A 72,089-nucleotide genomic window follows, 5' to 3' on the forward strand; every position below is an offset into this window, starting at 1 on the left:
TTCAATCATGGCCGATCACTGCCTCCCAATCCCATTTTCCTGCCTTCTCACCATAACCCCTGACTCCCGTACTAATCAAGAATCTATCTATCTCTGGCTTAAAAATACCCATTGACTTGGCCTTCACAGCCCTCTGTGGCAATGCGTTCCACAGATTAACTACCCTCTGACTAATGAAGTTCCTCTTTCTTTCCTTCTTTCTAAAAGAGTGCCCTTTAATTCTGAAGCTACGACCTGTGGTCCCAGTGGCCCCAGTGGAAACATCCTTTCCACATCCACTCTATCTATGCCATTCATTATTCTGTTTGCGGTCTAACAGTCTATCTCGTCATTTTTCTTCTTTTGTTGTTTTTAGTTTGTTGTTAAATGTATGTTTTAGTGGATCTTTAGTTTTGTATTATGTGGGGGAAACTTTTTTTATCTCTTTCCTCGACGGAGATGCGACTTTTTCCGTATTGTATCTCCGTCTGCACTGCGGCCTAACAATAGACAATAGACAATAGGTGCAGGAGTAGGCCATTCGGCCCTTCGAGCCAGCACCACCATTCAATGTGATCATGGCTGATCATTCTCAATCAGTACCCCTTTCCTGCCTTCTCCCCATACCCCCTGACTCTGCTATCCTTAAGAGCTCTATCTAGCTCTCTCTTGAATGCTTTCAGAGAATTGGCTTCCACTGCCTTCTGAGGCAGATAATTCCACAGATTCACAACTCTCTGACTGAAAAAGTTTTTCCTCATCTCCGTTTTTTTTCCTCATCTCCGTTCATCGTGGAGCTGGCGGTCCCTTTGCTGGGGATCGACTTCGGGAGCTCCAACCGCGGGAGCCTGCGACTTAATATCGTGGAGCTTGCGATCCCTTTGTCAGGGATCGACTTCGGGAGCTCCGTGCCGCAGGATCTTCGACCGCCCCAATCATAGGAGCTTTGATTGCCCCGACGCGGGAGCTTTGATCGCCGGCTGTGGCAGCTTTGATCGCCCCGACTGCAGATGGTTCAACTGCCCTGACCACAGGAGAAAAGGAGGGAAGCAGATAAAACTTTATTGACTTCCATCACTGTGTGCTGTGGTGGATGTTTATGTTAATTTTGATGTAGTTGTGTTTCTTGTTGCTTTTTTGTTATGACTCTATGGCAAATCAAATTCCTTGTATGTTCTTACATACTTGGCTAATAAATTATTTGTATCTTGTATCGTGTATCTTGTATCTCAGCAATTACATCTCTGTTTTTGTATTCCAGTCCTCTTGATATAAATGCTACCATTGATTTGCCTTCCTTTCTACCGATTCGACTCGCAAATTAACCTTTTGGGAGTTGCGCAGCAGCACTTCCAAGTCACTTTGCACCTCCGATTTCTGGATGCTCTTTCCATTTAGAAAATAATCTACGCCTTTATTCTTATTACCAAAAGGCATGACTCCGCACTTTGCTGCACTGAATTTCATCTGCCACTTCTCTGCCTAGTCTCCTAACCTGTCCAAGTCCTTCTGCTGAGTCCTTGCTTCCTCTACACTCCCTGCCCCTCCACCTATCTTAGCATCATCTGCAAACTTGGCCACAAAGCCTTCAATCCCCTTATCCAAATCATTAATATACAATGTGAAGAGAAGCACCGACCCTTGCGGAACTTCACTAGTCATTGGTAGCCAACCTGAAAAAGCGCCTTTTATTGCAAATCTTTGCCTTCTGCCAAGCAGCCAACTTTCTATCCATGCAAGTATCTTCCCTTTAATACCATGGGCTCTCATCTTTCCTAGCAGCCTGACGTGCGGCATCTTATCGAAGGCCTTCTGAAAATCTAGGTAAACAACATCTGCAGCCTCCCCTCTGTCTGTCCTGCTATTAACCCTCAAAGAACTCCAGCAGATTCATCAGGCAAGATCTTTCCTTCACAAAACCTTGCCGACTTTGGCCTATTTTATCATGGACTTCTAAGTACTGCGTAATCTCATCCTTTATAATTGACTCTAAAATCTTACCAACTGCTGAAGTCAGGCTAAGCGGCCTATAGTTTCCGCTGTTCTGCTTTGGAGATGTGTTAATGGGTATACTGCAGAGAATAGATTCAATGGGGGAATAGGAGTGATCGTTTTGCCCTGAGATCTGGCATAAACTCGATGGGCTGAATAGCCTCTTTCTATGTGGTGAGAAAATATGAGAATGATAGTGCACACAGCCCACTCCTGTTCCTGCCCATTATGTCTTGTACATTATGGTTGGCCTTCTCGACTCATTTACAGTTTGACTGTCTGTTTGGGACTGTGCTGACTTGGTCCATTCTTAATCTATGTGTCATAGCCAGAGATTAAAGGTTCAATTATATTTTATTGCCACATGTACCTAGCTACAGTAAAATTACGTAGAGGTTTTATGTAGAGTTCTGTAACAATTCACTATACATTAGACACAATCATACTTAGCACAAGAGAGTAAGATAGTCACATATACGCAGGACACAAGAGTCGACACTTTTTAAGCACTGTCTTGTGCACTTCAAGTTCAGAGATGTTAGTCTTAACTTGTCTCAACTTGGCCAAGAAGGCCTGTTGTCCTGTTGGCGGCACTGGGTTGGTGTTGCCGGGGACGGCCTGGGCCAGACGATACTGCCGGTGACTTTCACCGCTGCTCCACCGCTCCGTGCCGCTGCAGGCTATGTCTGATCCACGCACTCAGCGACTTTGAGTCCTAGGCTGCTGCAGGGTCTCCAGTGGCCCACCGCCGACACTTTGATCCGAACATCGACTCTCAAATGTGCTGTGTCTCTCCTCACATGGCCACTGCTCAGCCTCCTTGCCCTGGGGCGCCTCCTGCAGCTGACATTGGAACATCCAGAGCATCTCTGGTAGGTAAGACCCCAGCTCACACACAGGGCATCCCTGTTCTCCTCCATCTGCCTTCACCACCATCTTGAATCACCTGCAATGGTTTTATAGACAATAGACAAAAGGTGCAGGAATAGGCCATTTGGCCCTTTGAGCCAGCACCACCATTCACCGTGATCATAGCTGATCATCCACAATCAGTACCCCGATCCTGCCTTCTCCCCATATCCCTTGACTCCGCTATCATTAAGAGCTCTATCTAATTCTCTTTTGAAAACATCCAGGGAATTGGCCTCCACTGCCTTCTGAGGCAGAGAGTTCCACAGATTTACAACTCTCTGAGTGAAAAATGTTTTCCTCATCTCCAATTCCTTTCTCCCCACAGATGCCGTGCAACCTGCTGAGTTCCTCCAGCAAAATGTTTGTTGCTCTAGATTCCAGGGTCTGCAGTCCCTCGCGTCTCCATCTGACTATTTGCAATGTTATTTGCCCCACCATACATCTGCCAAGATGTAAGTCTCCAGGTTCCCCTCCTCGAGCCACTCTACCACTCTACCACTCTACCACTCTACCACTCTACCACTCTACCACTCTACCCTTCATTTATCCGTAGAGACAAGCCCATGTCTTTGACCAGCATTTTGGTCATCTGTATTTAAGTATGATAATAATTTGAAACTTTTGCTATATTAATGGTATTTGTCAGCTGTTGAAGTCAAAAGAGACTGGAATCTGGAGTAGCAATTAGAAAGCTGAAACAATTCAACGGGTCAGGCAGCATCTGTGGACCTGGTGAATTTTTCCAGTGGGTCAGGTTACTTTGTGCAATTGCAATAAGCATTCTTAACTAGATTTAAAACAGCTTGCAAAGACACTTAAGAACTGATGACCAGAGCAAAGATCCCCCATTTTGTTTGCCCTACAGGTATTATGCCAGAATTTTCATGTTAAAGGCAGCATCCTATTTCAATTTCACTATATCAATCTGAAGAAGAGTCTCGACCTGAAATGTCACCCATTCCTTCTATCCAGAGATGCTGCCTGTCTTGCTGAGTTACTCCAGCATTTTGTGTCTATCTTCAGTGTAAACCAGCATCTGCAGTTCCTTCCTACACTATCACAGGACTCCTGTTTTGCCAATTAGAAGTCCCATGGGTTGTTGACACCCAGAAATACCTTTGCTGGCCACCAGTGGGCGCATCTTTTCCATTTAACACGAGTGCAATCATTGTTTGGTTTTCTCATCTCAGAGACTGAACTATCAAATTAAAGTCAGCATTTATTTTACAGATTAGTTCAACAAAGAACTTATTATCTGATTGGATAGTGAGCTGCTGTTTTACTTGAAGGTAAGAAGGAAGTTCTTTGAAAGCAGAGTACCACTGTCAATATGCACTCCCTCCTCAATTTAAAACTGACACGATTTACTCATTATTCCAGTTCTGTTGAAGGATTTTTAACCTGAAATATTTACTCTGTTTCTCCTTCAACAGATGATGCTAGACCTGCTATTTCCAGGATTTTCTGTTTTTTATTTTAGTTTGTGATCAATAGTAGAGAATATCCTGGAATGTATTATTGTCAAAACAATAATGCCACTGGGGCAGTGGTAGAGTTGCTGCCTCACAGCGCCAGAGACCCGGGTTTGATTCTGACCACCGGTGCTGTCTGTACAGAGTTTGTACGTTCTCCCATGACCGTGTGGGTTTTCTCCGGGCGCTCCGGTTTCCTCCCACACTCCAAAGACGTACAGGTTTGTAAGTTAATTGGCTTCGGTAAAATTGTAAATTGCCCCTAGTGTGTGGAGGGTAGTGTTAGTTTATGGGGATCGCTGGTCGGCGCGGTTACTGTGGGCCGAAGGGCCTGTTTCTGCGCTGTATCTCTAAACTAAACAAAAAAAAACTAAAAAAAGAAATAATGATAGGGCTCATGCTGATTCTTGACTTGATATGTTACAATTCCCACCTCCATTCTGATTTACTCCTTGAGTTCTTCCAGCAAATGTTTGTTGCTCCAGCTGCCAACATCTGCAGCCTCTTTTGTCTCATGAAAAATAATATTGGGATTGAATAGAGTTAATGTGGATTTTTGAAAAGCAAAGCAGATTAAATTTCACCAATTCCCAAGTTGCAACCTCAAAACTGGTCAAATCTGATTTTGGGAATATTTTATTGGTCTAATTGATGAAAATTCCTGTTACCTTTCAGGGACTATCGTGAATAATTAAAACCAGACACTGTTCAGTGCTCAGAACTGACGACTGTTATTATCTTGTGTAGGATAATAACTGCAGATGCTGGTACAAATCGAAGGTAGCACAAAATGCTGAAGTAACTCAGTGGGTCAGGCTGTTGCTGGAGTTACTCCAGCATTTTGTGATACCACAGTTATTATCTTGGTCATCTTTCCTACTGAAATTATTTGGCCTCAACAAAGATAATCAACGTTACATAATAATCTTCGTCATATTATATTCTGCTTCACTTTGGCTACCGTGGTTAAGAAAAAAAGATCAGTGATTGATTTGTCAGCTAAAACTTTGCATGTAACTCATCAGATTCATACCGACTCCAATGAGTCAGTTGTGGTCAGTTCAGCGTGGTGTGGATGTCAGCTATTTTGTCCACATGCTCTTAAAAGTAACTGTTCTGCAAAGAATTTTACCACTTTGGATGCTGATTCAGTACAGCATTAGTCATTGAGGGATAGCAGCATACTTTTCACTTGACCTAGTCTTTGATTTTTGCTTGCTGGTGCTATGATTATAAAAATGTTTATATCATATCATATATCATATATATACAGCGCGGAAACAGGCCTTTTCGGCCCACCATGTCCGCGCCGCCCAGCGATCCCCGCATATTAACACTATCCTACACCCACTAGGGACGATTTTTTACATTTACCCAGTCAATTAACCTACATACCTGTACGTCTTTGGAGTGTGGGAGGAAACCAAAGATCTCAGAGAAAACCCACGCAGGTCACGGGGAGGACGTACAAACTCCTTACAGTGCAGCACCCGTAGTCAGAATCGAACCTGAGTCTCCGGCGCTGCATTCGCTGTAAAGCAGCAACTCTACCGCTGCGCTACCGTGCCGCCGTACCGTAGTACCGTACCGTTACTGTTCTATTGTTAGTAAAAGCTGCAGGATTAGGTGTGCAAAGTGCCATAGGACTTTGTGCTGACTTCACTGTTACTGAGGAGAAGGTACTTGAGGTGCTGAAAGCTCTAAAGGTGGATGTCACCTGAACCAGGTGGACTGCACCCCAGGGTTCAGAAAGAGTAGCTGTCGAGAATGTGGAGGCAGTAAACACTCATTATAATGGACCACAGGTGGGAGAATGGTGTCCGTAATTGCCAATGGTCAGTTATAACCGAGTAAGGGATTATCATTGTTTGTGATTACAACAAAGAACTGCAGTGTAAGAAAATAACTGCAGAATGCTGGTACAAATCGAAGGTATTTATTTCACAAAATGCTGGAGTAACTCAGCAGGTCAGGCAGCATCCTAGGAGAGAAGGAATGGGTCTCGAAGTCTGAAGAAGGGTCTCGACCCGAAACGTCACCCATTCCTTCTCACCTGAGATGCTGCCTGACCTGCTGAGTTACTCCAGCATTTTGTGAAACAAAGAACTGCAGATGATAGTTCATACACAAAAGGATACAAAGTGCTGGAGTAACTCAGTGGTCAGGCAGCATCGCTGGAGTACATGGATAGGTGACGTTGGGACCCTTCTTCAGGCTGATTCAGTCTGCTGAGTTACTCCAGCACTTTGTGCCGTTTCACCTTGAAACTAGGCGCTGATGCTGTTGGTCTGCACTAGCGAGCCCTTCTTCACCGGGTCACATGGCTGTTGGTGCAGCTCACATTGTAGCCCCCACTGACAGGAGTTTCTTCAGGCCTCTGCCGACGACAAGATATGCTCGGTCACCATGGTCTTCTCACCTGCCGCTGCTTCAAAGGGGAATATGTCGGCGACTCTGGGAGAGAAGGATGAGGAGGTGGCAGTGGAGGGGGGGGGGGGGGGGGGGGTGGGAGGTTGGGGGGGAGAAGCCGAGTAGACAGAGCGACAGGAGAAGGAGGTGGCGGCACCATCGAGCTGGGAGCAGACAGAGCGATGGTAGAAGAAGCAGCAGGTGTGAGGGGAGGGAGCCCCATGATGGTTGAGCATGTCTTGTCGTTGGCCGCAGCCTGAAGAAAGCGCTGTCCCCAGGGGCTACAACGTGAGCCACAACAACAGCCACATCAACCAGACTGTGCAGTGAGTGAAGAAAGGCTCGCTGATGCACCTTGTGGGGGGGGTGGCATGGGAAGCCCCGGCTTTAAGTGGCGGGGTAGGGGGTGGAACCATCAGACCCACCCACTGTCTCTAAAATCCGTTATAAAGGGGTCCGTTAAAACAAGGGATTAGTGTTGTGATCTTTCAAGAATCACTGGAATGAATGATTCCAGAGAACTGGAAAATTGCAAATGTAACTACACTGTTTAAGAATAGAGCGAGGCAAAATACAGAAAATTATAGGCCAGCTAACATGGATCCTGGGGCTGGTAAGATTTTAGAGTCCATTATTAAGGATGAGGTTTTGTCACACATGCCACGCCCCCAGACACTTGAGACTCTTTCCACACTCATCCCCTAAGCTATTAAGCATTACACCTGCATTTTATCTGCTCCCCTAATTCATCACTTGGTATAAATACCTGAGATCAGGACCAATTGGTTGCTGACTAATCAGTTGTGCATTCTGTTGGTTCCTGGTCTATATCTTTTGGTTCCATTGATTTCTTTTTTTTTCAGTACTTCTCGGTGAGCCTGCAGTCGAGTCCTTTCCATTTCTGAGCCTGCTGACAGGTTTTAGAATACTTGGAAGCACATAATAAAATAGGCCAAAGTCAGCATGGTTTTGTTAAGGGGAGATATTGCCTGACTTGTTGTCTTGTTGGAGTATTTTGAGGAGGTAACAAGCAGGATGGGTGGATAGGGTGAGCAGCTTTAAATACCTGGGAGTCCACATCACAGAGGATCCGACATGGACAATACACATTGCCGCACTGGTGAGTAAGGCAAGGCAGCTCCTTTACCACCTCAGACAGTTGAGGAAATTCAGAGTCTCTCTGAGGATCCTTCAGTGCTTCTACTCTAGAGCTGTAGAAAGCATCTTGTCCAGAAACATCACAATCTGGTTTGGGAACAGCTCTGCCCAGGACAGGAAGGCTCTGCAGAGAGTAGTGCGTTCGGCTGAACGCACCATGGGAACTACACTCGCCCCCCCTGCAGGATCTATACATCAGGAGGAGCAGATCCAGAGCCAGCAACATTATGGGGGACCCCTACCACCCCAGCAACGGACTGTTCCAGCTGCTACCGTCAGGCAAATGCCTCCGCTGTCATGCTGTGAAAACAGAGTGGATGAGACAGAGTTTCTTCCCACAGGCCATCAGGACTGTTAACTCTCATATCACCAGGGGCTAATTTAATTTAATTGTTCTATTCTGTTTTGTAGTTTTAACACAATCCACAGGCGTTGCCACTTTCATTTCACTGCACATCTTGTATATATATATATGTATGTGACAAATAAAGTTGACTTGACTTGACTTGGATAGCCAAAGGAGGGACAGTGGATGTTGTTTACTTGGATTTTCTGATAAGGTGCCACATGTGAGGCTGCTAGACAAGGTAGGAGCCCAGGGTATTAGATGCAAGATACTAGTATGGATAGAAGATTGGCTGGTTGGCTGGCCGGTGGCAAAGAGTGAGAATAAAAAAGACCTTTTCTGGTTGGCTGCCGGTGACTAGTGTTGTTCAACATGGGTTGGTATTGAGTCTGCTATCTTTCATGGTATATGTTAATGATCTAGATAGTGGAATTCATGGCTTTGTGGCCAGGTTTGGGGATTAAACTAAGATAGGTGGAGGGGCAGGTAGTGTAGGGAAAGCAGGGAGGCTGCAAAAGTACTTGGACAGGTTGGGAGGGTGGACAACGAAGGGGCAAAAGGAATACAGCACAACAGCCTGTGTGGTCATGCACTTTGTTAGAAGGAATTAAGGTACAGACTACTTTCTAAATGGGGAGAGGATTCAGAAATTGGAGGTGCAGAGGGACTTTGGAGTGCTAGTGCAGGATTCCCAAAAGGTTAATTTGCAGGTTGAGTCTGTGGTAAGGAAGCCAAATGCAATGCTAGCATTCTTTTGAAAGGGACTAGAATCTAACAGTGGGGCTGTCGTGCTGAGGCTTGATAAGCTGCTGGTGAGGCCACATTGGAAATATTGTGAGCGGTTTTGGGCATCATGTTCGAGGAAGGATGTGCTGGTGTTGGAGAGGGTCCAGAGGAGGTTTATGAGACGATCCCAGGGATGATTGGGTTAACGTGTAAGAAGCATATGAAGGGTCTGGGCATACACTCACTTGGGTTTAGAAGAACAAAATCTACTGGATAATGAAAGGACTCGATAGAGTGGACGTGGAAAAGATATTTCCAGTCATTGGAGAGTCTTGAACCAGTGGGTACAGCATGAGAATAAAATGACCCATCTTTAGAATGGCGATGAAATGGAATTTCTTTAACCAGAGGGTGTTGAATCTGTGGAATTCGTTGCCACAGATGGTGGTGGAGGCCATGTCAATGGGTGTTTTTAAAGCAGAGATTGAAGTTTCTTGATTAGGAAGGGTATTAAAGTTTAGGGGAGAAGGCAGACGAATGGGAAAATATATCAGCCATGACTGAATGGTGTAGACTCGATGGGCTGAATGGCCTAATTCTTCTCCTTTCTCTCATCGTCCTCTGTCATTAGTGCATTGAACAGACAAGCAGGAACGAGCTAGAGTACGATATGGGCACAGAGCAGAGAAACTGGTGTAAATAGAAACCTGAGGAGAGGAAGAAGGGCTTTTATTGCAATGATACTACTGACCTGTTAGCCGAACATCAGCTGAATGAGTCACTGGATCACTCTGTAGGAAGCCTGCAGGTTGGTGTCACATCCATGTTGGCACAAGGTCACCATCTTGAAGTCATGACCCCTATTAATGCCTATCAGATAATCAACTGAGCAGGAGGAAGAAGCTGTATAGGAATGGCAACCATTTTGGGACTAGCAAAAAAACAAAATCGGTAGTAAGCAAAGTAAATGCAATGCGAGCATTTATTTCGAGAGGACTAGACTATAAAAACAGGAATCTAATGCAAAGGCTTTAAGGTACAGCTCAGACCGCATTTATTGTGGAGTATTGTGAGCACTTTTGGGCCCCATTACTGAGGAAGGATTTACTGGCGTTGGAGAGGGTCCAGAGGAGTTTTACGAAAATGATTCCAGGAATGATTGAGTTTACATATGATGAGCATTTGATGGCATGGGCCTGCACTCGCTGGAGTCGAGATGGATGCGGAGGGGACCTCGTTGAAACTTACCGAATAGTGAAAGGCCTGGATTGAGTGTGTGTGGGGAGGATGTTTCCACTAATGGGAGAGTCTAGGGCCTGGGACCTTAGCCTCAGAATAAAGAAAAGTGCCTTTAGAAAGGAGATGAGGAGGAATTTCTTTTGTCAGAGGGTGGTGAATCTATGGAATTCATTGCCACAAAAGGCCGTGGAGGCCATGTCAATGGATATTTTTTAAGGCGGATATTGACAGATTCTTGATTAGTAAGGATGTCGGAGGTTATGGGGAGAAGGAAGGTGAATGGGGTTGAGAGGGAAAGATAGATCAGCCACAATTGAATGGTGGAGTGGACTTGATGGGCCGAATGGACTAATTCTGCTCCTATCACATATGAATTTACGAAGTCAGTGGAAGGAAAGCGACAGATGACGTTTTGGGTCAGGTATCTTTCTTCAGACTGTCTTTTCTATGACCAGGCTGCCCATGAGTGATATACCTTACTGTTGGGTTCCTTTACAGTACTTTGGTCAACGTGGGTTGTTTTTAAATGTGCTATACAAATAAAATTGACTTGACTTGACTTGACTTGACTTTAAGATAAAAGCCATCACCAAAAAAACCCCACACTGAATCAAAGTGATAATTCAAAGTGTTCCACACAGCAGACGTAACTGACTCTGTGGGCAAAGAGAAAGCTGAGTGTTGTGAGTCAACTGTCCATCACACTCGCCTGTTTTTGTACAGTTCTCTGAATTCTTCATAACACCTTCAACATAACACCTTCAACATAACACCTTCAACATGCCATCAACATAGGCAGTTATTCCTCTGCTCCAGCTAGCCTCTCCTGCGGAGTTCCACAAGGCTCCATCCTAGGCCCCATTCTCTTCTCTCTATACATGCTCCCCCTTGGCCAAATCATTCAAAGGCACGGCATTTCTTTCCACTGCTATGCCGATGACACTCAGCTTTACCTCCCCCTGAAACCCAACAACCAGTCAAATTTAAACAGCCTCTCACACTGCCTTGAGGACATAAAATGTTGGATGGCACAGAACTTCCTCCAATTAAATGAGAGCAAGTCTGAGGTCATCCTATTCGGCCCCCCCGACTCCATCAAATTGATAACAGGCAGTCTTGGAAGCCTATCCTGCCTAGTCAAACCGCATGTCAAAAACCTCGGCATGATATTTGACTCTGCATTAAAATTTGATAAGCAAGTCAACGCTGTGGTAAAAGCCAGCTTCTTCCAACTTCGAACCATAGCTAAAATCAAACCTTTCCTCAAATTCGACGACACAGAAAAAATCATTCACGCTTTCATTTCCTCCCGCCTAGACTACTGCAACTCCCTATACACTGGGATCAGCCAATCTTCCCTGTCCCGCCTGCAACTGGTCCAAAACGCCGCAGCGAGACTCCTGACGGGTACCCGTAAAAGGGACCACATCACCCCGATTCTGGCCTCTCTCCACTGGCTCCCTGTACGGTACAGAATCAACTTCAAGCTCCTCCTATTCACGTATAAAGCCCTAAATGGACACTCCCCCCCCTACATCAAAAATCTTCTAACCCCCCTCTCTAACTCCAGGTCCCTCAGATCGGCCGACTTGGGGCTATTCACTATCCCGCGGTCTAGGCTTAAACTCAGGGGTGACCGCGCTTTTGCGGTTGCAGCTCCTAGACTGTGGAACAGCATCCCTCTCCCGATCAGAACTGCCCCCTCCATCGACTCCTTTAAGTCCAGGCTCAAAACATATTTCTACTCCCTAGCGTTTGAGGCTCATTGAGGAGGCGCTGTGAACTGTTTGCGTACTACTGTATGTTTTCATTTTTTTTTCTATTGGAACCTAATCAAATGTACAGCACTTTGGTCAACGTGGGTTGTTTTTAAATGTGCTATACAAATAAAATTGACTTGACTTGACTTGACCTTGGTTTGATCAGTTGGTCTATTCCCACTGTAATTTTTTTTTTTTTAATCTCAGTAAACATTTTGCAATATTGTCAATTGCAAAAAGAAAAATCCTTTCATGAACTTAAATTCCTTACACCCAGAATTATCTTTGCTGCTTGTCTCAATATCCACCAGGGGCCGCAACATCGTTACTGTGATCAGGCACTTGGAGTGTGTTTGTTACTGGAGATGGGGGCTTGCTGACATACCAAACTCCATCTGCAGCATAGGGCTTCAAAACAGGAAAGAGAGCCGATACATAAGTAATCTTGTCGGCACACTCATCGTCTCATCCTGCCTGGAAGAAAAACCTCATTGAGACCACAGCAATCTCAAACAGGAAATATGTTTGCTTGGAATTTTATAAATTAATATAGAAAGCACAAACAATGTGGTGGGTGGTGGGAGTTCCACATGCTGGGTTGTACCGTTTTTAGAACAACGGAATAAGTTTTGTATTTTTGGTCTGGGTTGACTGCCTAACTGTCTCCTTTTGTGTTTCAAGAACACCTACTCTGGGAGAAGGCAGATGCAGACAATATCTTCTGAAGAGAAGTGAGTGCCAATTTCCATACTGTGTATAGAACCACAGACAGTCACACAAGAATAGTAAATGAGCTTCCCAGGGTGGGTACCCACTGATCTGTTCCTTAGGAGCTGTCGTGCTTTCATTAGACTCCTAAACAAACCCCACAACATTCATACGAACTGCTCATCAACCCCATCTGCACGATGTTACCTCAGGAGAGAAGCCAACATAATCAAGAACCATTTTCACCCCTCTTTTCTCCTCCCCCAATGGGCAAAGTTTACAAAAGCTTGAAAGAAAGTATCACCAGATTCAGGAACGGCTCCTTTGCTGCTATTATCAGGTTGCTGAATGGTCCTCCCATAAGCTAGGGTGTTGTTCTGATCTTCCAACCTACCTCATTGCGACTTTGCACTTTTATTTTGCGTGTTCTTTGTTGTAACCGTAACACTATAATGCTGTAAAACTATACTCTGCACTCTGGTATTTTCTCTTTGCATCACTTGTTATACTTGTGTATGGCTTGATTGTATTCATATACAGGCATTCCCTGACTTACATAACAGGTGCCTTTTGTAAACTCGATCATACGGAAGCAATTCTTTAACCCTACTGCTTTATTTCCAAGGTGTGCGCCTCAGTAGTCCCGGTAGCCGTCGTATGCCATTGTTTACTGTTCTCGTGGATGCTCCCACATGGTTTCCACATCATGGAGCCCCAGCGCGGTCCCCGCGTCGCGGAAGCCCCCACATGGTCCTCGCGTCGCGGAACCCCCGCGCAGTCCCTGCGTCGTGGTCCCCGCATCGCGGAAGCCCCCGCGCGGTCCCCGCATCATGGAGTCCCCGCGCAGTCCCTGCGTCGCGGTCCCCGCATCGCGGAAGCCCCCGCGCGGTCCCTGCATCATGGAGCCGCCGCGCAGTCCCTGCGTCGCGGTCCCCGCAACGCGGAAGCCCCCGCGCGGTCCCTGCATCATGGAGCCCCTGCGCGGTCCCTGCGCCGCGGTCCTCGTGTCGCGGTAGCCCCCGTGCGGTCCCCGCATCGTGGAGCCCCAGCGCGGTCCCCGCATCGTCGGCAATGTCCAGCTGAACTTGCCAGGGTAATTGTCTTGACTCATTATTAAACTGTCTTTGGGCAGTATAAATTCACATTTGACACTTTACACTTGGTTTTGTAAGTTTAGACTTTGCTACAGCTCTCAGACAGTTGACTGCTGCTCTACCGGTCACTTGTAGAGACACTTGTAGGGACGGCACGGTGGCGCAGCGGTAGAGTTGCTGCCTTACAGCGAATGCAACGCCAGAGACTCAGGTTCGATCCTGACTACGGGCACCGTCTGTACGGAGTTTGTACGTTCTCCCCGTGACCTGCGTGGGTTTTCTCCGAGATCTTCGGTTCCTCCCACACTCCAAAGACGTACAGGTTTGTAGGTTAATTGGCTGGGCAAATGTAAAAATTGTTCCTAGTGGGGTGTAGGATAGTGTTAGTGTACGGGGATCGTTGGGTTGCGCGGACCCGGTGGGCCGAGGGGGTCTGTTGCTGCCTTGTATCTCTAAAGTTTAAATTTAGGATTTAAACAAGAATAAATTGCTTTCTTTAAATAAAATAACATGTCCACTCATCGTCTCAGCCGGCTTCTACTTTCTTGTTGCGAACGCAACTTAAGATTTGATAATCTTTGATTCTTTATCCATACAGTGTCTGCTGTACAGTATAGTACATACACGATCCAAATAGTAAATTTATGCTATTATTTGGCTTATGTAACCCCTGACTTACGCAAGGGTCTGTGAGATGTTATCCTTATATAATTTGTGGAATGTCTGACTAGTACATTCTGATGTGCCAGCACACAAACAAAAGCTTTCCAATGGACCCTGGCACATGGGACAATAACATACAATACAAGAGATGGATTTTAGTGAAATTAGAATAGACATTTATAGGTTTAGCATTCATTTCAAACCAATGATGTACTTTACTAAATTTCTTGAGTGTACATTTCACGTTTCTTTGGAATTATTCCAATATAAATAAACAAACCTATTCCTCTTAACCTAATCAATGTGTATTGATTGCGTGGGCAACAGAGAGTGTAATGGGAGAAAATAATATATACTAGAATTCATCTGGGAAAGATATCCAGCATGATATTTATTATTGAATATTAGAGGCAATTCTTCTCAATATGCTCACCTTTTGTACACAATCGTGAATGAGATGGGTAATACTGTGATATAACCAAGATTATCAAGTGGGAACATCATGAGCATACCATTTTTCTTTAGTCTGCTTGCGTGATTAAAGCTAATGATCGCACCAGCGTCTCGTCAGGTCACCAAGATGTCTTTCTGTAGTTTAACAATACTAAGGTCTGTAAGAAAAAGGGAGGACCCGGCGTGGGGGGGGGGGGGGACCGACGTGAGGGAGGGGAGAGCAAAGGAGGACCCTGTGTGGGGGAGGGGATGGGGAGGGGGTGGGGTGGGGAACAAAGGTGTCCTGGGGCGAGATACTTTGTAACTTTGTCGGTGCCATTTATGTTGCGACACTTTGCATACCTTGGGTATTTCATCATTTTGCTGTGACGAGTAATTCATTCATTCATTTCTCTTGGCCAAGTTAACTCAGTCTGAGGAAGGGTCTCAACCCGAAATGTCACCCATTCCTTCTCTCCCGAGGTGCTGCCTGACCTGCTGAGTTACTCCAGCATTTTGTGAATAATTAACTTACCAAGTGATTCCAGCTCAACAGGGAATCAGCAGAAATGCGTAATATTTTGAGGAAACAATTTTAATACTTTGGGAGTCTGAAGAAGGGTCTCAATCCGAAATGTCACCCATTCCTTCTCTCCAGAGATGCTGCCTGTCCCGCTGAGTTACTCCAACATTTTGTGTCTGTCTTTAGTACTTTGGGAATTGCTGGAAATTATCTAATTTATATTGTTCTTATGTAATGAACACACTCTTTTTTTTCACTTTGATGTCAATCTTCTTTTAAAATGGCAGGCACAACAGAATATATTGCTGATGCAGCATCATAGATTCTGTAGAATATGACGTTCATGTAATGGGAAATAGAGGCTTTGTGCCTATTGCAGCTGTACACTGACGGTTTGGTAGATAAAACTCAACCACAAATGCAAGGCTGTGTCAACTCTGTAAGATGGTTATCTAAGGCACGAGATGAAAGAAAGGTTCAAAAACTTTTGTTAATGTCACATTAAAAAGAAGAGTTTGACCTAAAAGTAGAGTTTAAATGAGGATGAGATCAAAGTGCAGCATTGGCAAAGGGTGGAAGGATTAGTGGCAGTAGATTAGGCATCTGTCAGATAGCCTGTCTGATGTACTTGTCAGTACTTCCTCCTCCTCAATCAGCTGCTCTGGGACTGAAGGCAAGTAGCAATGATGCTGGAGCCCTGAGGTGTGACACAGCAGCCGTTATTCTGTTATTCTGATGGAATGGCTAATTATTACTCTAGTTTTACTTTCTGCCCGTGCTTGAAAAGCATTTCACAAGGTTCCACAAATGGGCCGTAGAATCCACACTGAACTGAGGGTTAGTTATTGACCCATATGGAATTAAAGACAGATTAGGAAGAGTAGTCACATGCTTAAAATGGCAGGATGCAACTAACAGTGTCTCCAGAGATCGGGTCTGGTCACAACCTTTCACAAAATATAGAAGCAAATGGCACTGGAAATGATCTGCGTACTTGAAGCAGTCTCCTCACTTTACAATTAATCATCAAAGCTCTGCAGCCCAGTATTCCTCTGGTGAATATGCTGATGAAATGATTGACTGAGGTCTGATGGCAGGTGAATGGCGGCTGCTGGCAGTTGCAGGGTTCTGGTGGATGCGGTGCATGGAGTTGGCGGAGGTGGCCGCGGGAGGCCATGCACCAGCCGGGCGGGTGAGTGCGTCCAGCACAGCTTGCAGCAGGTGCATCAATCAGGATGGATGGATCCACTGGCGTCACACTGTGCCAGGCCAACCGCCTACTTCATCGATCCAATGTTGCCAGGAAACCGGGCCAAACAGTGGGAATAGAGGAACCTACACATCAAGTTAGGCGAAAATCTGACTTTTGAAGGTATGGACTGAGCCACTGGGACAAGCCCGCGACTGCCAGTGCCTCCTCTTCAAGGCCAAGCCTGTGACTGCCAGCATCTTCTCTCGAGGCAAGAGTGAACTGTGGGGACAAGCCTGAGATCGGCGCACCTCCTTCTTCAAGACCATGACTTAGCCACCGGGATAGCCTCAAGACAGCCAGCCCCTTTTTCAAGGTCAAGACTGAGCCACTGGGACAAGTCTTAGACCACCAGAGCCTCTTCATGTGCACACTAACAACAAGGGACTGCACCCCCAAGCGGACCCAGACCTTCTCATCTCTATTGTCGTTCACTGTAAATAAACCGTATTGTGCAAGAGCACCCTTCTGCAAGTGTGCCAGGATAGTCATCGTCAACCCAGTATCACCCCCAAGGCCACACTCTAAACAACAAAATGATGCCAGGTTAATTGAAAATGACCAAACCTCGGCACTAATTAAGCACTGAGCACAGGACCTCAGCAGGCAGATGGAGGTGAGATACCATTCAGCCACAACCTGGCTGAGTAATGGTGCAGGTTCAAGGTGCTGCAAAGCTGCAAAAGAAGATGCTGTCTTTAACTGTGTCTTCAACTGAATTCTTCCCAGAAAATATGCATTCTCAAGACCAGAAATGTACAGCTGTAAAACCGTGGCTGTTACTCGGACATTTAGAAATGCAGTCAGTGAGAATCCAATAGACTGACCACAGAAGCCATAACTATTCATGGAGATTTGAAAGATTGATTTTTAAAATGCACAAGTAAAGGATCGCAGTTCCATCCCAAGAAAGAACTGCATATCAAAAGTAATAAAGAACTTAACTGCTGAGCATTGTTAAAAAAAATTAATAAGCCCTTAGGAATTTGGGTATGGCAGCATAGTGATTAAGTCGCCATAACTCCAGACAATCGATCCAGAGACGTTAGTACTAATCCCATGAGAGAAGTTGGGGAATTTAAAGTCAAGGAATTTATTAAACCTGGAGTTGCCGGGACAACAAACCACAAAACTGATTGGTTATTCTAAAGCCCATTGCTAATGTTCTTCAGGGAAAGAAAGTAGCTGTTCATACTCAGCCTGGTCTGAATGTCACTCCAGATCCACCTACATGATTAACTCTTAACTGCGTCCGCACATTAAGGAAGATTAAAGATGTAGGATAAATGCAAGATAGACACAAAATGCTGGAGTAACTCAGCGGGACAGGCAGCATCTCCGGAGAGAAGGAATGGGTGATGTTTCCCTTCGTCACCAATTTCTTCTATCCAGAGATGCTGCCTGTCCCACTGAGTTACTCCAGCATTTTGTGTCTATCTTCGATTTAAACCAGCATCTGCAGTTCCTGCCTACACATTAGGATAAATGCAAGTATTACTAATACCAAAGCGGAAATTGATATGCTCTTGATTAGTAAGGGCGACAAAGGTTACCGGGAGAAGGCAGGAGAATGGGGTTGAGATCGATCAGCCAAGTTCGAATAGTGGAGTAGACTCGATGGGCTGAATGGCCTAATTCTGCTCGTCTGTCTTATGGTCTTATGGTACCATGAACAGATAAATAAACAGTATAAAAACACCATGGAGGAAAAAGATTTGCATCTCAAATAAATTTAATAATGGAAACATTGTTGCATCAGCATTTTCACAACAGAGTAGTTAATAAATAGGCTGTTTTATTTACATACATTTTTCAGAACACTTGGTACAATCTTCCAAGGTTTGATGAAATGCCAGGACTGGCGGGTTGTGAAAAATCATTTGGATCTGATGACTTCCAAGCACAGCTAAGTGCTTCATGTGAGACTCAAGGGACTGAAATGTGTGCCATTAGACTTCAGATCTGCCCTTTTCCGAAACCTCTAAACAAAGATCTCTAAATCTGGACCTCTCACATTTTTTTAAACTTGTAAACCAATTTTGATGTGTACTTTTATTAAAGTGAACATGTTACTATCTGGTCATGGGGTATCTCTTTATTTATCATACTCACTGAATAGATTGCTGATGTCCATGAACAGATATTTAGATTGCAGTATCTAAAGTTTAATCATATTGTGGCCCATGCCATAAATAATGTGTTTAAGTAATTATCACAATTAACATGTGCTTTTAAGAATTACAAGTTTATTTTAGTTCAGAGATACAGAGCGGAAAAAGGCCCTTCAGCCCATCGAGTCCGCACCGACTAGTGATCCATGCACACTAACACTATCCTACACACACTAGGGACAATTTTACATTTATACCAAGCCAATTAACCTATAAACATGTACGTCTTTGGAGTGTGGGAGGAAACTGAAGATCTCGGAGAAAACCCACACAGGTTATGGGGAGAATGTACAAACTCCAGACAGACAAGCACCCATAGTCAGGATCGAACCCTGGTCACTGGCGCTGTAAGGCAGTAGCTCTACCGCCACCGTGCCACCGCTAGGTCTATGTAGGTCTGTGCTGGGTCGGATGCACCCACCTGTCCTCGTCTTTTCCCAAGTTTGTTTAGGAACAGCAAATGCTCAAGAAATTCATGAGAGGGAGCTCCACACTGCTGCAGGATTTAGTATAAACAGTATTCTTTTTATGATTTTGAGGAGGGAATTGCTGCAATCCATGGAATATCCAGAACATTTCCTAATTAATTAAGTCTATTTTGTGGATGAATACTTATTTCATTATTTACTTCTTAATACATCTAGCATTACGATGTATCTTTGTTCCTTGATATAATTCCTATGCTTTCTCCTTGAAGCTTGAGGTAAAATGTAAACGTGATTTTGTAGGGAATGTCAATGAATACATTTTTATACAATAACTACAGCTTATCAAACATATTCTCAGAACCAGGAACCAGGCCCACTCTAAAATAGCCTAACTACAAGCTGCACTAAAAGACAGCGCGCTGGAGCAACTAAAACGAAACGGTACAAAAGTGTCGTTTTGTAGAGTTACTCCAGCACTTTGTGCCATTTTTGTAAACCGGCATCTACAGTTCCATGTTTTCACAATAAACTGCATTAATTGACTTGATTCAATTACAAGGTTATCTAGTCACAGATACATTCTTTAAAAAAAAGTATGGGACTCGAGATATCAATGTTGAAATTCAGAACACCATCTTACAGCTTACAAAGTGCATGTACATGCCCAGTATTATTATATAAATCATCTGAATGTGCTATGGTTTGTAAAGTAACTAGTATCCACTACAAACTAATATGCTCTCTGATTAAGAGAAGAATATTTTAAATATTTAACAGTGCTACATGAAAATGCCATTCATTTTTGGAGGCACGACAAATATGTACAGTGTTATCAATGGGGATTTTAATCCAGCACCCATTCTCTGAGATCATGACTAACACGAGCAAAGTTTAGAGTACAATCAGCGCCAAAGGAGGGGAAGGTTGGTGGCGGTAGAGCTGGCACGTCTGGTTGTTGTTCCATCTGACTGAGAGTGAGTGATGTTTCCATCAGATCATCTTGAAGCCGCACTGAAGAATCCAGCATGACATTCCGGTATCTTCTAAACTCTCCCTCTTCCCTCCAGGATCACCTCATTCGGATGGATGCTTCAACATGAAATACTAAATCTGTTTTTCATTCCGCAAATGTTGCCTGACCTGCTGACTTATTCCAGCATTTCTTTATTTTGGATTGAATGGCCTAGGTTTTGTTTTTTTTCACCCAGTGGTCAAAGGCCTACCTTTGGCTTAAGTTGTGACATTGAGTAAAAGAGACCATAAGGGTAGGTGACGTGATTATGTAATGTGATGTCTAAGACCTCACAAAGCTAGGCAGTCACTAATGCAAATGCTGAAATCAATGGTGATTTTCTCCACACCTGCAGTCTGCTATTCAGGGGCAAATGTAATCGTAGCATAGTTTGAATCATCAGAGGCGACAGAGGTTGTTAGATTCCGTCTAATATTTTTCCCAGGGACCTGTAGTACAGCGTAGTCAATGGAGTACACCGTGGAAATACGATCGTTTGGCTTCTGAAATAGAATGGAAAGAAATCGAATGTGAATAAGAATCGTCATTAATTTGTGCATTGCACCAGAAGTCTGCAGTTCTATTTCAATTGTTTGCAAATACTGTTCGACTGAAAGGTGTTTGCTGACTACCTCCGCTTAGTCTGCCATCCCTATGCGATCTTCTGGGTGCTAAACACTTTAACTCCCCCTCCCATTCCCGCACTGACCTCTCTGTCCTGGGCCTCCTCCACTGCCAGAGTGAGGCAAAAAGCAAATTGGAGGAACAGCACTTCATATTTTGCTTGGGCAGCTTACAACCCAGCAGTATGAATATTGATTTCTCTAACCAAATAACCCCTGCTTTCCTTCTCGCTCCATCCCTCTTCCACCTAATTCATTTTACTATTCGTACACCTTCCCCTCAGCCAACAATGAACCATTCTTCATTTCCTTGATCATTGCCTGCTTTGATCTATCATTTTCACACCTTGCATTCTCTTTCTACCCATCCATTTCTCCAGTTTCCTCCACTCCTACTCTCAGTCTAAAGAAGGGTCTCAACCCGAAACATCACCCATTCCTTCAGTCCAGAGATGTTGCCTGTCCCGCTGAGTTACTCCAGCATTTTGTGCCTATCTTCGACTGAAAAGGTCTGTTGTGTTTGCAACAGAACATCCAGTCCACTGAGCATTTTGGGGTTTGATTCTATTGTCATTTCTATTTCATTGCAAAATCATTTGAAGAATACATTGAGCTGTTAGCATCTTATCAGCAGCAGAATGGACCAATGTCAGGTCCTGAGTAGTCTCCTCACATCACTAATCTCTGTAAATAACTGATCAGTAATTGGCAAAAAAACTGGGCTGGAAAGAACCAAGGTGATCCATGCACCTCCTGTGACTTTCGCAACCTTTATATTACTCAGAAGAACCAGGGGTTCAAGAAGAGAACTGGGTCACTGTTCCAGAAGGACAGTTGTGGACAGGCCATTAAGGGTGACCTTCCCAGCTACACACACACACCTTACAAAAACTAACATGAATAAACTTGCACAGCTTTTATCCAAAATAAATGAAAACAATAATTCAAAGCGTTCAGCGGGTCCGGAAGAATTATCTTATTTTTCTCCACATGTGATGCTTGGCCTGTTGAATATTTCCAGCATGTTCTCCTTTCATGACTTGGCTTTATATTTGGATATTTAGAAAATGGGGCAATGCATAATCTGAACCTGCCCGACAAAATGTCGGCTAACTCTGACATTAGTGTGTATGCTTCTAAGGTGGGCTGCAGTTATCAGGACCATTGCTGGCCCTGTGGTGGGAGGGGGAAACTGACCTAACTAAGGAGATTGACAGAAACGTGAAGAGAGAAGCTTTCAAATTGCTGGGCCTGGAGGAATGTGAAAGTGAACATACAGGTGAATATACAGGTGAATGTGCAGGTAAACATACAGATGAATGTGCAGGTGAATGTTCAGGTGAATGTACAGGTGAATGTACAGGTGAACATACAGGTGAATGTACAGGTGAACATAATGGTGAATGTACAGGTGAACATACAGGTGAATGTGCAGGAGAACATGCAGGTGAATGTGTAGGTGAACGTACAGGTGAACGTACAGGTGAACGTGCAGGTGAACGTGCAGGTGAACGTGCAGGTGAACGTACAGGTGAACGTACAGGTGAATGTGCAGGTGAATGTACAGGTATGTAGGTTAATTGACTGGGTAAATGTAAAAAAAAAAAATTGTCCCTAGTGTGTGTAGGATAGTGTTAGTGTGCGGGGATCGCTGGGCGGCGCGGACTTGGTGGGCCGAAAAGGCCTGTTTCCGCGCTGTATCTGAAATATGAATAATATGAAAATATAAATGTGCAGGTGAACATACAGGTGAATGTGCAGGTGAATGTGTTGGGAGAACATACAGATGAACATACAGGTGAATGTGCAGGTGAATGTACAGGTGAATGTACAGGTGAACGTACAGGTGAATGTACAGCCTCTCCATTCATCTGTACAACAATGTGCAGCATGAAGCAACGCAGAGAAGAGAAACACATCACTGCTGTTTTTCATGGAGAATCACTGAGGTTTGAGGAAGGAGATATCTGCAGCAGTGTGGCCAACTCCCCTTGTGTGCCAACCCAATTCTGAGAAATATATAACCACCTTATCAGATCAGAGAAAATAAGAATAACACACAGTAGTTTTGCTACCTACAGCTTCCTCTAACTCTACAAAATACTTGAAATACTTAACATCACAGGTGCTGAAGATCATTCAGCTCCTTCTGATATTTTTCAATTAATTTTTCAGTATCTGGGCATTGCTAGCAATGTCAGCATTGCTTGCCCGTGAGAATGTAATGGTGAGCTGTCTTTCTGAACTGCTGAAGACGTTCCAAATCAAGATTGTGTGCAGGTTCCCTTCTGCTACCCAATCTGATCTGGAAACATTTATCCATTCCTTCTTTGTCGTTGGACCCAAATCTTGGAACTCCACATCCAACACTATCTGACCAGAGCAACTGCAGCAGCTCACTATTATATAATCATTTGTTTGTTTGTTTGTTTGTTTCTCCCTCCCTCCCTCCCTCCCTCCCTCCCTCCCTCCCTCCCTCCCTCCCTCCCTCCCTCCCTCCCTCCCTCCCTCCCTCCCTCCCTCCCTCCCTCCCTCCCTCCCTCCCTCCCTCCCTCCCTCCCTCCCTCCCTCCCTCCCTCCCTCCCTCCCTCCCTCCCTCCCTCCCTCCCTCCCTCCCTCCCTCCCTCCCTCCCTCCCTCCCTCCCTCCCTCCCTCCCTCCCTCCCTCCCTCCCTCCCTCCCTCCCTCCCTCCCTCCCTCCCTCCCTCCCTCCCTCCCTCCCTCCCTCTCTCTCTCTCTCTCTCTCTCTCTGCTGAGGTGTATTTACCTGACACTCGGCATCTGCTGTTGGGGGACTGGGATCAGGATCTGAAATGAAAAAGAGAAATGTAAAAACTCTGCTTCAAAAGTTGGGTATTACAAGACACAAAGTACCAACCATCTCCAACCATTATCTAGTGGCAGAGCATTTGCAGAAATCTGTAAAAATGAAGCCATTAACACATGTAAACTGACTTCAATCGCATCCAATTTCTGTAGGTTTAATAACTGGTGACCTTTAGTGCCAACACGTTATTCCTATATTTGCCACAGGTCAGTTTGTATATACTGCAACATTGCTGATCAGGCATTGGACATATTTATGAACGTTATTTGCATAGTTTGCAGAGTACTGGTGAAACTGAACAACAAAGTGATGGGTTAGTGCTGGGGTCAGCTCTCATGCCCTGTTGGAATGAATAATGTGAAGTGTTATTACATTTTTAAATCAGAAAAAAAAAGCTGAAGTTAAACTAATGCACAAGTAGATATTGAGGTTTATTAAGAATGAAATCACCTTTTTTGTTATTGGTGTAGACTTACTACAAACTAATATCTCATTTCAGAAGGAATCTACTCTTTAATCATTATTCACTCACATTGTCAAAGGTATTCAGAATATATTAACTGAAAAATAATGTGGAGGCAATACATTTTTTTAAGTAATTGATACCAATGAGAGGTGCTATTTAGATTGTCTGTATATATTTAATGTGTTTACGCTGTATATGAAAGTCTGATCAATGATGATGGTCATTTCAAACTGTCAATGATTGGGATACATTAACCTCTGTCTAGAAACATAGAAACATAGAAAGTAGGTGCAGGTTTAGGCCATTCGGCCCTTCGAGCCTGCACCGCCATTCAATATGATCATGGCTGATCATCCAACTCAGTATCCTGTACCTGCCTTCTCTCCATACCCCCTGATCCCTTTAGTCACAGGGGCCACATCTAACTCCCTCTTAAATATAGCCAATGAACTGGCCTCAACTACCTTCTGTGGCAGAGAATTCCACAGATTCACCACTCTCTGTGTGAAAAAAAAACTTTCTCATCTTGGTCCTAAAAGACTTCCCCCTTATCCTTAAACTGTGACCCCTTGTTCTGGACTTCCCCAACATCTGGAACAATCTTCCTGCATCTAGCCTGTCCAACCCCTTAAGAATTTTGTAAGTTTCTATTTTTATATTTTTATCAGGCTAAATTTCTCAATCAACTAAAATATGATATTTTTCTCCATTAGTTCAGGACTTGTGCAGAAACTGGTTTTGCGAATGACAATTAATTCATCAGTCAGACAGTGGGTCAGACAGTCTCGGCCAACATTCACTGTCCATCCCTTTATGCCCATTAAACTGTGCCTTCTCAGACTATTTCAGAAGGGTGTTCAGTCTCAGTTGCAATGCTGGAGGTTTTGTCCATGTACAGATCAGACCAGGTGAGATAAAACCAGTTAAACAGATGCGCTTTTGTTCTATAATTATCATAAGTTCATAAGTTCACAAGTTATAGGAACAGAATTGGGTCATAAGGTCATAAGTAATAGGAGTAGAATTAGGCCATTTGGCCCATGAAGTCTACTCTGCCATTCAATCATGGTTGATCTATCTTTTCCTCTCAACCCCATTCTCCTGCCTTCTCCTCATAAACCCTGACACCCTTACTGATCAAGGATTTGTCAATCTCCGCCTTAAAAATCCATTTATCCAGTTTATCCATTATCAATTTATTTATGTTCGTCATCCGGAAACCTGGTTTCAGTAACAAAGTTATAATAGCAATATAAAAACCAACAAATTCATTTGATGTCTTTTTGGGAAATAACTTATCCTCTTTACTAATTCTCGCCTTATTACAACTCCATTCCCAAACTAGCATGGTTGATTGTCTTCTGAAGTGTTCCCAGCAAGGCACTTGTTATAGTGGTACCTGTTTAAAGCATGTGGGGTTGACTAAAGAACACTGTGACTTTGCCATCAATGCCCATGTGCCAAACGTGGATAATGGTGAACAATGGAACTGCATTCGGGCTTCATAACAGCTTGGTCATTTTGTCACATTGAAAACATGTCTCATTTCATTTTAATCTGACTATACTGAAATCATTTGATTCTGAGGAAATTATAGTTTCAGCTTCTCGCGGGTTTTAGTTTATCTTTAGCGATGTTATTTTTGATTTTAAGGTTAAAATAAATCCTTTTCAACCACAACTCTCTTGATGGAAAGCTTCATTTTGTTCATGGTTGTTGCCAATCTCATCTGATTTTAAGGTCAGCCCAGGCTAATTTTCATTCTCCTCACAAAGAAAAGTCTGCCTTCCTTCCTTTCTTTGTTTGTGCCTTCTTTGGTTTCTACTTGCTGTGGTACATCCATCAGCAGTGGAAAGCAATGGGGCTGGATTATGTTTACCATTTTCACATATGAGTTGTTCCGGTCAAATGTATTTAATTTGTGGTCTCTGCACCAATAATGCAAAATGTTCAAGGGGGATTAAAAATAAATAAATTCTAGGAAAGATTAATATTAATAGTAAATATTAAAGATTAATAAAAAAACATTAATATAAAATGATTAATAATGAATGGATGGGCAATGTAATCAGGCCCTGTGTAGGTTTTTTAAAGAAGCTATTCTACAAATCTATAAGAACAACACCACTGCCTGTTTCTTTATTTTTTAATGAAACAATGCTAAATAAACAATGCTAATAGTGCTAAAAATAATGTGACTACATTTGATGTGGACTGCATCAATTTATGTCAGGAATATAATCTGTAGGAAATTTATGAAGTAATAAATGACCAAAGAATATGGGAAAAGTAACCTCCATTTCATTGTGCTTCACCATTTGTACCACGTGGAGTTTTGGTCTCCAAATTTGAGGAAGGATATTCTTGCTATTGAGGGCGTGCAGTGTAGGTTCACTAGGTTAATTCCCGGAATGGCGGGACTGTCGCATGTTGAAAGACTGGAGCGACTAGGCTTGTATACACTGGAATTTAGAAGGATGAGAGGGGATCTTATTGAAACATACAAGATTATTAAGGGATTGGATACGTTAGAGGCAGGAAACATGTTCCCAATGTTGGGGGAGTCAGGGACCACAATTTAAGAATAAGGGGTAGGCCATTTAGAACGGAGATGAGGAAAAAAAAATTCAGTCAGAGAGTTGTAAATCTGTGGAATTCACTGCCTCAGAAGGCAGTGGAGGCCAATTCTCTGGATGCTTTCAAGAGAGAGCTAGATAGAGCTCTTAAAGATAGTGGAGTCAGGGGTATGGGGAGAAGGCAGGAATAGGGTACTGATTGAGAATGATCAGCCATGATCACATTAAATGGTGGTGCTGGCTCGAAGGGCCGAATGGCCTACTCCTGCACCTATTGTCTATTGTCTATATAGCAATGGGAAATTACTTGTGCAGATGATACAAAGTAGGAAAGATGCACCTGTTTGGAAAGCTGAGCTTTGAATATTCTGAAGATAGGCACAAAAAGCTGGAGTAACTCAGCGGGTCAGACAGCATCTCTGGAGAGAAGGAATAGGTGACGCTTCAGGTCGAGACCCTTCTTCAGACAGCATCCTACTTTGTATCACCCGCTGAGTTGTGAGTATCTTCGGTTTAAACCAACATTGGCAGTTCCTTCCGACACACTGAATATTCTGGTCAGGTAATAACAGAACAGCTTTTTGAAGGCAATAAGATTATTTGAGCTGTTGAATCATTTCACCAGAAGAAAAAAACCTTATGCGACTCACCTTGTTTTTTTGGTCGGTATCTGATAAAAATAAAAATTAATGTACATATGATGACAAAAGCAGCTATCACTGCTGCAACGATTATCTCAACTTTGCGATTTTTTGATAACTCTGTCGCAATTGTTGTGCTGTTTTTTTGTTCTGAAGTTGCCTGCTGTCCTTCTGCAAAAAAATGGAACAATGTTTCATTTAATTTAATAACAACAGCCTACACTCAGTTTGTAAAATGTAATGAGTTGAATTTAGTTCATATATTTCATTTCATTCAAAAAAAATCCCAGTGAACATGTCCTATTCTATTTGAAGCTGGGACTAGCACCCGTTTATCTGGAATTGAAATTGGTTTTGATTAAATTGTATTATTATTTGTAATATGCAGATTGAATATTCAATGAATGTTAAATTTAAATATTTTTGCCACAACTTCCAGCTGTGATCTTAACATGAGTATTGGTCATGAGTGAGTCGTGAAATGTTTTGAGCAATAAATATGGTCAATTGGAAACAAATCTGATCGGATCTAAGGGAAAAATCAACATAAAAATGAAAAGAAATTCCAGTTAAAAACATATAGATTTTTTTAACTGCTTTACTGGATATGTATTTAAAGAGACTTGATTGACAATCGCCAGGAATGAAGGAAGTTGCAAAATGTGGTGGACACTGCCTGGTCCACCTGGGGTACTGACTTCCCTGCCATTAAAAGAATCTATAGGAGATGCTGCCTCAAAAAGGAATCCAGCATTATCAAGAACCCATACCACCCTGGTCTCACTCTTATTTTACACCTACCATCGGAAAGAAGGTATATGTGTCTGAAAACCATGACATTCATGGTCAGGGGCAGCTTCTTCCCCACAACCATCAGGCTCTTGAACGCTTGAGCATTTGATGGCACTGGGCCTGCACTCGCTGGAGTTTAGAAGAATGAGGGGGTGGCCTCATTGAAAAGTACCGAATAGTGAAAGGTCTGGATAGAGTTGATGTGGAGAGGATGTTTCCACTAGTGGGAGAGTCCAGGACTAGAGGTCAGAGCCTCAGAATTAAAGGGCGTTCCTTTAGGAAGGAGATGAAACGTCACCTGTTCCTTTTCTCCAGAGATGCTGCCTGACCCGCTGAGTTACTCCAGCATTTTGTGTCTGTCATCTTATTTATACGCTGCTCTCCACAAAAACTTCATTTTAATGGCCAATGTGAGTCTTTCCCTTTACATATAAACTTCAAAATGTTAGAGTGTGGCTAATGGACACAATCTTTTTGTCAAATAAACTGCTGGATGAACTCAGCGGGAAAAGCAGCATCTATGGAGCCAAAGGGGTGGTTGATGTGTCAGGCTGAGACTGAATTAGGACTGAGAGCATAGAGGTACGCAGGTCGAAACAGATGGTGGGTCAGGGGAGGTAAATTAGGTCGATGAAAGCAGATCGGGGAGGAGAGTAGGAAGGGTAGAAAAAGAGGTAGGTGATAAGTGGAAACGGGTAAATGAAGGATGGTGGGCAGATGGAACCAAGTGGGTGAGGTTGATGAATCTGACTACCAAGAGGTGGGGGTGAAAATGAAGGAGGATGCTAAAATCGAGTGAAAACTATTACGCATTCTATCAAAAGCTGGAAAACACCTATAAAGGCTTTGGAAACCAATAAAGATTAGGACAGCACTATGTCACAGCTGATAGAGGTGTTACCTCACAGCTCTAGTGCATATAGTTTGACCCTAATCTCTGGTGTTGTCTTCATGGAGTTTGCATGTTCTCCCACTGACATCCGACTTTCCCATGGTTCCTTCCTTCTACAATCCAAAAGATGGCGCAGGTCATAGTAAATTGCCCCTGGTGCGTTGGTGAGTGAGTGGAGTCGAATAGGTATATTGGGAGAATAAAATGGGATTACGGTAGGATTACTGTAATGGGTGCTTGATGGTTAGTACAGACACAGTGGGCTGAAGGGTCTCTGTGCTGTGTGACTCTAAGATTATAACCCCCTTCCTGTAAAGAGTGCACGTTTCAAAGGAAATGTTTGACACTTTGCAGTTGGTGAAACCTACAGCCTGCAGACAATATTACATCAATCTTCAGTTGTTGTGCTGCTTCCTGTCACACGATAGAGAATTATCGACCAAGAAATCTTCAGCAAATACTGAAAATAAAAATCTAAAGGTGTGAAAAGTCTAAATTTCCCCAGCGATTGAGCTGTTGGTGGAAATTATTTCCTTTGCAAGAGTATCATGGCATCTGATACTTGAATAAATTGTGGCTCCATTATTAGCTTGCTCAGTCTAATTCCTTCATTGTCAGGCATTGTTATAACAAATAGTATTTACAATGACAAGGATATTTGTTATTGTAAACAATCAAATTCCTCGTATGTTGCAAAACATACTTGGCGGCACGGTGGCGCAACGGTAGAGTTGCTGCCTTACAGCGAATGCAGCGCCGGAGACTCAAGTTCGATCCTGACTGCGGGCGCCGTCTGTACGGAGTTTGTATGTTCTCCCCGTGACCTGCGTGGGTTTTCTCCGAGATCTTCGGTTTCCTCCCACACTCCAAAGACGTACAGGTATGTAGGTTAATTGACTGGGTAAATGTTAAAAAAATTGTCCCTACTGTGAGTAGGATAGTGTTAGTGTGCGGGGATCGCTGGGCGGCGCGGACTCGGTGGGCCGAAGGGCCTGTTTCCGCGCTGTATCTCTAAAAATAAAATAAAGTATGATTATGTGAGTGTTAGTTAAAATTCCATAACTGACACGTCCTGGTTATGGCTGGGTAAATGATAAAAAAAAAAAATTGTCCCTAGAGGGTGTAGGATAGTGTTAATGTATGGGGATCGCTGGGCGGCACGGACTTGGAGGGCCGAAAAGGCCTGTTTCCGGCTGTATATATATATGATATATGATATGATAAGGTATAAATGGAATTTTGGGCAAGTGTTGAGTGAAAAATTATGAAATTCAATTGGAAACCTCTTTACCGGTTATTTTACACAGTGTGTGGTTTGAAAAACCACGGAAACTTCTCTCCTTTAAAGGTTCAAGGCAGCATTGGCACATTGAACATTTCTGTACTCAAGCTCACATATGTGAACTAATGAATGGAATACTCATAGAGAGAGAATGATTCTGGAGGTTGTTTGTCAGTGTAGTTAAGTTATGGCTTATGACTCACAGGCAACATTTACAGATTTATAGCTACCTAATTATGAATAATAATGAGTAATGTCTTCAGTGAGTAAGGTTAATTTAATGTTTTTCTGCCAGCGTTTTCTTTTCAATTTTGCTATTTGCCAAATGCTCAAAATTATTGCTTTCTTGCTGTTCAAACATTTCCAAACTTTTATACACTTTACATTTACTCAAATGTTCTTAAACACAGGCAACAATGCTGCTTAAATTTTGGGAGGATTCACTCTGTGTATTGATGAATGTGATTAAACCAAGAGGGGAGAGTCATTAGAAACAAGGAATATATGCCTGGCTACTTAGCTACTTAGCCTGCCAAAAATATTCAATGCCATATTATTTAAAAGCAATAAAAAGACACCAAATGCTGGTGTAACTCAGTGGGTCAGACAGCATCTCTGGAGAACATGGTTAGGTGACGTTTCGGGTCGGAACCTTTCTTAATGCTCACTGAAGATGATCCCAGTTACCATAGCACTTTGTCTTATTTGTAAACTAGCATCTGCAGTTCCTTCTTTCTATATTCTTCTTATTTAAGTATTTGATTACTCCAAAGACGTACAGGTATGTAGGTAAATTGGCTGTGTAAATGTAAAAATTGTCCCTAGTGTGTAGGATAGTGTTAATAGTGTTAGTGTGCGGGGATCGCTGGGCGGCGCGGATTTGGTGGGCCGAAAAGGCCTGTTTCCGCACTGTATATATATGATATGATATGATTATGTATTTTCTAGTTTTCCTATCAGAGTGCATCACTCTGATAGGAAAACTAGAAAATACATAATTTCGGCCAAGACTGTGGAGTAAAGTAGTGACTCCACCCTTTCATTTTCAAAATGATTTAGATTACTTTTATTATTACTACTTATTATTACTATTTATATTAGTAATATAAATAGTTACTTTCTCTTTAACGAATAAGACTTAATTTAGGAATCTAATGTGTCCACTGAGGAAAGTGTGTGTGCTAAATACCTAATATAACGGTGAAAAAATAACACAAAGTGCTGGAGTAACTCAACGGGTCAGCCAGCTTCTCTGGAGAACATGGATGGATAACATTTTGAGTTGGGATCGTTCTTCAGATTGACTGTAGTAGGAGGGAAAAAGCGGGAAAAGAGATGGGGGTGCTTCCGTGTGCATGTGTTGAAGGTTATTTTGAAATGGCTCCAAAGGGAAAATGCTTCAGACCAATTTCTATTGTTCCACTCGCAAGAAGACCACACCAGAAGCAAATTCAGTCTGTATTTTGAGGTTACTAAAAAAATCAGCCCAAGCAACTGAAGATTATATATGTTTGTCTTCACAAGGTGCTACCTGAACAAACTCATTTAATTACCTGTGCAAACCAACTTTCTCTTTAAACTGGAGGCAAGGCCAACCAATTCCTGAAAGCACAAAAAAAACTATCGTCCTGCTAATTACATGCATTGGATTGAAGATTGGTGCATGGATGAAATTAGGGTATTTTTAAAATAGTTTTATTCTATAAAATTTGTTCATGGAAATAAAAATATCTCAGAATAAATGTTAGAATTTTGTTTTGGTGAAAACATTAAAGAATCATTGATAAACCAATATATACTTCAAAAGGTTAAAGCTAACTTTTTGAATTGGTGCAAATGAAGATTTCCAACCCAGGATTTCATTGTGTGTGTGTGTGTGTGTGTGTGTGTGTATATATGTATGTATATATATATATATATATTGGACTCCCCAAAAGGCCTTCTACCCTCTTTAGACCTTTTTATTTCTAACTGCCGGCGTGACATCAACCGTCTCAACCTTTCCACTTCCCTTACCTACTCCAACCTCACCCCCTCTGAACGTACAGCCTTCTGCTCACTCTGCAGCAACCCCGACATTATCATCAAACCCGCCGACAATGGAGGTGCCATGGTAGTCTGGCGCGCTGACCTCTACTGCACTGAGGACAGGCGCCAAGTCTTGGTCACCTCCTCCTACTATTCCATGGAGCATGATCCCACAGATGAGCACCAGGCCAAAATCTCACAGACCATTTCTGATTTTTTCACTTCTGGGAGTCTGAAGAAGGGTCTCGACCCAAAATGTCACCCATGCCTTCTCTCCAGAGATGCAGCCTGTCCCGCTGAGTTACTCCAGCTTTTTGTGTCTATCTTCCTTTTAAACCAGCATCTGCAGTTCCTTCACACACACACGCACGCACGCACACACACACACACACACACACACACACACACACACACACACACACACACACACACACACACACACACACACACACACACACACACACACACATATATATAAATATAACATACTAAAATCTATATATATAGTTAATTAAATAAAATAATATATATTTAAATTTAGTTTTAGTGTTAGTTTTTATGTCATTTTTAAGTGTGTGTATATCTATTAAAATATCATGATATCTATATAAATATTAAGCAATATTTTATATATTATGTTAGATATTAGATAATTATATCATTATATTATATGCATTATATATCGCACATGATATATATAATATATAATGTACTCAAAAAATACATAAATCTAAAACATACATAAACTAGATCCGCTTATAATCATAAGCCTATAAGCATTAACCTTTGGAGATTTATAGTAAGCATTTTACAATGTTGCTCAAACAATGTTTGTTTACCACGGGGACTTTCATGACAAGGATGAATATAAATATGTAAATAATTAAGTACTGTACAGTAAATAATAAAAGGAACAGGAGATAATTAACATGGAGCAGCAGCTGAGTGGAAAGATTAGAGGGTTTGAGAAAAAAATTACTACATTAAAGCTCCTATGATTAAAACAAACTTATTTAGGTATATAAGGTTTATAAGGCTCACTGTATAGCTGTGGTGAATGTATTAGCTACACATCCTGATCTGCCAGTGGGGTTGTCAACAAAGTGTGTGTCTGCATAGTTCTGTTTGTCCAGTTACTTTATCTATGACACATTATATAACTAAGTATTGAATTAAGAGAAAAGCCAGTCCATTGGATTTTACTCCATGAACTGCAAGATAACTTAGGAAGTATAGCTATGTTACTGCTCAGAGGAATGTAATCCTTAAAATACATCATCATGATAATTTTATACCTTCCCCAAATAATAATCTTGATACAATATATGTAACGATTTATCATGCAATTATTTGGATGCTTGAAATGACAGACATACCAGCAAAGATAACAGTGATGTTTGTTGTATTTGCTTTCTTGATGAAAACAAACTCTGCCACTGAAAGCAGTTCACAGCCATATGTGCCAGAGTCATTCTTCTTCAGTTGCTGAATTAACATTGTTGCTGTGTTCGTGCCAAGGTCCCATAACAATTGGATTTGGTCATTAACAGCTATGTTGCTGGTCTTCAAACGGATTTCTCCAACCTTGATTTGGTTCCCCAATGTATACTTGTACCACACCAGGCACATGGCATCAGTGAAATTTCCCCTCGAAAGCTTACAGAGGATGGTAGCTGTTTCCCCATAGTTCTTCATGATGGTTGATGGGGACTGCGACAGAGTCAGTGATTCACCTACCAATAAAAACAAGATAGTTGGATGAGCACGATTATTGTCTTTTTACGATTCATAAATAGCAGTCAAGCCAAATTAATTCATTTAATGCTATTCAACCTTGAAGAATAAATTAATAATCGAAATGAACCAAAATTGTATGGGTGGTTACCAGTAACCATTGTTCACTCTCTGACTCGTAAAGGATGATTCATGATTTCTGACTTCAATCGATTACTTTCATCTCTGCTGTAGTGTCCTTTTTCTAGAAATGGAAATCAGTTCTTTGTACACAATGAAAGCCCTCAAGCAGATGTGTAAAGCTAGATAATAACAAATAAAATTGTGTATATAGGCCTCACTTTTTATGTAGAGGTTACATTCTTGAAATGCAGCGCACAATTTGACAACACATAAATTAAACATATATGTGATTACGTTGCCAGATGTATATTTGAGCGCATTATTCAAAAAATATTAGTGCGTAAATCATGCTTTGGAATTAAATGCACATGCATTATTCCAAAGATGCATAAATCAAACACATGTAAACTATGAAGTGCCTCTCCTGCACATCTGTACCAAAAGTAGAAAGTTCTGAAAACACAGTTCAGGGAGCAATTGTGGAAAAATAAACCAAATTAACAGTTCAGACCAAAGAAATCAAGTTTGCTTTGAGTTGCAGAAAAGGTGGGGAAAGAAGGCATAAAGGCAAAGGGAATATCTCTGATAGGGTGAACCCATATTTAGAGTCATCCAGTTGACAGGTTGTTGAGGACAGCTAAAGAGAGGGGCCGTGAAAAAAGGAGCATAAAACTGATCTTAGGGCAATTGGATAAGGAGAATGCAAACAAGTTATTGAAAAGATGCAAAATGCACAAAATGCCAAGATGATGCTCAAGGAGATGGATAAACTCAGACAATCGACAGATGCCTATAGATGGACACAAAAAGCTGGAGTAACGCAGCGGGCCAGACAGCATCTTTGGAGAAAAGGAATAGGTAACGTTTCGGGTCGAGACCCTTCTTCAGACTTGACCCGAAACGTCACCTATTCCTTTTCTCCAGAGTTGCTGTCTGACCCGCTGAGTTACTCCAACGTTTTGTGTCTATCTTCGTGTTAAAGCACCATTTGCAGTTCCTTCCCACATGATGGATGCCGAGGGCAGAACTGGACAATTCTTATAAAGTTTTTAAAAATGAGTTACTTGGAGTTGTAGAATTCAATGTTGGGTCCAGACAGCTGCAAAGTGCCCAGACACAAGACGTGATGTTGCTGCTCCAGCTGATGTTGGGCCTCATTATAATTATACAGGAGCCACAGACAGAAAGGTCAAAATAGGTATCAGGTGGAGAATGAAAGTCACTCGCAATAGGAAGATTTATTCAATACATTGAGACAGAATATGTTTGACCTTAAAGGATAACTGTGTTTCTCTTTACACAGATGCTGTGTGACTTGCTGAGCGTGTCCGGCACATTCCGTTTTTATTTAATATACAGCTGTAACCTTGTTTTACAACTACAATTAACTTATCCTCATTTATTTTCAAAATATGTTTGTACTGTAAAATTGGCATTGGATGTAACATGCATCTTTCAGTAAGTATACATGAACAATGTTGCTGAAATATGTGAGATTGAGTTAAGTAAATTTTCTTTAAAAGTACCCTTTAATGCTAAGTTTAGAGATACAGGGCAGAAAGAGACCCTTTGCCCACCGGGACCGCGCCGACCAGTGATCCCCGCACATTAACACTATCCTACACCCACAAGGGACAATTTTTAAAAAACATTTACCAAGCCAATTAACCTACAAACCTGTACGACTTTGGAGTGTGGGAGGAAACCGAAGATCTCGGAGAAAACCCGCGCAGGTCACGAGGAGAACATACAAACTCCGAACAGACAGCACCTATAGTCGGGATCGAACCCGGGTCTCCGGCGCTGCTTTCGCTGTAAGGCAGCAACTCTACCGTTGCTCCACCGTGACTGTATAAATAACATACAGTTTGTTGAACAAAGATTGAACCCCGGCAATAGTCAACTGGTAGGAGCTATGATTTCCTTTTGATACTTCATGGTACAATTGTTAAGTGACTATAGTTAACTGGCAAATGAATTAATGACAGTTCCACAGTGGTGGGATTACTGCTACTGTTAATGCCATGTTATTTCCAGTGCGGTACAGGATGTGATAGCTGCCATCATATTACAAATAAAGAGTGGATGGCGATGAAGATCAAACTGTTGTATACCTTTCTTTTCAAATTGTTTGCTGGCATACTTTGATAAAATTGCATTAAAACAATGATGTTTCATCTTATGCAATGCACATTCTCCAACAAAGTTAGTGAATTACCACGTGTTTAGGATTTGGCAAGAAAACATACAATATGCATATAAGTTTAAGGTAATATTAAAATTAATTAAAATTAAAAGGTAATATTAAAATTATTAAATGTAAGCTGTGGAATGGTGAATGGTTATCAGGATTTCGTTTATTGTTCATTGATGGCATTGTTAGTGGAGAGATTTATCTACAACATTGTTAGCATGTTTCCACTAGTGGGAGAGTCTGGGATTTAAAGGGCACAGCCTCATAATAAAAGGACGAAAGGAGATGAGGAGGAATTTCTTTATCATCATCATCATATCATCATATATATACAGCCGGAATATATTAGTCAGAAGGTAGTGAATCTGTGGCATTCATTGCCACAGAGGGCTGTGGAGACCAAATCATTGGGTATTTTAAGGCGGAGATTGACAGATTCTAGATTGGTAAGGGTGTCAAAGGATATGGGGAGAAGGCAGGAGAATGGGGTTGAGAGGCAAAGATAGATCAGCCAAAATTGAATGGTGGTGTAGATGATCCGAATGGCCTAATTCTGCTTCAATGACTTATGAACATGAACTTATGAGAGTTAAAATAGAGTTTAAGTGGGCGGAGTATTGTCAGAAAGGTTGGCATGCTCAATACACAAAGAATATTAACGACCCATATAAGATTTTACGATCTGGGAGGAAATCTTGTACGAAAAAAGAAAATGGATGTTAAGATAGCACTGTTAGTAGTACTGAAAATGGATGTCAAGATAGCTATGGCTAGGCTTTGAAGGAGTTGGTGATTGTCTTCAAGATTTAAGATTACATTTATTGTCACATGGAAGGTATTTATTCACAAAGTGCTGGAGTAACTCAGCAGGTCAGGCAGCATCTCAGGAGAGAAGGCATGGGTGACCTTTCGGGTCGAGACCCTTCTTCAGACTTCTCGACCCGGAACGTCACCCATTCCTTCTCTCCTGAGATGCTGCCTGACCTGCTGAGTTACTCCAGCATTTTGTGGATAAATACCGTCGATTTGTACCAGCATCTGCAGTTATTTTCTTACACTTTATTGTCACATGTACCAATTAAGGTACAGTGAAATTTGAGTAGGTTTAATATTGCCACCTTCAGGGAGCAGGGCGGAGCACACACTTCAGTCTGCATCATTGGTAAGGGGGGAAAGAAATATGATGGAGTTACATGCTCAAACATTGTCTCTAATATTGTGACATTCCAGAATGCGACAGATAAGATTTACGTCTGTGATGTAATCAGGTTTCTTGTGTCTGCTATTCATTGTAACTGACAAATATCAGTGGAAAGGCAAAACTGAATTCTCCAATTGAATTGATTGCCAGCAGGTGGCCTTCTTCAGATTAACCATTAAAAAAATGTAATCTGTATTAATATTTATTCTGTTTTCTGGATAATACAAAGCATGTTCTAAAAATTGTTTGACGGCTAACAATGTGATAAACTTTGAAGTTTGTTGTAGCTATTATATATTCACATTAGAAGTTTTCTTTAATACGTCACATATTGATTAACTTTTGAGATAAATTTAAAAAAATTGTGAGTACTAGCAAAGGAACAGTTTTTAATTAACATCACAATTGTGCCCCCTCAGATTAGAAGCCAAACTATTCATTGAGGTCCAAAGAGACATAAAGTGCTGGAGTAACTCAGCAGGTCAGGCAGCATCTCTGGAGAAACATGGATAGATGATGTTTCAGGTCGGGACCCTTCTTCAAACTGGAGAAGGGTTCTGAGCTGAAAAGCCACCTATCCATGCTGTCTGACCAGCTGAGTTACTCCAGCATTTTGTGTCTTTTTTTTGTAAACCAGCATCTGCAGTTCCTTGTGTCTGCTATTCATTGGGGTGAGATGGTCCTTTAACACAGTCTTAATAATGAGCTTTAAGGCCAACCTTACCAAAGTATTCTCTTCGGAATCAGAATACCTTTACCATTAGTTCTCCTCAAGGTTTTTGAAGCGGTCAACTTATTGCCATATTATTTTATATTATAGACTATTGTGTAGAGACTGCCTGCACTTGAGACCCACGTTTCTTACTGATGAGTGAGTGAGTGATTGGATAGCAGAGCACCCTTTATTTCACTGGATCTCAGTAGTACGCACAATCCTACTGCTGTGTTTGTGGAACAGACCTCAGCCCAGTCGGTCAACTGTCTCAACAAAAGGCACCATTTTCACTTACAGTCTTGGTGATGAGTGAAATAATAAAGGGTATGATATAAATAAGCTCTTTAACCTGAAACGTTAGCTCTGCTTGTCTTTTCACAGATGCCTTTTGACGCTGAGTGTTTCCAGAACTTTCTGTTTTTGTGATGTGGATGAGTGTAACCGGATTTTGGAATATCAGCATCAAAACATATGGTGCTAAATCAGTTGGGAACCTGACATTTGATCAATTATGCCCATGAGCTGGGAGATAGAGATTATCTCTGCATAATTAGAAAATACTTCTTGCAGTATAAAGAAAATAATCAGAATCAGGCCCGACAATATCTCAATTACCTGAACAAAATATGTCATACGCTTTACAGGCACAAGTAAGCATAATGGGATGCAGATGAGGACCCAGTCCAATATGTTGATGTTCTGGGGCAAATGGATCATGATCATGGTCGGAGCTATGCCTATTTTCTTCTGAGGTATTGCAGTCAAAATAACATTGCGAATATTGCATTTTCTGTTATTTAAGTTTAAGTGACACAGCAGCCTTATTGATGAGTAGGTAAGTGAATACATATCAATCTGTAATAACATAGACACAAAATCTATGCGGCGGCGGCACGGTAACGCAGCGGTAGAGTTGCTGCTTTACAGCGAATGCAGCGCCGGAGACTCAGGTTCGATCCTGACTACGGGCGCCGTCTGTACGGAGTTTGTACGTTCTCCCCGTGACCTGCGTGGGTTTTCTCCGAGATCTTCGGTTTCCTCCCACACTCCAAAGACGTACGGGTATGTAGGTTAATTTGACTGGGTAAATGTTAAAAAAATTGTCCCTAGTGTGTGTAGGATAGTATTAATGTGCGGGGATCGCTGGGCGGCGCGGACTTGGTGGGCCGAAAAGGCCTGTTTCCGCGCTGTACATATATGATATGATATGATATGAAAATGCTGGAGTAACTCAGCGGGACAGGCAGTATCTCTGGAGAGAAGGAATAGGTGACGTTTTGGGTCGAGACCCTTTTTCAGACCCATTCCTTCTCTCCAGAGATGCTGCCTGTCCCGCTGAGTTACTCCAGCATTTTGTATCTATCTTCGGTGTAAACCAGCATCTGCAGTTCCTTCCTACCCAATCTGTAACAAGGTTAATACCGTGCTACAATTCCCATTCACCACTGCCAATCTAGCTGACACTGAGAATTAATTATTAGCAGTGCAGAGTCCCATTTCTGACTATAGATATTTAACACATAATTTAAAATATTTGGTATTTTTACTATCTGTTAACATTTTTTTTCTCTTTTAAATAGTCTTTCTTACCTTGCTTATTTTGTACATCTTTCATTGTTGAATACACCACTCTAATTTTCATTTCATTCTTTGATACTCCTACATTTATTTTCTAATTCTCAACATTAAATCAATCGGATTGTATTGTTGCCGTCATTTTCAGACACTTGCAAAGAGCTCAGATCTGCACATTGTGTCACAAAAAAAGTTGCAAAACCTTCATTTCCTGCAAATGTGGGTCAACCAATACTGTACATTTAAGGAAAAAAAATGCAAGAATGTAATTTATGAACTTCCTAGGAATTTAACAGCATATTGGCGGCACGGTGGCGCAGCGGTAGAGTTGCTGCCTTACAGCGAATGCAGCGCCGGAGACTCAGGTTCGATCCTGACTACGGGCGCCGTCTGTACGGAGTTTGTACGTTCTCCCCGTGACTTGCGTGGGTTTTCTCCGAGATCTTCAGTTTCCTCCCACACTCCAAAGACGTACAGGTATGTAGGTTAATTGGCTGGGCAAATATAAAAATTGTCCCTAGTGGGTGTAGGATAGTGTTAGTGTGCGGGGATCGTTGGGCGGCGTGGACCCAGTGGGCCGAAGGGCCTGTTTCTGCGCTGTATCTCTAAATCAAATCTAAATCTAAATATCCTTTGAACGATATCATTATCCAGGATCAAGAGTTTTAAAAATACCCTCAAGAAAAAGCATTCATAAAATTTATTGCAGTAGTTTTATGTTTTACATTGCATTAATTAATTCTTGTAAAGTGGTGCAATACAACTGTAATGGCTTTGTGGAATTGGCATCATGTTTCAAAACAATCCGAGCTTCCTTTATGCTCAAGATAGACACAAAATCCTGCAGCAACACAGCATGTCAGGCAGCATCTCTGGAGAGAAGGAATGGGTGATGAGAGATGCATCTCTCCAGAGATGCTGCCTGTCCCGCTGTATTACATTTTGTGTCTATCTTTGGTGTAAACCAGCATCTGCAGTTCCTTCCCACACATTCCTTCATCTTTAATGGGAATGTGTGCTGAGATAAAGTTTAGACTGATGTTTCTCTGATGCAAGCCTCTCTAATATTATTTGGATTTGACATTGTACAGAAAGAGAGGACTTGAAATTATCGATTGTCTTGTTGCATTCCCACAGTACAAAAACACTTCACAACCAGAGAAATTATACTAAAGTGCAGCTGATAGGTTGTCAATATATGCAATGACAAAATTTGTTTTTATATTTGCTTTGTCTTTTGCAAACTAATATCGAGTCAAATTAAACATATTGAATATTGTCAAGAAATCAAATCCAGCTTGCTAATGCTGTTTGCAGTCAGTGAGATGGTCTCTGCCTCCAAAATTTGTTCCATTCTCTTACATGCTGATGTACCGCGTTTAGCTCCACAAAATTAGGATGAATAACTCATCATTACGTTGGAAGTTATACTATGAATTAATCATAAGTAGTATTTCCATTGCTATCTCAAAACAACCTGGCCTCTCCTCAACTCCATTCTTCTCTTTGTGCTGCAACCTTTAAACACCCACACAAGGGGTTTTCCTTGGCTTCTGCAAATTAATCAAATCAAAAACTTGCCCAGAATCTCAACTCCACTACTAAAGCAGTATACTATATCAGGCAGTAACATTATGTTCTAACTCTGAAACTTGATTCCAATGAAGTTGATGGAACTGAACTTATGATAGATAAAACTGGAGGACATAGAGTTAGGGTACGGGGAAAGTGATTTTGAATGAATGTGAGGGTGATCTTCTTCACCCCGAGTGTGCTGAGTACCTGGAATATAATGCTTGAGAACGTGGCGGGAGTACGCTTGCTGGCAGAAGTATCTTGACATGCACTTGAATTGCTTGGATTCAGAATGTTACTGGCCATACGCTGGAAAATGATGTTTGAATATAGATAGGTGCCCACAAGTTGGCATGACCATGATGGGCCAAATGGCCTGTTTCCCTGAATCTAACTGAAATGCAATATCCTTTTGGCACCAGAAAGAGCATTTAACATTGTTCTGTGGGATTTGGTCACATTTCTTACTCTTTCACGTAAGGGTGTGTGCAGAGGATTTAAATGTAATCACTTTTCCTGGGACGCGTTAAATACACATACTGGATGCATTCACAAGCATCCAGTATGTGTATTCAACTGGTTTACATAAGGGGCTCCTCTGTGCAAAAAAAAAGTATATACTCCCTCACCCCAACCCAAATTCAAACGTTGCAATGTGTTTTCTGGTCATTGAGCAAAAGCTAACACAAGTCAAGGAAATACCGTGGCAGAGATATTCAACTCAACCATATCACGGGAAGAGGCAGCAAGGAGAATTAGCACCCATAATGGTTGGCATCCTGTTTCATTAGCAGCAACAATACAAAAGGTTTTTTTTGTAACTACTAAATTCAAGCATATGAAATAAATGCTCATTTACGTTAAATTAGTATTGAAAGTCTGAGTTATTTCTTACATTTGTTATTCAGTCTTTAACTTTGATTGAATCAGTACTACAGCCCAACTAATTTCCATGTGAGACCCCTTTGTGACTTTTGTGCAGTCATAGGTCTTATATTAATGATATTGTCATGTGACATTGAAGGGGGACATTTTGTTCATTAAGTCTAAGCCGGCTTCCATTAATCCCATCCCCCCACAGTATACATGCATCAATAAAATCAGATCCGCATATATATTCTAGTATTAATGGCAAAAACCCAATTGACAATTTTTCAACCGTGCGCTGTGTATCAACAGTGGAAGAAAATTTTATATAGTGAGTAATTGAGAGTCACCAAACATTTGGACGTAAAGCAAAGGTGGATTGGTCTGACTAGCGTCATTACATGAAGACATTGCATCACTGTCAAATGCCACTCTTTGCTTCTTAAGAATCCTTCATAATTCCAAATGAACTAATGCTCAATTGGAAAGTAATCTGATGAAAATATAAAATGGCTTTGATACAGAGTCATAGAAAGTCATACAGTGTGGAAACAGACCCTTTGGCCCAACTTGCCCACACCGACCAACATGTGCCAATCTCACTAGTCCCACATGCCTGCTTTTGACCCATATCCCTCTAAACCAGTCCTATCCATGTACCTGTCTAATTGCTTCTTAAACGTTGTAATACTGCCTGCCACAACTACCTTCTCCAGCAGCTTTTTCCATATACCCACCACCCATTGCGTGAAAAGGTTACCCCTCAGATTCCTATAAAATCTTTCCCCCTTCACTTTAAACGTATGCCCTCTGGGCAAGAGACTCTGTTCATCCACCCGATTTATTCCTCTCATGACTTAAGACACTATTTATATATGTCTGTAATATATCTGAAATTATATCTGTAATTTGAGATAGTCTGCAGCTGAAATGCAGATGATAAAATGTATTTTGTTATCTGGATAACATTTACAAGATAAATGGACTTCACTTATAAATGAATTTCACTGTATTTAAGGTATAGGTCATAAAAACAAAAATGCTTCCATTGAAGGTTACATCCTTTTCAATGTTCAACAGATTTAAAAGTCCACATAATAAAACTTGCACTTACCCCGAGCATTTTGCCATAAGGACACAGAGAGGACTAGGAAGATTTGATGAGCAAACCTTATTGTGGCCATCTCTTTCATAGCTCCAAGCAGACCAGACCCATGGGCGAGAGGAGCTGTCTGAACACTGCACTCCTAAGCACTTAGGATGTCTGTAAGCAAGTTTCCTCCACAAGTGAATAACAGTCACACCTTGATTGCACATATGTAACACCGCCCCCGCAAGCCAAACCTCTTTGATGAACCCTCTGTGATTTGCAGGTCACATTCATTTTTTTTACACTGCACAGATAGTTGAAGGCGGCCAACAGGAAGGGTACCCATGACGACATTTGTTGACAGCAAACCCCTTGCCTTGGCTGTTGATTCCCGAAACTGGTAGCAGGCTTCTCACACTGCCCACATGTGCACTTTGCCCGAATGTTCCTGTTACAAAAACCAAAAGCCCAAACAAAAAAATGACACCTGCAAATTGGGAGATACCTTTGAGGGAGCATCTCTTTCATTGGTAATGGATAAGCAAGAAACTACGTGCATGACCAGTTCTAGTTAAGACTTCCAACTAACCAGCTATGACAAGGCACATAAGATCTAAACTCTGCTACTATTCATCTACAGTCTAGGCTAAAGTAGTTGGAAGAACAAAGATGATCTCTCCAATGGTGAGTTTTTGGGCAATAATAAACACACTGCCTTTTATTTGAAGTGAACTTCCCAAACAGTGTGGCAGTCTTTCCACTCTGCTCAATGTTTTGATATCAGCCATTTTATTCTGTGATATGTATTTTACTGTAGAATTATTAAAGCAATCACATTATCAGTTCGCAAGCTCATATAACTAAACCACCACTTCCCATCAGCATCCTATTGCGAATGTCCCCATTCAGGCATGGTCACGAAAGCTTTAGGCTAGGCATCTCAAGCCATTCAAGGATACAGTAGATGTGGACTATAGGGCAGACAGTAGGTCATGAAAGTCTAATTGTGGTCTTCACCTGAGTCCCATGGAGCTGTAACATGCAGGGACACGCCTCCATAATGAACCCACGTTAGATTCTCTTTGCCTCTGTGCTAGACTGCTGCCTGCTGGTTGCTGGTACTTGTTGCTGTGGTGCGGGTTCCTCTAATGCTTCTTTCTCACAGTGGTGGTCCTGCCCTTTGGGGTTGTATTGGGGATTGTTAAGTTCAATGATGCGTTAGAAACATAGAAAGTAGGTGCAGGAGTAGGCCATTCGGCCCTTCGAGCCAGCACCACCATTCAATATGAACATGGCTGATCATCCAAAATCAGTACCCCGTTCCTGCTTTCTCCCCATATCCCTTGATTCCGTTAGCCCTAAGAGCTATATCCAACTCTCTCTTGAATACATCCAGTGAATTGGCCTCCACTGCCTTCTGTGGCAGAGAATTCCACAGATTCACAACTCTGGGTGAAAAACTTTTTTCCTCATCTCAGTCCTAAATGGCCCACACCTTATTCTTAAACTGTGACCCCTGGTTCTGGACTCCCCAACATCGGGAACATTTTTCCTGCAACTCGCCTGTCCAATCCCTTAAGAATTTTATGTTTCTATAAGATCCTCTCTCATCCTTCTAAATTCCAGTGAATATAAGCCCATTCGATCCATTCCTTCATCATATGTCAATCCCGCCATCCCGGGAATTAACCTGGTGAACCTACGGTGCACTCCCTCAATAGCAAGAATTTCCTTCCTCAAATTAGCAGACCAAAACTGCACACAATACTCCAGGTATGACATTCTGCTCATTATTATCAATAGCATAATCACCCTTATCTTCTCCAGCCACATTTCCACTGTCCTGTTCCATCTTCTGCTCCATCACAAAGTCCTTCACCCACTGTTCTGGGTCCTGCTGGGGTCCAGACATTGTGGTGAGGGGGAAACAGTCATCTCTTCACATCCAGTAGATGCAAAGGTGAATGAGTTGTGCAGTCAGGCTGTATCCGAGCTACCATGATAGTGATGCAGCAGTACCTTCTGCTGAACCGGCACAGATCTACTTGCACTTTATTCTGTTTTAAAACTGTTCTAATTTGTTTCATTGGGTTGATTAAATTAATACTGATTAGCTAATTAATTTATTGCATCGTATGGGAGGCGCATTCCCAATCTCGTTGTACCCCTGTACAATGACAATAAAGATATATTGTATTGTATTGTATTGAATGTGAACGCCTCAGCTCTGTCTGAATACTAAAAAAACACTTGTTTTTGTCACCTTGACACAACTATCACAGTATATCTCTTTCACTCTCTGTTGTTGAGAAATCATCTAAGTGCTGGAGAAGTCTCATCCTTTTCAATAAAGTGCCAATAGCATTCAATGCTAGATGACACCAGAAACAATATAGTCTGCCAGCATTGGGCTCCATCCAGAGTCAGTGAGTGTCCTGAAAGCTCCTGTCACTTCTCATTAACACGGATGGTGAATTATTTGGGTGAACCACAGTACTCTCTGATCATGATTCAATGGTAAAAGCTCTAGATACATGGACCAGAACTGGACAGAGAATCTCATGATTATGGTATTTTAATGGCCTTTTTTTAATGATGAATGGGTAAGGAATTAAAAAAAAAAATCAAAATGAATGGGCTGCATTTTGATCAATCAAATCAAATTAACATTCACCATGTGAACTTATTCATAGATATTCAACAGCAATTTCTGGGTAACAATGCACAGGTAAGCATTTTCATCAGATTATGCCTGTGTGTCGGTCCGGGAAAGGTAATGTTCTGGAGTTACGCCGTTAACGGGATTCCTGAGATTTATGCAAAGTTGGTCCATAATCCTCAATCAGTTATTCAGTGCCAGATTGTCAGCCTGAAAAAGATTAAGTTGAATCTGCTATCTCACCATTAGTGGCCTTGGTGTAAATTAGGGGAGAAGGGTGAGGTGTACACAGCCAGTTGTGCGGAGTACTCCAGCATATCTTCAGCCTGAGCCTGGGCCTGGAGAGGGTTCCTGCGATGTGGAAGACATCCTGCGTGGTTCCTGTACCAAAGAGGACGTGCTCCAGCTCCTCCAAGGACTACAGACCGGTGGTGATGACTTCACACATCATGAAGTCCCTGGAGAGGCTGGTGCTCATTCACCAGCGACCCCTGATTAAACCCTACCTGGACCCCCTGCAGTTTGCTTACCAAACAAAGATGGGGGTTGAGGAAGCCATCGTCCAACTGCTCAATCGTTCCTATGCTCACCTGGATAAGCAGTGCTTTCAACACCATCCAGCCTGCGCTGCTGGGGAGCAAACGGATGGAGATGCGGGTGGATGCTCCATTGGTTTCCTGGATCACCAACTACCTGACTGGATGACCACAGTATGTCAGGCTACAGAACTGTGTCTCGGACATGGCAGTGAGCAACTCAGGGGCCCCACAGGGGATGGTCCTCTCTCCCTTCCTGTTCACCATCTGCACCTCACACTTCAGATACAACTCGGACTCCTGCCACCTGCAGAAGTCTTCAGACGACTCTGCAATTGTGGGCTGCATCAGTGAGGGGAGGGAAGCTGAATGCAGAGGTGCAGTCAACGACTTTGTTGAGTGGTGTGGGCTGAATCACCTGCAGCTCAACACCAACAAGACTAAGGAGTTGGTGGTGGACTTTAGGAGGAGAGGAACACTCCTGTCCCCTGTCTCCATCAATGGTGTGGATGTGCAGTTTATCAGGGAGTACAAATACCTTGGAATGTACCTGGACAGTAAACTGGACTGGTCCAGGAACGCTGAGGCCCTGTACAAGAAGGGACAGAGCCGCCTGTACTATTTGAGAAGGCTCGGCTCCTTCAACGTCTGCAGTGAGATGCTGCAGATGTTCTACAAATCAGTGGTAGCCAGTGCCATCTTGTTCGCTGTTGTGTGCTGGGGCAGCAGGGCAAAGGCCGCGCATGCCAAGAGGATCAACAAACTCATCAGGAAGACTGGCTCCGTCCTGGGGGCAGAGTTGGATTCATGGGAGGTGGTCTTGGAGGGGAGGATGCTCCTCAAACGGCGGAGCATCTTGGACAGTACAGCTCCACCCCCTCCATGACACACTGGTCAACCTCAGGAGTACCTTCAGCAACAGACTGGTTCCACCAAGATGCAGCACAGAACGCCACAGGAGATCCTTCTTCCCTGTGGCTATCAATGTACAACTCCTCCCCCTTCTGTCGTGGGGTAGACTGAGACTGAGACTGACTCCGCTACCCCCACCCCCCCCACCCCCAATCTTTGCACATCCCCAATCTTTTCCACTCGTCACTTTAATTTCCTGTTTCATGTATTTTGTGTTTTTATGACTGTTGGCAGATCAATTTTCCTCCTGGGATAAATAAAGTTCTATCATATAGTATTGTGACAAGGTGGATATAGAGAGGATGTTTCCTCTTGTTTATAAAAAGGTGCCATTTAACACAGAGATGAGGCAACATCTTTTATCTTTATCCCGGAGGTTTGTGCCTTCATACTCTCTTGCTCACATAGCAGTGTTAGCTGATTATTTTATTATTGTCAAAATAGTAGATAGGTACTAGTTAAGCAAGGGGGTTGAAGGTTGCTGAGGTGGGCAGGAATGTGGTTAAGGTCACATTCAGATCAGCCGTGCAATGGCCTACTACCTCTTCCATTTCCTCTCTGTGCATGAGATGGGGGTGGTTGAATGAAGGATATTGTGACTGGATGTTAGCAGTTACTTCCAGCCAAACTTGCAGCTGGGAAAGACATTACAGCTTCTCAAAATTCACTTGCTGGCTCCACATAAAGGAGGTTAGAATTTTATGTGTAGAAAGGAACTGCAGATGCTGGTTTAAACTGAAGATAGACACAAATAGCTGGAGTAAATCAGCGGGTCAGACAATATCTCTGGAGAAAAGGAATAGGTAATGTTTCAGGTTGAGACCCTTCTTCCTGGGATGGCAGGACTTTCATATGAAGAAAGACTGGATAGACTCGGCTTGTACTCGCTGGAATTTAGAAGATTGAGGGGGGATCTTATAGAAACTTACAAAATTCTTAAGGGGTTGGACAGGCTTGATGCAGGAAGATTGTTCCCGATGTTGGGGAAGTCCAGAACAAGGGGTCACAGTTTAAGGATAAGGGGGAAGTCTTTTAGGACCGAGATGAGATGATCAGCCATGATCATATTGAATGGCGGTGCAGGCTCGAAGGGCCGAATGGCCTACTCCTGCACCTATTTTCTATGTTTCAATTCACAAAATGCTGGAGTAACTCAGCAGGTCAGGCAGCATCTCGGGGACCCAAAATGTCACCTATTCCTTTTCTCCAGAGATGCTGTCTGACCCGCTGAGTTACTCCAGCTTTTTGTGTCTAAGTTAGGTTTTTATGTTAGGTTAAAGTTTAAGTTTTAACATTAGGAATAAAAACACCTTCACAGCAGTTTTTCTGTTCAGTACCACCTATTTCTGAGGAAAAGTGTAAAGCAAAGGTTAATCCTCTTATTAATGTTTTGGGGAACCCTACATCTGAATAATGCAACCTTCCTGATCCTTTGAATATTATTTGAAGTAATTTTACGATCCTATGTTTTTTTGCTTCCTTTACGTATTCTGTGAAATGATACCTTTTTGACTTTGTTTATTGCATCAGGTCGGGGCAGAATAATGGGTCTTGGGATAGACACAAAAAGCTGGAGTAACTCAACGGGACAGGCAGCATCTCTGGAGAGAAGGAATGGGTGATGTTTCGGATCGAGACGGTCTTGACCCGGAATGTTACCCATTCCTTCTCTCCAGAGATGCTGCCTGTCCTGCTGAGTTACTCCAGCTTTTTGTGTCTGTCTTCATTTTAAACCAGCATCGGCAGTTCCTTCTTACTCATGGGTCTTGGGGCCTGTTTCTATGCTGTATGTCTAAACTAAGCCACGTTGCAGAGATATTGCTAGTTATCGAGGACAATATCTAACCCATCATCTTTCTTGTTCTCAGATGAGCAGCCATGATCTTATTGAATGACAGATTAATGAAGGGACCAAATGCCGTACTCCAACTTCTATTTCTGCCTCTCTTATGTTTCTGATCCTTTTACGTTTAAAAGGCTCCTCTTTGCAGTGTTTGTTATTGCGATTTGGATGCTGCTGTTCCAGGAGCATTGCTACAAATCTATTTTGTTAAAAATCTCACATTAAATGTTATCCAACGTCTTTTCTGAAAAGTTGAGTAATGTTACCTATTTAAAGCCATATCCCACTAATTCTACTATGATCTCAGTCAGGTTTGTTGCATTCTTGATCTTGATGTCTGCCATTTTGCTTACAAAAAGCTTCATCCTCATGACCAGAGCTTTTGAGTAAATGGTGATCAAGTACAAAAACATGTGACAATGTGACAAGGAGGTCATTTTTGACTTCTTCATAACCTTGACTAGCTGGGTGAATGGATGTATTTAAACAAAGGGATTCATATCTGGACCTACAAGGGACTGCCGATCCTGGAATCTTGATCAAAACATAAGGTGCTGGAGGAACTCACTGGGTCAGGCAGTACGCGTGAGGGTTAATGGAGAGACATTGAATTGGGGCTCATCTCTGGAAGATATAAAAACGTGATGTTTCAGGTCAGGACCTTTTTACACCTGGAGAAGGACCATGACCTAAAAAATTGCCTGTCCATTCCCTCCCAGATGTTGCCCGACCCACTGAGTTCCTCCATTACTTTGTGTTTTTACATTTGTGGAATTGAACGTCTGCTTCAACTCAGATGGACTGGATAATTGTTTCTTATATTTCATTGAATGTGAGTGAAATTAAATACAATATAATCTTCTCAGAGTGCACTTGTAATCTGGGTGAGGAATTGGGGCTTATGTCAGTCATTCTGTGCAATCTGGCATAGTTTAGAGATACAGTGAAGAAACATGCCCCACGACCCACTGGTACATGCTGACTGTAGTGGCAACTTTAGTCCTTCCCTATAAAGTCCTTAAGCTTACCGTTGACGAAGGAATGGGAGAAGTGGTCCTTGACGCAAATAACAACAACAGAGAGATCTTCACATCGTAGCAGTTTGTTGGTTGTTTATTGAAGTAAAAATACAAACCAGATTAGTATATCTCCCGTCATTAACTTGTTTGTTTGTGGTAAGAACTTAGTATTTCACCGTCACTCCTTCGTATCCTGTTACTGACTACAACCCTATGTTTTAGTAGGCTTGACTTCGCCTGTATGGCCCGCCAAATCCCTTTGTTCAGCAGACGTCTCGTGTCATACTGAAGCATTACATCAGTGCTGGGCAAATTATACTCACAATCTAGCTCAGGCCATGGCACCTCCCAGTCCATATTTATGTAAACTCCAACATTCATCTCAGGACAACACCCTGGTGTCCCAAAATAATACAGCAGGATACAAAGTAATATGATAATATGCTAAAATAACTAATAAATCCAAAATGGCTCCTACACCGATCATTGATCACCCATTCACATTAGTTCTGTTCTCCCATTTTCCCATCCACTCCCAACACATTTGGGACAATTTCACAGAGGTCAATTAACCTACAAACCCGCACATCTTTGGGATGTGGGAGGAAACTGGACCATCCGGAGGAAACCCATGCAGTCACAGCGGGAACATGCAAACTCCACACCGAGAGTACCCAAGATCAAGATCAAATCCAGGACTCTGGCACTGTGAGGCAGTTGCTCTACCAGTTACACCACTGTGCAGCTCTGGATGGTTAGCTAGTTGGTTCAGTTTCTCCTCTGAATTTTAGCATTGCTGAGTACCTCCTTCATTCCTGCACTGAATTGTGTTTTGGTGTGTTTTGAAACCCCTAGTGGCTGGTATGAACCTTCTACCACAAGGCACTTAATGATCAAGTAAGTTCTGTCATGGAGACACCAGCATATTTTTCTGGTAGCCACTATAGACACTGTTAAATCAATCTAGGCCATGTATTGTTGGCCAGGTTGCCTTGACTCAATGTTTTTCAAAATCCTTCCACATGATCGTAAACACATTGGCAGCCCACACAGTCTTTTGCTTTATGTGCACTAGACTTGTGCAGTGCATCACAAGCCCCGAGCTCAAAAAGACATGTCCGTCACGCATGAGGATGTTGAGGTGGAGTAGATTGTCAATGGAAACATATTTTCAACTCGCTACAAAACATCGACCGATCTTCATTAAGTACTCAGCTGCTACATTCCCACTTGACTGAAATCAGCACTATGGTTCTGTACTGGTTGGTAGTTCAGTTTGGTTTAGTTTAGAGATGCAGCATGGAAATTGGCCCTTCAGCCCATCAAGTCCACACTGACCATCGATCACCTGTTCGTACATGTTCTATGTTATCCCACTTTTTCATCCTCTCTGTACATGCTTGGCTCAATTTTACAGAGGCCAATTAATCTACAAACACACATGTCTTTGGGACGTAGGAGGAAACCAGAGCACTGGGTGGAAACCCATGTGGTCACAGGGAGAACATGCAAACTCCACACGGACTGTACCCGAGGTCAGGATCGATTGCGGTCTCTAGCACTGTGAGGTAGCAACTCTACCAGCTGTGCCACTGTGCTGCTTGAAAATAATACCCAGTCAGCAAATCCAGATGGTGTGACACTGTATCGGACTTACAAAGAGTGCGAGGACCATCTCTGTTTCAAAGCATACTAAGTAGTTCCTTGCACTTCCACTCAAGCTAGTTAAACATAGAACATTAACAAATAGTATAATGCAGGCACCTAATATTCTCTGTGTAAAATACTGCCCCTGCACATCTCCTTGAAACTTTGCTGCTCTCAATTTAAATCTATGCCTTCTAGTATTTGACATTTCCACATTGCCCCACTCAACTTAAAGCTCGGCCTCCAATGCTCCAGCAGACACAATCCAAGCTTGTCCAACGTCTCCTTATAGCCATTACCCTCTAATCTAGACAATATCCTAGTGAACCTCTTCCGCACCGTCTCTGCAATCCTCTATATCCTTCCTGTAATGGGGCAACCAGAACAGACACAATACTCCAAGTGCGGCCAAACTAAGATTTACAAAACTGCAACATTACTTCCTGACCTCTCTACTCAATGCCCTGACTGATGAAAGCAAGCACGCCTTATTCTTTCTTTGCCACTCTATTGGTGTTGGCTACGTTCAGGGAGCTATGGACTTGGACCCCAGATCCCTCTGCATATCAATGTTCTTAGAGGTTCTGCTAATGACTGTATCGTTTGCCCTTACAATTGACCAACTAAGTATACCACTTCACTCTTGCTCAGATTAAACACCAGCTGCCATCTCTTCACCCACAATGATCTGTATCCTGCTGCATCCTTTGACAGCCTTCTTCACTGTCTTCAACACCACTGAATTTTATGTGGCCTACAAACTTATTAACCATTATCTTCAATTTCATCCAAGTCGTTTATATATCTCTTAAACAACAGAGGTCCCAGCACCGATCCCTGCGTAACACTACTGTGTGGACCCAGCCACAAGAACACCCTTCCTCTCCTGCCCACTACCCTCTATGGGAAAGCCAGTTCTGAATCCAAACTATGAGGTATTTGGTGGCTTCCAAGATAGCGCCCAACACAGGCAACTATTTGCGTGCTCGCCACAGAAGCAGATCTACAAACCCATATTACAATCACTCCACACTCTTAAATCTATACACTGTAAATGGATTGATGGTAATCATGTATTGTCTTTCTGCTGACTGGTCAGCACGCAACAAAAAAGCTTTTCACTGTACCTTGGTACACGTGACAATAAACTAAACCGAGCTGCTGAATAACAGAAATAGGATTGCAAAGTAAAATGTCTGCTAATTACAAAGGGCATATGTAGTACAAAATTAATAGTACAAAGGTCGTGTGGTTTACACCTACATAAAATGCCTACAAGATCGAAGTAATTTGTTCACTAGATTTTATTATTTTCTTGTCGTGTGAATGCACATTTTTTTCCTGTGTATTGAACTGTTAAAGCATGTGGCGGTTTCCAGCTCACCAAAGCCATTTTGCTTTCTTTATAAAGGATGAATATGTTCTCCTTTCGGTGGGTTTTCAGTCATTGTAAGAGGGTCACAACAGAAATGAAAGCGGAAGGCAGAAGTGCAGATGGAAACATTTGTCCCGTGCACTTATTCCCACGGATGACTATTACAGAAAGTACCGTCAAAGTCAAGATTCAAGTACTTCTCCCCCTATCATCTGTAATCAATTAAAAATATTTTAGACGATGAGCTTGGGAAGTATTGACGTTAAATTTAATGTTATAGTGTGATGAGCTGTTGCAATTACTTTTAAAAATACATGTGGGTCAACGCAAAAATAAATTCAGACTGAAAAAAACAATCTGTAGTAAAACGCCCACGGCATTGTTCATAGCAGTTTTAACAGTAACTGGTACGTAGGAAAATTATTCACTTTCTTGTATGTTCTCTATTACTTTGCTGTATGGGATTGCCTGGTGACTACTGTGGGCGGGAGGGGAAAGCTTTTAGTATAATAATTCCAGTGTAAACTAGTCTTTATACAATTCTATTAAATGGACGTTATTGGTATTGGTTTATAATTGGGATTGATTTTCTGTATTTTATGTTGGTTTGTTCGATGCTCAACATGAAGTGCTGCTTGATGTGACATGGTGTGATTAGTGCAAAGTGAAGCTCTCTCTTCTTCCGAATTCACCAAAATGCACCTTACAAAGAGCGCCCATTATATATATATTATTATTTATTTATTTTTTTAATATTTTATTTTTGAAAAGCATATGTACAAATCGAAATAAGAAAAAACACATTTGTTACAAAGTTCTTACATAGCTTCAATTTTTTAATTTTTGAAGAGAGAAAGTAAAAATAAAAATATAAAACTATAAACTTGGGGAGAGAGAGTAAGAGGGTTAAAAAAAAAAAGGATCTAACAATAAAAATTAACGGGAGTAGATCCGGGAGACAAAAACCACAGCTGTACATCCAACCCCCAACTCTAGTTTCAACTTTTTATTAAAAAAATTTTTATTTTAGTCCTGTGCCAAACCCATTTACTTTTCTAAAAATTCAATAAATGGAGACCATATTTTTAAAAATAACTCAGGTTTGTCGATTAAGGCAAACCTTATTTTTTCCAAATGCAGGGTCTCTGTCATTTCCATAGTCCACATTTTAATTGTGGGGGTTATTGGTTTTTTCCAAAATTTAAGTATTAGTTTTTTCGCAGTTATTAGACTGTAATCAAGAAAATGTACCTGACTTACTGTAAAATTTGTAGTATGTTCTGATAATCCTAATATAATTAATTTTGGGTCCATATCTAATTTTTTATTAATAACTTTAGAAACTATTTTAAAAATCTCCAACCAGAAGTTTTGCATTTTTATACAAGTTACGAAAATATGAGTTAAATTAGCTTCTTGAAATTGACATTTATCACACATAGGAGAGATACTAGGAAAAATCCTATTTAATTTCGTCTTCGAATAATGTAATCTATGTATTATTTTAAATTGTATTAAGGAATGTCTAGTATTCAATGAACATTGATGTATATGTTGTAAACTTTCATCCCATATATCTTGCATTATAAATTGATTCAATTCGTCCTCCCATGCTCGTCTATAAGATTCTGATGACGGAATGTCAATGTCAAGGAGAATATTGTAAATAAAATATATTAATTTATTTGAGTTATAATGTCGATTCAGGCATACATCAAGTGTTTCTGGACCTCTAAACTTATATTCTTGCATGTGTGATTTTACATAATCTCTAAGTTGTAAATATCTAAAATAATTATTAACATGTAATCCGTACTTCTGCTGTAACTCCTGAAACGAAAGAAAAGTTCCCTTATGATAAAGATCTCCCACCCTTTTGATTCCATAACTTTTCCATTGAGCAAAGCCTCTATCTAAGACAGACGGTTTAAAAGAAGGATTATTCGCAATAGGAAGGAAAACAGATAATTTACTCAATTTTAACGTAAGCTTTAATTGTTTCCAGGTACGGATAACACTATGTATAATGGGATTACCTCCATATGTTTTTTTATTTAAATTTATTGGAGCTAAGAGGATCGCACCAATATCGAATGGTAAACAATCCTCTTTCTCCATCTTTAACCAATCCGGTTGTTGATCAGAATCATCCAACCAGCAGGTTATATTTTTAATATTAACCGCCCAATAATAAAATAAAAAGTTAGGTAAAGCAATTCCTCCATTAATTTTAGACTTACATAAGTGTCTTTTATTTATTCTATGAGTCTTGTAGTCCCAAATAAAATTAGTAACAATTGAATCAATTTTTAAAAAAAACTTTTTTGGAAGGTAGATCGGAATTGCTTGAAATAAGTATAGTAGCTGTGGAAGAAAGATCATCTTTATAGCATTACTACGACCAACTAATGATATAGGAAGTGTTTTCCAAAATTGGATATTTCTGTGTAATTTAGCAAGTAAAGGAGGAAAATTTGATTTAAATAAAGAAGTATATTTCCTAGTCACGTAAATTCCAAGATATTTAAACTTTTCATAGGCAATTTTAAAAGGAAATTGTTGAAGTATGGCCGGATTATGCTCCATTATTGGCATAATTTCACTTTTATACCAGTTAATTCTATAACCTGAAAATGAACCAAATTGAGTTATAAGATTTAATAAATTCGGAATGCTAATTTCTGGCTTTGTAATATATATTAATACATCATCCGCATATAAAGAAATTTTATTGGTTGTATGTTTAGTGTTGTAGCCATAAATATCTGAATTTGATCTAATACTCTCAGCAAGTGGTTCTATAATAAGGGCAAATAAAAGTGGTGATAGTGGACATCCTTGTCTACAACCCCTAGCTAAATGAAATTTAGATGACAGCATTTGATTAGTTAATATTCTAGCTGTTGGGGATGTATATAAAAGTTTCACCCATGCACAAAAATTTTCACCTAGTTGAAATTTTTCCATCACTGAGAAAAGATAGGGCCATTCTACTTGATCAAATGCTTTTTCAGCATCTAGCGAGATGATTGCTAAATCTTCATTTAATAGTCTATTTGAATAAATTATATTAAACAAGCGTCTCAAGTTGAAAAATGAATATCGTTTGGCTATAAAGCCTGATTGATCGGGGTGTATCAATTTGTCTATAACTAGACTTAATCTCTGAGCTAAGATTTTCGCTAATATCTTCTGATCAGTATTTAAAAGAGCTATCGCCCTATACGAACCAGGGTCTTCAGAATCCTTATCTTTTTTAGGAATGAGGATTATTGTTGATTCAGTCAGAGTTTGTGGCAATCTCTGTTGTTTAAAGGCGTGACTATATACAGTTTGCAAACGTGGAGAGATCAAACCACTGAATTTTTTATAAAATTCATTATTTAAGCCATCAGGGCCAGGAGTCTTCCCATTTTTCATGGATTTAATAGTCTCTTCAACGTCTTTCATAGTTATTTCTGCGCCCAGTAAATTTCTATCACTCACATTCAAACCAGGAAGGTTACATTCCTGCAAAAACTTTTGCATCTGCGCAGAAGTATCTGTTATTTTTGATGAATATAATGACTGATAAAATTGCAAAAATCTCTGATTAATATCCTTAGGTAGTTTAAGCAAATCTCCATTTTCTGATCTAATTTTATGAATTGTAGAATCATCTTCTAATTTACGGAGTTGACGTGCTAGCAATTTCTGTGGTTTATCTCCAAATTCAAAATGTTTTTGTTTAGTATATTGAAAAAGCCTTAAAATATGAGCTGAAAGGATATAATTTAACTTATATTTCAGAACTGCAATTTTATTATGTATTTCAATAGAGGGAGCGATGGCATTTGTTATGTCTAACTGTCTTATCTGACTTTCCAGGTCATTCTGTTCAGCTCGGTTCTTCTTGTTTTGAGACGCTTGAAAAGCAATAATACATCCTCTCACAAACGCTTTAAATGTTTCCCAAAGCAGGGACGCAGGTGTTTCAGGAAGGTCATTTGCGTTAAAAAAAATCTCAAATTGCGATTTAAGATAGTCATAACATGCTTTTTCATTTAAGATTTGCGGATTAAATCTCCAATTAGTCTGTTTCCCCGTTACTCCTTGGAGTTTTACCCTAAATGTTAAAGGGGCATGATCGGATATAATAATATTATGATATTTTGAATTATACGTATAAGGAATAAGTTTGGAGTCCACCAAGAAATAATCAATTCTTGAATAAGTTTTATGCACAGGTGAATAAAATGAATACTCTCGGCCTGAAGGATTATCAATCCTCCAAACATCTTTTATATTTGCATTATTTATATAAGAGTTTAATAATTCACACGACTTGGATTTTGTTTTCCTTTGAGTTGAAGATCTATCCAAATAAGGATCTAATGTACAATTTAAATCTCCTCTAATTATCAAGTTATATTGTCCAAATTCTGGAATGGTATTAAATATTTTTAAAAAAAATAACGGATTATCAAAATTTGGTGCGTAGACATTCACCAATATCAATTTTGTAGAATATAGTTCTCCCACTAATATAACATATCTACCTTCAGTGTCGACTATAGAAGAAGTATTTATAAATGGTATACCCTTACGAATTAAAATAGCAACACCTCTTGATTTAAAGGGAAACGATGAGTGAAATACTTTATCAATCCATTTGCCTTTCAGTCTATTATGTGCTACATTTTTTAGATGAGTTTCCTGAAGGAACATTATGTCTGCATCAATAGATTTTAAATGTAAAAGTACTTTACCTCTTTTAATTGGTTCATTAACACCCTTGACATTCCAACTACAAAATGTAATACCTTTAACCCCTGTTTTCCTAATAGAATCTTGCATCTTAACCGATAAATGGTCTATAATAAAGCAAATGGTCTGGCACCCGGACTACAACATTTTTCTTGAATGAGGGGTGGATGATCTTTTGTACAGCGTAGAGTGCCTCCCGGAAATATCTCCCAAAAGTATATAATTTCTGAAAAATGACATGATAATAAAAGTTAAATCTAAAAAAAAAATCAATATATAAAAGGTTAAAAGAGTGCAGGAAAAAAGAAGAGACAACTAAAACTACAACTACAATTAGTGCAGTTAGTGTTAGCCACCCTAAGGTGGCAAAAAATCTAAGGACTTCCGTGAGATGTAAAAAAAAATTAATACTAGCTCCGTTTTTTAACACAGTTATTATTTATTATTTTTTTTTTTTAAAAAGAGAGATAAACGGGGCAGGCCCGAAACTAATTAGTCTATAATAAATCGATTTTTCTATCTAAAGTGTATTAATTAAGTATTCAAAGTAAGGTTTACATAAATCAAATATTACTTATACTTCTTATTAGTGATGATTAATAAAAATATATATGTTTTTTAATTAATAATTATTAGTTACGGTTAATATACGTATAATATATACACTAAACTTAAATCTTTGAATTTTAATATTTTTAAAGTCCAATTAGATGTCTGCCAATTAAGATAGCCGTGAAATCATAATCAAGCCTTCAGCGACCTTTCGATCTCCCGAGCAAATTCCAGTGCTTTATTATAGTCAGTAAAAAAGGATTCTTTTTGATTGTAGGTCACTCGGAGTTTTGCTGGATACAACATACCAAATCTGAGCGCTGGGATCTTCTTGAGAATAGATCTTGTCTCATTAAACAGTGCTCTTTTCTTAACCACCTCAAAGGGGTAATCTCTGAAGATGCGAATCTCATCGCCTTGGAATGATAAAGCTCTGTTACTAGCAATTCTTGACAGCATATCTTCTAAAACGTGAGCATTATGCACCCTCAGAATCAAATGTCTTGGAGGCGCATTAGCACCTGGCCGTGCTCTCAGTGCTCTATGGGCTCGATCCAGCAAGGGCTTTGAATCCATTTTCAAAACTTCCTGTAATAACTCAGCAGTAAAATCACGAACGTTTTTATCTTTTTTTTTGCCTTCTTTAACTCCAAGGATTCTTAAATTTTGTCGTTTTGAATGACCCTCTAAGTCAGTACATTTTTCGGTTAATCTCATCAATAAATCAGAAAGACGCTGAGTCTCCGACAATACTACTTTTGTAGTTTCAGCACTCGTCTCAGCTAAAGTTTCCAACTCACCTAAAGCCTCATCATGTTGTTCTATTGACGCGGTGATGTGGTTCAGCTTACCAGAAAAATCAGAGTCCAACTTTTGTAACTTGGAGGTTACTTCCTCCATGTGTTCATTCATAATTACACACATTTCAGCCTTTGATTTATCCAACTGCTCCTTAATAGTAGATAGTATTTCCCCCTTCATTCCTTTAAGGGAAACTAATTCAGCTTTCATCTCTTGTAATTCAAGTGTCATATTTACCACTTGAGACTTCATATCTGAAAGCTCCTCACCCACAACGCTGCGAAATTCTTCCAATCCAATTTTTTTAGGCTGTGCATTCCGGGTTGTTCGTTTGGCAGTTTCTTCCTGACCCGCTGCTGAGGTTTGAGCTGTAGCAGAGGCTTCCATCTGGCTTGATTCTTCTTCTTCCACGGGTCTTGTTCTAACCGTTCCTTTTTTAACGGTTTTTAACGGGGGGGTGCGACTTGTCGACATTTACTTTTAAAAGTCGCGATCTGATGATGTCACCCACCCTTCGTTGAAAATTGCCGGTAAGTTGCAACGGGCCCGTCCCGTTCCTCTCTTCCTAAATCGGAATGTTCACGGAGCTAGTTGACGTGCGACTTGTTCAGTCCATAACGCCACCGGAAGTCCCATTATATATATTATTCTGTGCTTCACATCCAGTATTCTTGTGATCTAGGTGAGTAGAATACAAGTTTCTCTATTTCAATTTACAGCAAACAACCCTCAACTTTACATTAGATATAAAAGGAATCGATCTCATAAATGCCACAAGTTGCTTAAATTCATTCAAATCAAGGATGAAATGAAAGATTAATTCTCTTTGACCATACTTTGTTGCTATACTACTTTGTTGCTATGTCAAAGATCCCTTGTTTTAATATTTATACGTCTTTGCATACACCTTCTTCACCTCCCTGTCCACCTGTCACCACCCCCATAGAAGATGGAACGTAGAACAGTACAGCACTTTGGTCCACAATGTGTGTGACAAGCAAAATGCCAAATTAAACTAATCTCCTTTGGCTGCGTATGACCCATATCCCCCCATGCCCACATGCCCACATGCCCATCTAGAAGCCTCTTAAATGCCACTATTGTTCCAGCCTCCATCACTATCCCTAGTATCGCATTCCCGGTAGCCAACACTCTCTGTGTAAAACACTTGGCTCACAAATCTCCTTTAAATTCCCACTCTTTTACCTTAAAGCTATACCTTCTATTCTTTGACATTGCCACCTTGGGGAAAAGGTACTGACTGTCTACCCTATCTCAATGAATAATGGTGCTTTATTGTCACATGTACAAACACAGTGGAAATCTGTTTTTGCATACAGTCTAGTAAAGTATTGCCATCCCTGGGGGGTTTTTTGGGGTTGGGTAATTTGGGTGCCTGTTTAGTGCTTTTATTGTTGGACTGTGGGTGATTGAATTAACATTTTGTTCAAGATGGCCGCGCCGTTGTGTTTGGCTGCCTGCCACTGTATGTTTCTTTTTTTCCTAGTCAGATGTGCAGCACTTTGGTCAACGTGGGTTGTTTTTAAATGTGCTATACAAATAAATTGACTTGACTTGACTTGACTAAGCACAATCCCCGATTTGCAAAGTGTACAGAAATAGTCCACTTAGATCGCATGCAAGAGGCCAGATCACGCTCTAGGTGTTATGGAACGGAGCCTGATCCAGGTGAGCCCGAAGCTGCCATTGGGCTTCCAGGCATCACCTTCGTCCAGTGAACCGACATCCCGCTCCTCGCCCATGTGCCCCGGGGCCGCCTCCCGCAGCCGACTTTGAGGGTGCAGAAGGCAAGACCCCAGTTCACTCTCCTACCGGCCTTGCTTCTCACGTCCATCATCGCCGGCTCCCACCTCTCCAGTTTCTGGTCTTTGGGACATGAGCAGGGGCCGGCTTGGCAGATTCCCCTAAAGGCCGCGGCCATCCGGTTCTTTCTGCATCTGGCCGCTCGGCCCACCAGGTCTTTCTAAGCATTCTGTAATTTTATATACCTCTGTCGGGTCTCTCCTCAACCTCTGGAAATTCAGGGAATAACAATCCGAATTTGTCCAAACTTTCCGTATTCTAATTAGCCTTTAATCCAGGCATCTTTCTGGTAAACCTCTTCTGCACCCATTTCAAAGACTCTTCATCCTTTTTGGATTGGGATAAGAAATGCACACAATACTCCGAATGGAGCCTGCACAAAAATTTCTTAAGCTGCATCATGATCTCCTAACTCTTAATGCCATGACCAATAGAGGTAGCATACCATTGGCTTTCTTTCTACTCTATATGCTTGTGTTGTCACTTTCAGGGAGCTGCAGATTTGGACCCCAAGATCTATCTGTACATCAATGCTGTTGAGGGTCTTGCCAATAACTCTATACTTTCCCCTTACAGTCGACCACCCAGAATACATCATCTCGCACTTGCTCGGATTAAACTCCATCTTCCATTTCTCTGTGCCTCTTTACAACTGACCTATATATATCCTGCTTTGACAACCTTCCTCAATGCCCACAACTCCACCAATTTTGATGTTGCCTGCTAACTCACTAACAAACCATGCCTCTCTGTTCCACAACACTCCCCAGTGCCCTATCATTCACTGTACATGTCCTGCCTGATTTGTTGCAACAAAATGCAATACCTCTCATTTATCTGAATTCTGATTCAAACAGAAGTCTATCCTAATTATTGTGCTGTCAGCCCCTACATATAGTTTAGGGAAAAACTCGTTGAGTCTGGTGAAACCCAGTAATAAAGTTAATTTTTACATTTTGGATTTGTTGAAGAATCATTTTAATTTAAAGCCAAGCAAGTTTGTGCAAAGATTTAAGTTTGATTCCTGGTTAAGACAACCTATTGAAACGGTGGAGTATCAACTGAGGGCATTATGTCAAGACAGATATTATGGCTACAATTTCACAGATACTAAGGGATAAGTTAGTAAGTGGAATCAACGATAACCAGATTCAACCTGAGTTGAATCTAATCTTTGAGAACGCACTGAAATTGACCAGGTAGTGAATCGGACCCGACCCGAAACATTGGCAATTCATTTCCTCAATAGATGCCGCCTGACCCATTGAGTTTCTCCAATACGTTATGTTTTGCTAAAAAATGTAACTTGTTAAGTACTCTGGATGACAAGCATCTATTGTGCCAGTGTTAAAGCATGATGGTTTCTTGAGATAACAAACTGACTGTTAATTGAGTCACTTCCCGGAATAGTATTATTTTCCTCGCTTACAAGACTTATTTGTCTGAAGGGGATTAAATTTGTTTACAAGGCAGTATTAAAGGATGAGAACAAATTTTTGACAAGTGCTGATTCAGAAATGCCGTATTACCTTTTGTCGTGTTATTTTCACTCGCTAAGTTTCAGAGAACAATGATGGGTTGTTGTTGCAGGACATCCCAGGGTCACTGTGTACACACATCCATTGCAGGAGCCTTGAGATCCTTCACCTGTGGAATGTGGTAAAAGCATTGAGCAGTCCCGAAAAGTCAGGGCCTGAAGTCAATAAATTTTGGTTATTAAAAAAAACATTTCGTTGAATGGTATAATCCTTTGCCGCTTTTTAGTTTCTCTAAGTGCAACTAAATTGAAATAGCAAAATCATGGGTGATGCAAAAAAGGCTGTGCACAGATTATTTAAGCTATCAGGTGAAGCTGTTCCATGGTTTGACATCTACTTCACCTGATCTTAGAGGATTAAGGATGTAGGTTCCCAGCCACTTGTATACAATGCATTCAGAAAGTATTCAGACCCCTTCACTTTTTCCACATTTTGCTACGTTACAGCCTTATTTTAAAATGGATTAAATTCATTTTTTTAATCATCAATCTACACACAATACCCCATAATAAAAAAGCAAAAACAGGTGTTTAGAGATTTTTGCAAAGTAATTAAAAGAAATAACTGAAATATCACATTTACATAAGTATTCAGACCCTTTACTCAGTACTTTGTTGAGGCACCTTTGGCAGCGATTACAGCCTCAAGTCTTTTGGGTATGACGCTACAAGCTTGGCACACCTGTATTTGGGTAATTTCTCCCATTCTTCTCTGCAAATCCTCTCAAGCTCTGTCAGATTGGATGGGGAGTGTTGATGCACAGCTATTTTCAGGTCCCTCCAGAGCTGTTTGATTGGGTTCAAGTCTGGGCTCTGGCTGGGCCACTCAAGGACATTCACAGACTTGTCACGAAGCCACTCCTGTGTCGTCTTGGCTGTGTGCTTGGGGACATTGTCCTGTTGGAAGGTGAACCTCTGCCCCAGTCTGAGGTCCAGAATGCTCCGGAGCAGGTTTTCATCAAGGATCTCTCTGTACTTTGCTCCATTCATCTTTCCCTCGATCCTGACTAAACTCCCAGTTCCTGCTGCTGAAAAACATCCCCACAGCATGATGCTGCCACCACCATGCTTCACCGTAGGTATGGTATTGGCCAGGTGATGAGTGGTGCCACTTGGCATTCAGGCCAAACAGTTCAATCTTGGTTTCATCAGACCAGAGAATCTTGTTTCTCATGGTCTGAGAGTCCTTTAGGTGCCTTTTGGCAAACTCCAAGCGGGCTGTCATGTGCCTTTTACTGAGGAGTGGTTTCCGCCTGGCTACTCTACCATAAAGGCCTGATTGGTGGAGTGCTGCAGATATAGTTGTCCTTCTGGAAGGTTCTCCCATCTTCACAGAGGAACGCTGGAGCTCTGTCAGAGTGACCATCGGGTTCTTGGTCACCTCCCTGACCAAGGCCCTTCTCCCCCAATTGCTCAGTTTGTCCATGCGGCCAGCTCTATGAAGAGTCCTGGTGGTTCCAAAGTTCTTCCATTTGAGAATGACGGAGGCCACTGTGCTCTTCGGGACCTGCAATGCTGCAGAAATTGTTTTATACCCTTCCCCAGATCTGTGCCTCGACACAATCCTGCCTCAGAGTTCCACGGACAATTCCTTTGTCTTCGTGGCTTGGTTTGTGCTCTGACATGCACTGTCAACTGTGGGACCTGATATAGACTGGTGTGTGCCTTTCCAAATCATGTCCAATCAATTTAATTTACCACTGGTGCTCCAAGCAAATTATGGAAACATCTCAAGGATAATTAATGGAAACAGGATGAATCTAATCTCAATTTTGAGTGTCATAGCAATACAATACAATATCTTTTTTTTATATTGTCATTGTACAAGTACAACGAGATTTTGAATGTCGCTTCCATATCGATCCTATCAAATATATAAATAAATCATGGCAAAAATGAAAATAACAAAGGGGGCGGAAAGGAAAAAAAAAAAGGGGGAACAAGGTAAAGTGCAAAAAACGTTAATGCAGGGGTCAGTTGTTCCAGATGACCCTGGGGGCAGAGACAGATCATCGCAGGCTCTCAGCAGGTCCGATTCAGAGCAGCTATAGCTCTAGGGATAAAGCTGTTTCTTAGTCTGGAGGTGCAAGCGTAGAAGACCTTGTAACGTCTGCCAGATGGAAGTAGTTCAAACAGATGGTGGCATGGGTGTGTGGAGTCCTTGTAGGTGCTGGTGGCTTTCCTGAGGCATTGGCGATGTCCTCCAGGGCTGGCAGCTGTGTCCCAATGATCCTCTGCGCTCTGCAGACGACCCGCTGAAGAGCTTTCCTGTCCGCTGCCGTGCAGCTGAGATACCACACGTATGTCAGTATGCTCTCTGTGGTGCAGCGGTAGAAGGTCATCAGAAACTGTTGTGGCAGACCGACCTTTTTTTAACATTCTCAGGAAAAACAGCCGTTGCTGTGCTTTTTTGACTAGTGCAGCAGTGTTGGTGGCTCATGTAAGGTCCTGTGAAACGTGTGTGCCCAGAAACCTGAAGCTGGACACTCTCACCACTTTGTCCCCATTGATGAGGAGTGGAGCGTATTCCTCATTCTGTGACCTTCTGAAGTTGATAATTAGCTCCTTGGTTTTTGATGTATTTAGGGACAGGTTGTTCTCTGAGCACCAGCTCGCCAGGTTCTGCACCTCCGCTCTGTAGGCTGATTCATCGCCATTGGAGATCAGCCCGATCACCGTTGTGTCATCCGCAAATTTGACGACGGTGGTCTGAATACTTATGTAAATGTGAAATTTCAGTTATTTCTTTTTAATTACTTTGCAAAAGTTTCTCATCACCTGTTTTCGCTTTTTTTATTCTGGGGTATTGTGTGTAGATTGATGATTAAAAAAATGAATTTATTCCATTTTTAAATAAGGTTGTAAAGTAGCAAAATGTACAAAAAATGAATACTTTCTGAATGCACTGTAGGACGGGTTTGGAGGGATATGGGCCAATTGCAGCAAGTGGGACTGGTGTAGCTGGGACATATTAGCCGGTGTGGGCAAGATGTACCAAAGGGCCTGTTTCCAGCTGTATGACTCTATGACTATGAATTGATAGATAGGGAGATAAAGACTCTTTGGGAAAGATGTTTCTCATGCCAGAGAAGTCTTGAACTGTCTTAAAATATGGGGTATGACTGAGCTGCAAAATTCGTGAACTTGTGAACATAGGTTGAATGGCCAACACCTACTTCCGAGTTGCTCATGTTACTTCAATTAAGAGGCCCACAATGTCTATACTAACCATCAAGCACTCATCTATACTCCAGGACCTAACCTGCAACTTACTCGCCTCGATACCATTTAAATGTTTTTTAGACTACTTCTCTCCATCAGTACTTCAGGCAGTTTGTTCCAGATTCCAACCAACCATTGGGTGAAATAAAAAAATCTTCCTCAGATCCCCTTGGTGGGAGTTGGCGAGAATTTGTTATTCATGCTTTTATCCAGTCACGTTGTCCTATATTTTTTCTTTTCCATTTAATTCAGCATTTTGCACCGTGGAAGAAAGAAAATAACCCAAGAGCCAAAGCCACTAGCCCTTATGCATGCTTTGAAAGCTGCGTGCATTTTTTGCTTTTCAGTGAGAGTAAAAAATATTCTTCCGAGCTAGATTTCAAAATTTATTGGTTAAAAGCAAAAAAATCCAACCCCGCTGAAGATGTTCAAGGTTTGTTTTCGGTAGTTGTTGCTAAAAGGAGCCTGCCATATGATCCAGTCAGAAGATCCATGCAACAAAAATGGCATTTGCAATGGATTCCTGAGTGTAAAATAAAGGGGAAAAAAATCACATTAGCGAAAGATAGTTGATTTTATGGATGGTAGAGTTATTGACTAAAACAACACAGGACAACAGAACAAAAAAAAATAAGATGGCTCAGACTCAGTGAAAGAATGTAATATGGTCACGAGCATTAATAACAAAACATGAAAGACTTATTGGGACAGGCAAAATCTCTGGAGAGAAGGAATGAGTGACATTTCGGATCGAGACCCTTCTTTAAACCTCTGACCCTTCTGAAGAAGGGCCTCGACCTGAAACGTCGCTCATTCCTTCACTCCTAAGATGCTGCCTGTCCCGCTGAGTTACTCCAGCATTTTGGGTCTATCTTCGGGGTAAACTAGCATCTGCAGTTCCTTCTTACTAATTAAAGCCCTATTTTTCTCTTAAAGGGAAAGGAAGCGGGTTGAAACGGTCAACTAGCCATAATTTTCAACAACAATTAAGATTTACTGTTAGCATATGCATTAAATATTTAAGTGCTTTTAAAATTATCTTGAATCATTCGATGTGGTTAAAAATAACTATGTGACTTTGTCTGATGAAGCATTTTTCCTAGAAATCCAGAGCGTATTTGGTGTGTGGCACCAAATCAAAGGGATTATAAATAGACTATTTTTCCCTTTCTTGATATTGTGTACAATGCTTTCAAATTCATCAGTAAAAATGAAATAGTTCATTACTATGGGGAATCCCCAGATATGAGGAAAATCTGATGGGATTCTGACTCATGTATACACATATCAACTGCATGATGGCACTGGTCTATCTGACTCATCCTCAGTGTGTCGGAAGGAACTGCAGATGCTGGTTGAAACCGACGATAGATTAAAAAATGCTGGAGTAACTCAGCGGGACAGGCAGCATCTTTGGAGGGAAGGAATGGGCGATGTTTCGCGTCGGGACCTTCTGAACATCACCCATTCCTTCTCTCCAGAGATGCTGTCTGTCCCACTGAGTTACTCCAGCATTTTGTGTCTATCTTTGACTCATCATATCATATCATATCATATATATACAACGCGGAAACAGGCCTTTTCGGCCCACCAAGTCCGCGCCGCCCAGCGATCCCCGCACATTAACACTATCCTACACCCACTAGGGACAATTTTTTACATTTACCCAGTCAATTAACCTACATACCTGTACGTCTTTGGACTTAGCTTAGCTGTACCATTGATGTTGAGCCACTGACAAACAGAGATCTTTTATGAAAACAGAATGTGCCTTTTGCATAGACAATAGACAATAGACAATAGGTGCATTTATTGCCTGTCCCAATAAGTCTTTCATGTTTTGTTGTTCAATGTGATCATGGCTGATTGAGAATGATCAGCCATTCAATGTGATCATGGCTGATCATTCTCAATCAGTACCCCGTTCCTGCCTTCTCCCCATACCCCACATAATAATCACATGAATAAGTTTCTTAACATCACCTGCTGGTTTAATTTACAATATTCCCGATCACATATTTGTATATTCCTGTTTTAACTTCAAAGCTTTTGTGTCCTTGGAGTAATAAAAAAAATGTCATGCTTTTAAATTTGATCAAATGTATCTATTAAAAGAAACACTATTTCAAAACATCACTCCAAAAGTTCAGTTGTGCTTGCATATTTCTTCAGAAAGTTACTGTTAGACACAATGTGAGATTGTTTAATATGATTTCTCAGAAAATAAAATATCATCGTGAAGGAAACCAATTTATTGGAAATGGTTTGACATGTCTTGCAGAACGAGATGTTAAAAAGTCAATCTATATTTCTCTCCATCACGACGAGCGAACACCTTGTTTTACGTGTGTGTGTGTGTGTGTGTGTGTGTGTGTGTGTGCGTGTGTGTGTGAGTGCGAGTGCGCGTGTGCACGTGTGTGTATGTGTGTGTGTGCATGTGTGCGTGCGTTTGTCTATGTGTGTGTGTGTGTATGTGTGTGTCTGTGTGTGTGTGCATGTGTGCATGCGTTTGTCTGTGTGTGTGTGTGTGTGTGTGTGTGTATGTGTGTGTCTGTGTGTGTGCGTGTGTGCATGTGTGTGTGTGTGTGTGTGTGGTGTGTGTGTGTGTGTGTGTGTGTGTGTGTGTGTGTGTGTGTGTGTGTGTGTGTGTGTGTGTGTGTGTGTGTGTGCGTGTGTGTGTGTGTGTGAAACAGCTGAATGTGGCAGTATCTGCAGGAATTCGCACGTTTTTAAAATGGTTAAAAAATACTCTTCAGTCAAAAGGTTATATCAATCATCTCTGTGATTAGACTATCATTACAATTGCATCTTAAATTGATGCCATGACCAGCAAGAGCTGTAATCTAGTCATAGCAGATAGCTGCACTTCCAAATTAACTAGGGAGATTACGTGGCTTTCTCATCCCATGCCACCCTGACTCATTTTTATTCCACTTATACGAGAACATCTCTTCATCATTGACAAGTTTGGCTACTGACACAGTGAAACTCTTGTTGCCACTCCCAGCAATTTATTTGTTGATTTTTACCAAAAATATATACGGTATATAACAAACACAGATAGATAGATACATGTATGTTTGTGTATATAAATAAAAAAATATATGCTAATATGTATGCTAGAACTGTCTTTACCCCTACCCCCACTCAAGAGATTAAGAAAGTGCCGATTACAGTAGGGATTGTAATACCAAGTCCTATAAGCTCAACTGATATATATATATATATATATATATACAAAGTATATATGTGTGTGTGTGTGTATAAGCCTTACAGTTGCTGTTAAAAATGCAATACATTTTTTCTAGCATACATATTAGTGTCTATATATTTTTTAATATACGCACACATACATATATCTATCTATCTGTGTTTGTTATATACTGTATATATTTTTTGTATTGTACACACACACACACATGCATTTTTCTAGCATATATATTAACAGGGTTTAAGGATTTGCATTAACGGCCTCTGGAAGGGTAAAAAATGAAGGGGGAAACATGAGTTGATAATTTCAGTTGTCCAAAATATCACAGGCTCGAGCAACAACTATCCATATCAGCTGCTTCTCAATGTGCCTTTACTATGGAACGATGGGTCACCTCATCCCCTCTGTGTTTGAATAATTTATTTCACTGCATCGTTCAATATCCTGAATGGAATGAGTGAGTGGTTGCTGTGTATAGTTTCTAGACGCCGAAGCAGCTTGGATTCTGAAAAAAGTATTCAAATTTATTGTAAGTCTAAATGTAGGTGGAAGTCCCGTTCCTTCTGCACGATGCTGGTTACTGTGGTCAATTTTATTCGATCATGGAGATTATGTAATTGTATAGTGAGATGAACCACAGGGTTGACACAGCAGCATGTTGGTGACATTTACATGATTCTGCATCTGCAGAACAAAATGTCAAGTCTAAGTTAAAAGGCTGTACCTACTGCCGATGCAAAAAGGTCAATAGTGCAAGTAAGGGGTTTAAGGGACTGCTTACATTGCAGGTTGTTCCCCAGGATGCACCGAGGGGCAACTAAACGGGACAATTCTAATTAAAAAATGAGAATTTTAAAACCAACACAGCAACCATGTGCTACATCTTTTCAATGGTAGAGAAACCGAATCTGGCACCTCATGCATTCCTTCCGAACATAGTAGAGGCAATTTTTACACCTATCTATGCTGTTTGGAAAACCCCCCTTTCAAATCAAATTTCAAGATTGTGCTCGGTTTGTTAAATTTCCAGCAATCACTTACATTGAGAAGGAAAGTGAACTAAAGACTGATCCTTGGGCTACATTATTTCCAACACGATATTTCAAGCCTCAGGCAGTGACCCAGACCATTTTTCTTCAGTCCAGCTAACAGCTTTTGGACCACTCTGCATCTTTTTTTCTAACAGGATATTCGAGAGTTTCTGCATCAGGCACTTACTGAATATCAGAATGCCTCATATTTATTACATTCCCTTCAGACCAGGCCAATGGGTTAGATCCCATTTTCAAAAACCGTATTAAACTCAAAACACAACTTGCCTTTCGTAAATTTTCATTTATTTCAAAACACATTCATTTTGTCACAAATTGTGCAAAGTCTCTAATGAATATGTGACATGGATTTTGAACTGGATTACACCCAGAGAATCGATCCTCAACAGTGCTGCCAGGGCTAACTGACACAGAACCATTTTCAAACGTTTGGTTGTTCCATTACTCGGTCTGTAATTAATACTTACAGAAATGGTTGATGTTCTGTAACTGAAACTGGCTGCTTGGAAATGTATCTGTAATTACGGGAATACTGAACTAAAGCTAACTGGTAGGTAGGAACAGGCAGACATTACTATAACCTGTTAGATTCCTATTTGCTGAGTGGCAACAATCTTTTGGGGCGCACGGCAATTTACCACAATGGTGTCTGAACACAGAGGTAGGGTGAGAGAGTAAAGAGTGTTTTGAGAGCTGATAGCTACAGATCGCATCAGGGTGCCTGAATTAAAAGGTAAAAAGATTTAGCTAGTCTTTTAATTTCTGATTGCAGGCCAGACTGAAAACCTTTTGTTGTTGGCTGCTGGCATACACTATCAAACTTTACTTTGCCCATCTTTCACAGTGGCACAGTGGTGAGAGGTGTCCTCTTACAGTGCCAGAGACCCGGGTTCGATCCTGACATTGGGTGCTGTTTGTACGGAATATTTACGTTTTCCCTGTGACCACGTGTTTTTTTTCTCTGGGCGCTCTGGTTTCCTTGTATATTCCAAAGATGTGCAGGTTTCCAGGTTGATTGACTTCTGTAAATCGTCCCTGGTGTGAAGAACAGACCGAGTGTATGGGTGACCGCTGGTTAGCGTAGACGGTGGGCAGAACGGCCTGTTCCTACCCTGTAGCTCTAAAACTAAAACTTTCACTGCAAGTACGAAATTCTGTGTAAACGGGTGCAATTTCTTTTCCGAGAAGAATCATTAGTTTTATTCTCGCATTTCCTGGGGACATCCAGAGTTTAGCAGGTTGCAGGAAGTGGTAAGCAAATACGAAGATAAAATAAATTGGTGATCGTAAACAGGAATTACCAAGGTCCCACATGGAAAATAATAAGCCACAATGTAGTCAATAAACAAATGTTTGCTGCCGTTTCCGATAAACAGCATTTTCATTTCTCAGATTGTGAGCATAGCAGAGATCATACTCTTAGTTTATTTGAATAATCTCTTGATTACTCTTGCAAAAATCAGACTGATTATATATGAAATGCACATAACACACCCATGCAGGTACGGTTCATCTATTTCCATGTGTGTTGGTTGGTACGGAACTTTCTTCAGTTTGGAAGATTTGGGCCTAATCTTTTTCAAAAGGCACATTGTTTTAATTTCAAAGAATGCTGTCCAGAGAATGGAATCATTCTCTATTCAGAGAAAATATCTCTCCCTTATTGGACTAGAAGGGAAC

At 41.4% G+C, this 72,089-nt stretch overlaps 1 protein-coding gene across 1 annotated transcript; it reads right to left on the reverse strand.

The window, feature by feature from the left end:
* Window positions 1-19,853: 19,853 nt before the first annotated feature.
* Window positions 19,854-43,576, reverse strand: LOC144599130 (uncharacterized). Its single transcript, XM_078409859.1, has 5 exons — window positions 43,498-43,576; window positions 33,776-34,132; window positions 27,415-27,576; window positions 23,663-23,703; window positions 19,854-20,776 (listed from the first exon to the last, which is right to left on the reverse strand). Exons 1-5 carry the CDS (start codon window positions 43,574-43,576, stop codon window positions 20,633-20,635), a joined length of 783 nt encoding a protein of 260 aa, XP_078265985.1. The 3' UTR covers window positions 19,854-20,632.
* Window positions 43,577-72,089: the final 28,513 nt, after the last annotated feature.

This window comes from Rhinoraja longicauda, chromosome 13 (genome assembly GCF_053455715.1).
Source record: "Rhinoraja longicauda isolate Sanriku21f chromosome 13, sRhiLon1.1, whole genome shotgun sequence".
NCBI lineage: Eukaryota > Metazoa > Chordata > Chondrichthyes > Rajiformes > Arhynchobatidae > Rhinoraja > Rhinoraja longicauda.

What these genes read in the sequence shown, in the direction of transcription:
- LOC144599130 (XM_078409859.1), bottom strand. Translation starts at nt 43,576, where the DNA reads ATGAAAGAGATGGCCACAATAAGGTTTGCTCATCAAATCTTCCTAGTC. An exon ending in ATACCGACCAAAAAAACAAG is followed by an intron (nt 23,704 to 27,414) that starts GTGAGTCGCATA and finishes TTTTCATTTCAG; the next exon opens with ATCCTGATCCCAGTCCCCCA. An exon ending in CAGCAGATGCCGAGTGTCAG is followed by an intron (nt 20,777 to 23,662) that starts GTAAATACACCT and finishes ATTCTATTTCAG; the next exon opens with AAGCCAAACGATCGTATTTC.